Below are 60,948 nucleotides of genomic sequence, written 5' to 3'. Positions count from 1 at the left end.
TGGTCTTATTGAAACATAATGGCCTCAAGTTCTATTTTTCAATTACTCTTTTTCCTTGTAAACTCAAGATGCACAAATTTCATCTCATCAAAAGAAAGTGTTGTTCCCTCTTTTGGCATCTTTCGTTGGTTCAATCTCTATTCTATGTGGAAAATAACTCATGAATTTACTATTGTACCCTCATGAAAACGCACAAATTGGTCTTATCGAAACATAATGGCCTCATATTTTAAATTTTTAGTTACTCTTTCTCCTTATGAACTCATAATCCACAGATTAATTCTTATCTAAACGTCTTCCCTCTTTTCACATTTTTGTGGTCCATTATGTAATTGGCATCTATCGTTAGATCAGTAGGTTTTATTTGTGGAAAAACAAGAAGTTAATTTTTTTAGTTACTCTTTTTCCTTATGAACTCAATAACACGGGGATTTGTTCTTCCCTCTTTTGGCATCCTCATTGGTTCAATCTCTATTCTATGTGGTAAAACAAGTGAAATTACAGTTACGCTCTTGAAAAAACACACAAATTTGGTCTTATTGAAATGGTCTCAAGTTTTATTTTTCAGTTACTATTTTTCCTTATAAGCTCAAAAGGCACATATTTTATCTTATCAAAATGTAGTAGCCTCAAATTTGAATTTTTCAGTTATTCTTTCTCCTTATGAACTCATAACGCATAATTTTATTCTTCTCAAAACGTCTTCCCTCCTTCGACATCTTATGTGGTCCATTATGTATTTTGCCATCTTTCGTTGGACCATTATGTATTTTGGCATCTTTTGTTGGACCAGTAGGCATTAATTGAAAAAACTTGTGAACCCCTATTGAAAAACGAATGATTTGGTGTTATCAAGACAAAATTGCATCACATTTTAATTTTTTTGTTTCTTCTTTTCCTTCTAAACTGAAAGCCCACAGATTTGGTCTTATCAAAACATAATGGCCCTCCCTCTTTTGGCATCTTTCATTGATTAAATCTTTATTCTTTGCACAAAACTCGTGACACTACCCTTGTAGCAGCATCCCAAGAAAACGCACAGATTCGGTCTTATCGAAACATAATGACCTGATTTTAATTTTTCAGTTACTCTTTTTCCTTATGAACTGAATAACACAGGGATTTGGTCTTATCAAAACATAATGATCTTCCCTCTTTTGGCATTTTTTTGTTGGTTCAATCTCTATTCTCCGTAGTAAAAAACATGAAATTATAGTTATGCTCTTAAAAAAAATACACAAATTTGGTCTTATTGAAATGGCCTCAAGTTTTATTTTTCAGTTACTATTTTTCCTTATAAACTCAAAAGGCACGGATTTTATCTTATCAAAACACAATAGCATTCCCTCTTTTTGCATCTTTCGTTGGTTCAATCTCTATTGTATGTGGAATATAACTTGTGAATTTACTATTGTACCCTCCCAAAAAACGCACATATTTAGTGATCTTATCGAAACATAATACCCTCCTATTTTTATTTTTCAGTTACTCTTTCTCCTTATGAACTCATAACGCACAAATTTATTCTTGTCAAAACGTCTTCCCTCTTTCGACATTTTATGTGGTCCATTACGTATTTTGCCATCTTTCGTTGGACCGTTATGTATTTTGGCATCTTTCGTAGGACCAGTAGGTATTAATTGATAAAACTCGTGAACCCCTCTTGAAAAAAACGCATAGATTTGGTTTTATCGAAACAAAATTGCATCAGATTTTAATTTTTTTTGTTACTCTTTTTCCTTATGAACTCAAAGCCCACGGATTTGGCCTTATCAAAACATGATGGCCCTCCCTCTTTTGGCATCTTTCATTGGTTCAATCTTTATTCTCTGCACAAAACTCGTGACACTATTGTTGTACCAGCATCTTGAGAAAACGTATAGATTTAGTCTTATCGAAACATAATGACCTGATATTAATTTTTCAATTACTCTTTTTCCTTATGAACTCAATAACGCACGAATTTGGTCTTATCAAAACATAATGGTCCTCCTGCTTTTGGCTTCTTTCGTTGGTCCAATCAGTATTATTCATGACAAAACTCGTGAAATTACCGTTGTCACTTCCCAAGCAAGAATTCATCCCAACCTCCCTATATAACCCAACATGGTGAAAGCTAAGACGAACAAACATATCGACCATTCAAGTCATTTACCTTGTGTACCTCGCGCAACTCTCATGGTTTATATAATTGAGTTTCAAACTCAATTATTTCATTGTTCTTTCACCATCCAACTTCTCCAATCCACTTCAAACAATCACATCATGGATTCATTCATGATGATCATCATCCTCGTTTATGATGAAGTCACGCCTAATGACGCCAGTCAGCAAAATCTTGACCTTCCAACTCCTAATATCCGAGAGTCCAGTCTTGCCGAGGGAGTCCACCGTCCGTCAGACAAAGACGATGGCCGTGGTGATCACGAAAATGTTTCCATTGATGATGAGAATATTATTTCTCATCTGAGAGATGATGATGGACGGATACACACCCTCCCTCAAGGAGGGGTGGATCGTGTCGATTTTGTGGTGCCGTTGGATCAGCGGAACAGAAGCACTCTGGTGGTGGGTCGTCATGATCACGAAGCAAACTTGAAATTACCGTTATACACTAACCTATATTCTAAGTTCCTAACAGAACGCTGCGACAGAACAAAACGGAAAATAATCGTACTTTACCCAAATTCCCATTTCCGTCAACCTTCATCCCACCTCAATTTCCTACGTCATCCTCATTTCCCAAACTCCATTTCCGTCAAGCAAAACAACGGATCCGGCAGACCCGTCAGCGGCACCACCACAACCAGCAGCAGCAAGCCATCTTGGTCAGTCGGCTGATCCACTCAGCTTTCACCGAGAAGCTCAAACCCCAACTTCACCCGTCCCGAGGAGCATGCCTATAACGACACTATCAAGGAGGGGCTGCAGCGCCCACAACCAGCAGCAGCAAGCCATCTTTGTCACTCGGCTGATCCACTCACCTTTCACTGAGAAGCTCAAACTCCACCTCCACCGGTCCAGAGGAGCATGCCGATAACAACGCTATCAAGGAGGGGCTGCAGCACCACCACAACCAGCAGCAGCAAGCCATCTTGGTCACTCGGATGATCCACTCAGCTTTCACCGAGAAGCTCAAACCCCACCTTCACCCGTCCCGAGGAGCACACCTATGACGACGCTATCAAGGAGGGGCTGCAGCCGCTTGATGTGGAAATTATTTCTCATCTGGGAGCCGATGAGCTGATACACAGCATGCGCCACCGCGGACCCGACAAATGGTACAGTTGTCCGATATGCCACGGAGTGTACGAGTCGGCACAGGTCTTCTCTATATATCCTAAGTTCCTAACAGAATAAGATGAAAGCTACAACAGAACCAAAAAAAGGAAAATAATCGTCCGCGGCCCAAACCCCATTTTTGTCAACCTTCACCCCCCACCTTCAATTTCCTCTCGTCATCCTCATTTCCCAAATTCCCATTTCCGTCAAGCAAAACAATGGATCCTTTTGTCTGCAATGGTCGTGATCTTTTCCGAACCCATCTTCGGCACCACCACCACCACCAGCAAGCCATCTTCTGTCTGCCCATCCCCACCAACCTTATAATCGAAACCTTCTGATAGAGTTCTACCCTCCAGGAATTTTGATGAGGATGGTGATGGGGTGGGGGAGCAGGAAGCGGAGGAGGAGGAGCTTGAGCTTGGTCACTGGGCTTATTTACTCGGTTTTCACCAGTGTTCACTGTACAAGGCGGTGAGCACCTAATTAAGGGAACAAAACAAGACTTGGCCGAAAGCACGAGAAGGATATCTAAAATAATAAACTCAAGCTGGTGCAATTTGACGACGGCAACGATGACAGTGATTATCCCCATTGGTTCATCTATTGTTTAGGTTTTCCTTGCTGCCAAAGTTAGTTCTTTGTTACAGTTCTATGTACTGTTCTCCCCTCTTAACAAGTTGAAAGTCTAAATTAATTCACATTTTGACAGAACATTTCATCTTTTTATTACCTTTTTTTACCAGTGCCGTTGCAAATTTCTATCAAGATTTCATTTTTTTACTGCTCAAAAGGGCACAAAGCAATTGGGATTTAGCTAAACCCAATACAAATTTAATATAATTATAAAAATAAAAAACATAAAATTGCACCTCCAAGATAAACAAACTGTAAATATTTCATTTCAGAAGGCACTATAAATTCCGATATAGGTTTTTAAAAAGAAGTGTTCACAAACTTCACCTGCAATTAATTTTTAAAAGAAGTCTTCATAAAAATGGCCACCAATTTTATTTTTCCAGTACTCATTTTCAAATAGAAAACTCACAAATTCAGTTTTATTGAAAAATAATGTCCTCGGATTTCAGTTACTCATTTTTTTTTTTTCTTGATGAACTCCAAACGCACAAATTCGGTCATATCAAAACATAATAGCCACGTGTTTAATTTGTAGTTATGCTTTTTTCTTCTGAACTCAAAATGTATTTTTGGTCTTATTGAAACATAGTGGCCTCATATTTTAATTTTTCGGTTACCGTTTTTCCTTATGAACTAAAAGCGCTCAGATTTTAATTTTCCTTATGAACTCAAAACACACAAATTTGATCTTATCAACAACTAATTTTCTTATATACTCAAAATGCACATATTCAGTCTAATCGAAACGTCTTCCCTCTTCTGACATCTTATGTGGTCCACTATTTTGGCATCTTATGTTAGACCAGTAGGTATTATATGTGGAAAATTCGTGAAGTTACGATTGAACCCTCTTGAGAAAACTCATAAATTTGGTCTTATCAATGGCCTCAATTTTTTTTTTTTTTTTTTTGTTACTCTTTTTTCCTTATGAACTCAAAATGCATAGATTTGGCCTTATCGAAATATAATCGTCTTCCCTCTTTAGGCATCTTTCGTTGGTTCAATCTTTGTTCTTCAAGGTAAATTCATGAAATTACCATTGTATTGGGATCCTTAAAAAACGCACATATTTGGTCCTATTGAACATAATGGCCTCACATTTAGAGTCTTCATTTACTCATTCTCCTTATGAACTCATAACACACATATTTATTATAGGAACATCTTCCCTCTTTTGGCATCTGTAGTGGTCCACTATGTATTTTGGTATCTCTCATTAGACCAATAGGTATTATCTGTAGAAAAAATTTGTGAAATCACAGTTGCACTTCTTGGAAAAACGCATAGATGTTTGATCTTATTTAAACAAAATAGCCTTAGATTTTAATATCTATGTTACTATTTTCATTATTATACTCAAAACACACGGATTTAATCTTATCGAAACATATTGGCCTTGGACTTTAATATTTTTCACTTACTCCTTCCTTATGAACTCAAAGCGTAATTATTGGTCTTAATTATCAAACATAACTACCAAATGCATGGATTTGGGCTTATTGAAACAAAAAGATTTCGTGTTTTAATTTTTCAGTTACATTTTTTCTTGAACAGCAAACATGTGAATTTGGTCTTATCGAAACAAAAAGATCCCGTGTTTCAAATTTTCAGTTCCTTTCTTCCTTGAACACCAAACGCGTGGATTTGGTCTTTTCGAAACATAACTACCAAATTTTTTTTTAATTACTTTCTTCTCTTAAGAACTCAAAACGCACAAATTCGTTCTTATCAAAATATATCGATCTCATGTTTAATTTTTCATTTACTCATTTTCCTTTTGAACTCAAAAAGTACATAATAGATCTTATCGAAACATAATGGTCACAGATTTTAATTTTCAATTACTATTTTTCCTTGTGAACTCAACTCATTTTCCTTTTGAACTCAAAAAGTACATAATAGATCTTATCGAAACATAATGGTCACAGATTTTAATTTTCAATTACTATTTTTCCTTGTGAACTCAAAATGCGCGGATTTGGTCTTATCGCAACATAATGGTCTTAGACTTTAATTTTTTCACTTACTCTTTTCCTTATGAACTCAAAACGCACATTTTGGTCTTGTCAAAACATAACGCTCTCGTGTTTTAATTTTTTTAGTTACTCTTATTCCTTACGAACTCAAAAAGCACAGATTTCGTGTCTTAATTTTTTAATAACTTTTTTCCTCTAACGCAAAACGCATGGATTTGGTCTTATTGAAATAGAAAGATTCCCTGTTTTAACTTTTCAGTTACTTTTTCCTTGAACGCCAAACGCATGGAATTGGTCTCATCAAAACATAAAGATTATGTGTTTTAATTTTTCAGTTGTTTTCTTCCTTGAATGCAAAACGCATGGATTTGGTCTCATCGAAACATAATAGCCACATATTTTATTTTTTTAGTTACTTTTTTTTCTTATGAACTTTAAACGCACAGATTTGGTCCTATCAAAACAAAGGGTCTTGTGTTTTAATTTTTTAGCTACTTTTTCCTTTATGAACTCAAAACACACATATTTGATCTTATAGAAACATAATGGCCACAAATTTTAATTTTTAGTTACTCTTTTTCCTTATGAACTCAAACACACATATTCAATCTTATTGAAACATAATGGACTTGGACTTTAATTTTTTGCATTCATTGTTTTTCCTTATGAACTCAAAACGTACATATTGATCTTATCAAAACATAACGCTCTTCTTTTAATTTGTCAGTTTCTCTTTTTTATTATGAACTCAAAATGGCCAGATTTCGTGTTTTGAATTTTCTGTTACTTTTTCCTTCTAACGCCAAAACGAATAGATTTGGTCTTATCAAGACAAAAGAATTATGTGTTTTAATTTTTCAATTGCTTTTTTACTTAACACCAAACGCATGGATTTGGTCTTATCAAAACCAAAAGATTCTCATGTTTTAGGGGGGTGTATTTAATTGGGAATTTAGGAGATTTTAATGGATTTTTACGGAGTTTAACTGATTTGTAGAGATTCTATGTAAAATTTTGATTCAATTCCCTCGAAATCTCATGGGAAGATATGAGATTTGTGGATGCTTAAAATACACTACAAAATCTCTCCAATTCCGTCTAATTCCTCAACTTTTCCAAATTCTCTAAATTCTAATTCTAATTTAATACACCTAGAATGTTATAAACTTCTTTAAAATTCTAATTGAACACACCCGGATTTCTAAAGATTTTAATAAACTATCTTAAAATCCTGATTGAATACACATTGAATTTCAGAGAATCACTTAAAATCATGATTGAATACCTCTAGATTCATTAAAAGAATTAAAATCTCTCAAAATCCCAATTAAATACACCCCCGTTAATTTTTCAGTTACTTTCTTTCTTTAACACCAAATGCATGGATTTGGTCTTATCAAAACATAATGGCCACACATATTTTTTTTAGTTACTCTATTTCCCAAAACACACAGCTATGGTCTTATCATAACATCACGTGTTTGAATTTTTCAATTACTTTTTTTTTCTTTTAGAACGCAAAAAGCGCATAAATTTTGTCTTATTGAAACATAATGGTCCTAGATTTTAATTTTTCAATTATTCTTTTTTCTGAAACACAAAACACACATATTCGGTCTTATCGAAAAAGAATGACGACAGATTTTTAATTTTTAGTTTTTTTTTTCCTTATGAACACATAAATCAAGATTCGGTCTTACTGAAACAAAAAGGCCTCGGGATTTTAAGTTTCTTTGTTGGTCCAATCCAATTTGTATCCTCCGTTGCAAAAGAAGAGCTCATGAACTTACCATTGTGCCCTTCCGAGAAAGAATTCTTCCCATGCCTCTCTATATAACCTAGTAAGGAGAAGCCTAAGAGAACAAAAACATATCGACCATTGAAGCCATTTATCTTGTGTTTCGCTCAACTCTCATTGTTTATATAGAGTTTCGAACTTAATTATTAAGGTTTTCTTTCACCATTCAACTTCTCAAATTTTCACTTCAATCAATTGCATCGTGGATACATGCATGATCATCGTCATCAAAACTTGATGTCCCTCACCCAAGGAATCGGTCATGTAAAGGAACAGATCTATGCCGGCAATTGTTCTGATAAAGAATTGGTCTGCCATAGTTAGTTGGTATTATGTACAAATCTGCACGAGGTTTGAGCTCTTTCAGGTTTCACCGAGTAGCTAAAACCCCACCCCTTACCAACAGAATGGTGACGTGGATGTTGAGGAGGTACTTCAGCAGAAGTTTGACGATATCGAGGAAAATATTATTTCTCAAATGGGAGCTACACAGCCTGCCCCGCGGATCAAATAATTGGTGCAATTGTCCAATATGCCTCAGAGTGTACGAGTCACCACAGCTAATCTTGGCTCACACCGGCGTTCACTACAGGGCCCTGAGCACTGCAGCGAATGCAATAAGACTCCGTCGTAAGCACAATAAGTAGAGTCAAAACTCCAGCTCCTGGAATTTGATGACGGCAGTGTCCCTGTGGTGCCTGTAAATCCTACAAGCACCGCGGCGAAGAAGAGAGGCCGGAAGATGAAGATCAATCTTCTTGCTGATGCGGTTGCTGCTCTCTGTGGAGGAGTGCATCATCGGAATGGCACCGGTCTGTTGGTGGGTCGGCATGATCACGAGGGGAGTACTTCCGGCCATCAATGCCACAGGTCAGTGAGAGCTAGTTAGCAAAAGATAGCTCGGGCATTAGGTATTCGTTGTGGTGTTGCTGAGCCTCAGTCCGGAAGAAGGTGCATGATGACCATAAGGTGTCTCTTATCACCAGAGGTCCAGAACCAAACCTCTCTGGTTGTGGCTGCAGAAAAGCATGCCGCTAGTACTTCAGGTATGTCATGAGTCCATAAGAGCCAAGAAGAGGAGCTCGTGCAATGTCAGCACGACGCCAGTACTTCTGGCTATGTCCATGAGTCCATTAGAGCGATCAAGAAGAGGAGCTCGTGCAATATCAAGTTAGCACGACGCTAGTACTTCAGGTTATGTCCATGAGTCCATAAGAGCGAAGAAGGGAAGAGCTCGTGCAATGTCAAGTTAATTTGTAATTTTTATAAGTTAATTTGTAACAAATTGGTAGTCCATATTAATTAAATTTTCTCAGAACATTTTATCTATTATTACCTTTTTACCAGTGCCATTCCAAATTACCGTCAAGAATTTCATTTTTTACTGCCCAAATAAGGCCACAATACAATTGGGAATTAGCTAATTAGGCACCATAGAATTTCAATTTATTATACCCAAAAAAAAAAAAAAAAACATAAAATTGCACTTACAAGATAAAATAAATTGTGCAGATGGAAATTTTATCTCCTTTTCATACCAAAACTCTAAATCTAATTTTACTTCATAGCCGTCGGCCCCTTGCCACTTCTCCTTGGCAGCCTTCCTCCTTCCTCTTTTCATCGATCGTTGCATTTTTGTTTTTTGTTTTAGTATTTCCGTCTATAAGTGCCTTCTTGATGAAGTTATTAGTATCCCTTAGTGATTATTTTAATTTTGTGTTCATGTATTATGGGCTTCTAGTGTGCCTACTTCATTGTTATTGGTGGTTTCGTTAATGGTGTCGAGCACAAAATTCAAATTGGTATGGACACTCATTGGTTCCTTGTTAGTTCCTCTTTAGAGTCGACACTGCTCGTTGTCAAAGAGTGTCTTCATATTCGTTATATTACAGTTTTTGTGGGCAAAATTTTTTCAAGCGCCAAATCGCAAAGTGTTTGACCCTTTCACTCGGAATGGAGTTCATTTGGCTTTGGAGTGTCATCCCAATTTTCTGAGTTTGTGTGTAAATGATTTCAAGACTTGGATGCTTTCCTTTGCTTATTTTCACGAATGTCTAGCCGCCCCCATATTTTAATTTCAGTTACTATTTTTCCTTATGAACTCAAAACACACAGATTCGTCTCATCGAAACATAACGGCCTCGAATTTGTTCATTCAGTTACTCATTTTCCTTTTGCGCCCAAATACATAGATTTGTCCTTTTCGAAACATAATAGCCTGATATTTTAATTTTTCATTTATTCTTTCCTTTCACATTTTCTGTATTATCAAAACATATGGTCTCGGAATTGAATTTTCAATTACTCATTTTCCTTAAGAACTCAAAACACATAAATTCGGCCTTATTTAAACATAATGGCCTTGGATTTTAATGTTTCAATTACTCTTTTTCCATGTGAACTCAAAACGCATAAATTCAGTCTTATCGAAATATAATGGTCATAGATTTTAATTTTTCAATTACTTGTTTTCTGATGAATTTAAAACGCACAGAATTGGCCTTATGATAACAACCTCGGATTTTGATTTACAGTTTCTTTTTTTCCTTATGAATTCAAAACGCATATATCCAACCAAACGGCCTCGGATTTTATTTTACGGTTTCTCTTTTTCCTTACAAATTCAAAACGCACAAGTTTGGTCTTATCTAAACATAATGACGGTCCTCTCAAATTAAATAGAATTCATCCCAACCTCCCCCTATATAACCCAATAAGGCGAATGGTAAGACAAACAAAAGATCAACCACTCGAGTCATCAACCAGTATTGAACGTCGTTGTGAGGGGAAAAGAGCTGTGGTGACTCGTACACTCCGAACCATATCGGACAAGTGTACAAATCATTGAACCATCGATGCAAGCTGTACATCTAACTTCCTCTCCCAAATGAAAAACAATATTTGCAACATCAACAAAAACTGGGAGACAAGTAGATATACAGTTTGCCTCGAGGATCGAACGATCCGTACATGTCCGGCATAAAACAGGAGTGTACGAGTCCTCACAACTCTTTGCCGCCCACATTGGGATTAAGACAAACACAATTTAATTAAACAACTGCAAATGTTTCATTTCAATCACAAAAAGATATACAAATTCAAGCCCAGCAGCTAATTCATGATTGTGAGTAACAATCAAATTCTTAAAACCCTAATCAGAGATTAAAATAAAAACCCTGAATCGACTACAAGTTATCGAAAAGAAACCCAAGAAATTGGGATTTTTTTTTGCTTAAGCCCTCTCGCCTCTGATCCTACGAGCGAGCTGGATGTCCTTGGGCATGATCGTGACCCTCTTAGCATGAATGGCGCAGAGGTTGGTGTCCTCGAACAGACCCACCAAGTACGCCTCCGCCGCCTCCTGAAGCGCCGCGACAGCACTGCTCTGGAACCTCAGATCGGTCTTGAAGTCCTGGGCGATCTCCCTCACCAGCCTCTGGAACGGAAGCTTGCGGATCAGAAGCTCAGTGCTCTTCTGGTACTTCCTGATCTCCCTCAGCGCCACGGTCCCGGGCCTAAAGCGGTGGGGCTTCTTCACTCCTCCGGTCGCCGGAGCCGACTTCCGGGCAGCCTTGGTGGCCAGCTGCTTCCGTGGGGCCTTGCCTCCGGTGGACTTGCGAGCAGTCTGCTTGGTACGAGCCATTTGGGATTGGAGTTGTGACGATTGAAGGATTTAGGATTAGGAGGGATTTGGACTGTTTTGGGCTGTTTGTTTCTCGGGAAAATCAGTGAGAAAATGCGATGAATTTTTGAATTTCGAAGGATTTGGTCGGATTAATTTATTTAGTGGAAGACTAAAAGAAGAGGCGAGTTTGAAATATTTGGGGAATTTGAAAATATTGGATGAGGTAATACAGATCGTTGATTTGTTCTTGTTATCAACGGTTGAAATTATTTTCATGGAGTGAAGCGGATAGCGATCCGTGTGGTCTGGACGCTAGCCAATAGGATTTGGCTTTACAGCGGCAACTGGATTTTCAGTGTTTTTCGACTTTTCAAGTTGGCGAGTCAAGTTTTTCACTTTGGGGTCAGATGGCGGGTCAAGTTTTGGGTGTTTTGGACATGGGCTGGACTGGAAAATTATGCAAAGGTGAAAAGGGCCCAATGAGATAAGATTCAAGGAACATGTGAGTTTAAACATTATGCCCAAAGAAGGGGAAGGGTTGAACTTGATAAGGGAAAGGGTTTGAACTCAAATGGGATGAGAGTTTAAACTCGAAATGTAATGAGTTGAAAAGAATCAAGAGGTGCCTTAATCATCAGCACAATTCACTATTGCAGGGTGAGGAAAATACTTGGAGTAATAGATCTTCAAGTTATCAATGACCTGACTCCCCCTTCTCCTCTTTCATCGTCGTTGGTCCTTTCACTCATAATCTCACAATTTTTTGGTAGTTTGCGCGAACTGCTGCCATGGGTAAGAAAGAGAGAATGATGATTTCTGAAGAATGATGAAATTGTTGTGCAATGTACTCTATCACGATGTCAAACAAAACTATATATTGAATCGTGAGTCGTGAGAATCATTGATAACTTCATATATGATCGTTGTTCTTAATTGAGACACAATTTGAGTTTCATCTCGGAACATTGCCGGGTTAGGAGTACTCGTGTAAGTTATTTGCGTGTGTAATATATATTTTGAGTGTAATTACTTGTTCATGGTTACATCATCATAGTTTTAGCCTTTTTCCAAATTAAACGAGATCGACTAATCAATTATTGCCCTCAATCTTAATTACTATAGCATTATCATTTTTGCAGACTTGTATTAAGTACGGATCACTATCTAGTCTTTTGGGTGATTCTAAATTAGTCCTAACTTTTTAAAATATTCCTAATAACTATCTAACGTTTTTAAAAGTGGACGTATGTTAGCTTCACTAGCATTAAGTGATGATGTGAACAATTATAAAGAGGGCTTTTACTCTCAAGTCATCTATGGAGCTTTGAATGGATGCAATTTAGCTAATCAAAATTATGACTTAACTTGGCTAAAAGGAGTTGATTTAGAGAATTAATGCTAGAAACATCATCGCTTAGCATTGGTAAAGTTATCACTTTAAAGCCTGTGACCTAACAGATGTATACTTTTAAAAATGTTAGATAATTGAAATGTTTTAAAAGATTGAAACTAATTTAGAATCATCTCGAAAAATTAGTTAGTTATCCGTACTTAACTCTAGTTATCTCTATACTTATAAGGTATAAGAAAACATATTACAGGCAACTAGATATGAATAGTTTGAGCTTCCAACACTTTTCAAGTTAGCTTTTTGTATTGCATTGAAGTAGTGATTCCTTCTTTGAATTGAAAACACAACTTTAGGTTTTTTCCTATTAATATAAAAAGGTTCTATCTCCAATGTATTTGTTGGGTAAAAAAGGTTCAACATAAAGAGTGGCTACTGCTTATACAGTGCAGTCGGACATCGACATTTCAATTTAGAAGCAAAAAGTTACCCAAAAAGCTACCAAACCAACCTTATAGAAAAGGGCTGAAAGTTGGTATATTTAAGATTGAAGACAAGTGTCTAATCACGGGTCAAGATTAAGATTGGTATGACTAATTAGTCACCTAATTAATTACTTCTCCTGTAGGATTAGGAGATATTTAACTTATTTTATTTGTATTGGTTGTTATTTCTTTTGCAAATTAAATCAGATCAACTGTATAAATGATTATAAAATATAAAGGAGAGTACTTTAGAGATATGATTAAATTAGAGATTTGATTTGATTTGATTTGGTATAAGTTTTATGTCTTGTGGACAAAAGTTTTATATGATTTATTTTCTATTAGGCTCCTTTGTAATCTTTAAAAAAAAAAAAAAAAAAAACTCTTTATGTACAAGAATAAAGTATTTGATCGAGTATGTGAGATTATTAAATATATTAGTCATAAACATTTTATTTTCAATTTGATATCAAAGCAAAGTTCGATTATTAGTTGAACTTTGCTGTGAGCGTTTCCCTGTGAGTGTACAAAGTTAATTTTTCTTCATGCACCCAAAACCAAAAAGGGAAGATTGTCAACAATTGTCAAGAGATTTATTTATAGGACTTTCGAAAAAGTAAAAAAAAAAAAAAAACGTTATGGGCTTTCGAAAAGAGATATTAGTTTCAAGAATATGATTTGTTGGTCAAGCAAGAAGTGTTTGTTCTAATTAGGCTTTCGAAAAATTGGTGCTAGATTCAGCTAAGCATTCAAAAAGAGGTGTTAGTTCTAACAAATTATGATTTGATGAGAACAAATTATAATTTGATGAGCTTTCAAAAAGATTGGCATTAGTTTCAGTATCTTGACAAAAAATTTCCTACACACGTGGCTCGCGAAAATGTGTGGTTTCACGTGAGGGGGTTGAATTTGCTGAGTTTCAAATTAGATTTCATTTTTTTTCTTGGCTATCATGAGCTTGATCTCTCTTACAGATCCTCAGTACTTCTACTAATCTCGAGGGTACTTCATCTTTTTACACAATGTCAAGATACACAACGTAAATGCTCAAACGCCATAGCCCTAAACAACCGTCATTGTCGTTTCAGAAGCAACCTCTCTACTTCACCATCCGAAAAAAAGTTCTTTAGCAAATACCACAACGTCGTTCTCCAACTCCAGTGCCCATTTTCCTGTTCATTCTGTAGGGTTATTATTTTAAATAACGAGAAATATTCTACACTAAATTCATCTAAATTACGAGAAGAAGAATTTAAACTTAGAAAATATATAGGGAACGCTTTATTGTGGTCAACTTAACTAAACTCAAATAATGAAACACAACTTTAGGTCTTACATGTTGAAGCAAAATACTATCATACCGTTCAACAAAACTGGCAAATGAGACTCAACATAAAAGAAGGGCAACAAAATTGGATATTTTGTTGTAGAAGCTAAAAAGTGAAAGAGGATTCTCTCATGAGCTCAGGATGGGGATCCTCCTGATCAGCTTATCTGGGCCAGTCAAATTTAATCAAATAGCTTCAAACATAAAGATCCTTTAAAAGTTATAATAATTTTAATCGTTGGATTAAATTGAACGGTTCGGATAGGCTGGAAGGATCCCCATTCTGAAGAAGAGGATCCTCTTCCCAAAAAAGCTGCCCTAATCTACCAGATTAACCAACTCTATAGAAAAGAGCTGAAAGTTGGTATAGCTCTGAATCTGAAGAAGTTGTGCGGAAGAGTGTAGACCGGAGTATCCTTTTCGTGGGTCAAGATTAAGATTGGTATGACTAACGATATTGACAAGAATGGTATGACTAATGACATTGACAAGCTAGCTTAACTAATCCAACACTAGCTCGTGAGTCTTTCATTGTGGGCGTAAATATGTGATATATCAGCACAGAAAATAGACGGTCATGATTGAATTAAAAAATTACTATTTTTTTTTTTTATCAATTTGCCAATCCAATTGATAAATAGTTGAATTCTTGCTGATTGGAGACAAACCCGTATAACTTTAGGTAATGTTATTCGTACATCTATTTTTACTTCTCACACACCATTCTCAATTTTCAGTCATTGGATGGAATGAATTGAAATAGATCAATAACCAAAATTAACAAGAATGTGTAAGAAAAATAAATAAATATGTGGATAACACTGTCCTAACCATATATATTTCATCATGCATTAGGCATATGACCCAAATGAAACCACAAGGGCTCCCCTCGTCTAGCTAGTCTTTAATAAGTCAAAAACAATTAAATAACCCAAGTGAATTTTATTTTAACAATTTCAACATTTGGAATTTGAAAAAAATGGTACTCAAACTACTATGCTTAGGCATTCCACAATAGTTTAAGTGAATATGATACCTATATGACTATATATGAGACTTATGCAATCTGAGTTTGATAACTATAATACTATTACTACACAAGTGTTATTTCAATATATTGATATCAAATTCATGAGTTTTATATATCACAATTATGAGTTTAATATATTGAACTCTCATGAGTTCTATAGTATATCACACTTCACAATATATATATATATATATATATATATATATATATATATATCACACTCAAATTTTCTCGCATACTGTAGGAGTGTGATTTCTATATGAGTTCAATATATTGATATGAAATTCATTTTTTCTAGTCTACTATGGAAGACCTTGGCTAGTTAGCCATAATAAAATAACCCATTTTGCTACATCCATAATTCTAATTAGGGCCTACAGACTACAGTAGTATTATTTCAATGAAGCTAATTGGTAGTTCCTCAACTTGTACGATAGCAATGAACGATATCGACAAGGCAATATGATCCCACATTTTCGGATCAAAATCCACTCTATATGGCATGAAGACAGCTGCACAAACAAAGAAGAAACAAAGAATCTGTATTATTTACTAATTAAGAAGAGAAGAAGGAAACAAAACAAGTACCTAACCCTAATTGTAACCCTAATCAATTTGTTTAAGAAGAACTGCAAAAGAACAGACACAACGTGGATCCCCACAAAGAACAAAGACACGGGTAACAACAGCGACATGAAATGCTATAAAATAAAAAAAAGTAAAAACCCTAGTTTTGGTAATGAGGAGTGGGTGATAAAATAAAACCCTCGCGAATCCACTTTTACTATGATCAATCCACTTTTACTATGATCAAACAATCAAAACATGACAAAATTAAGCATCATCCGAAGAAGTCCAGCAAGAATATTAGTACAGTATCTCTTTCTGCTTCTTGCTTTGAACTCAGCTTTGTAAAAAGAATATGTACTTTAAAATGGCACAATATATTTTTGAACTTATATGTATATGTGTGTGACTGTGTGTATATACAATTATGTATATGTATATAAAGGACACAGTGCACAAACCACGCACAAAGTGATAGAGCAGAAGAAGTTGTTTTGATATTTGTGGTTGGTATTTTCACTGGAAAAACTAAATTACCATCAAGTTAGGGTTTAGGGTTATCTGCCTGCAATATTATTTTCTGTATTATGATTATTATCTATGTCCTTATTTTTAAACAAGAAGAAGGATGTCCTTATTTTAAGAAAAAGAATGTCATTATTTTTTGCACAATGCATTTTAGCAATTTGAAATCGTCTGTATTTGAAGTCCTTAAATGTTCACCCCTACCAAAAATCGTCCATATTCGAAACTTTTTTTCTTTTCATATTCAAAACTGTTTGGTTATATAAACTTTGTACAAAAAAACACTTTGTTAGATGAAAAATATAACTAAATGAATGCAACAATTAGAAGATGCGACTATGAGATGGAGACTCAAAATAAAAAAGGTAAAGCAAAACCTATGAAGACTTTGAAAGAGACTATAATAAAATATATGTAATCTTGAAGCTAACGGAAGACTTGGCGCAAAGCCGAGCATAATGACGTTTTATGATTTATACAGCTGACCCCACTTATTAGGATAAAATTTAGTTGTTTTTGTATTAATTTTGTTTAAATACTTAATTATAAATTAAATAAGTTAAATGATAGAGAAAGGCTCATACAGATGTATTTATCTATCCATATTATAATATATTACACCCATCTTGTCAACCATTATTTTTAATTATTGGCCTATTAACTTGAAAACTATAAAAGTAAGAACTGATTGCATATTATCATTCAAATACACTGACACACCCCGATCTAGATCAGGGCATGCTAGCCGTCACGTGGAAGTGACGTAACCATGTGCACAGTGCGGAAGCTAATAAAATAATAATGGAAATAGTAATACGAATAAATAAAAACTAGTCTTACATAAAGTAATAACAACAAGTGCAAGCGTAAGTGTGACGCTAAGTTCAGAGCATAAAGCCTAAAGCAGTCCGGGAGAAAATGACGCAACAAAAGTACACCCGAAGGTGGCCCTACGCTGGTGATCGTCTGTCAGATATGCCGGGAAAATCCTCAGGGAAACCACCAAACGTGCTAGCCAACTAGAACTTGGAGGGGTGCAAAACAAAAGCGTGAGTGGGCAAAAACAAAGCTTTTCGAAAACCATTTAATAAATAAGTTCTAACCCCTCGCCGTAAAACCTGTATACTTCCCAGAAAATAGATATATAGATATATATACCAATGCTCAAGAATATGCTATGCCAAAACCTCAAAATGAAATGCAAGTGCTCAGGTAATATCACATCAATATCATATAAACTGTCAGCCGGAGTCACCTAACGTGACCTGTACGGCTGAATCTAAAGCTCAAATCTCAATCTCACTAACTAGACCTGCACATAAGTCGGAACCACCTAAGCGGTCTGTACGACAGGCCTGGGTGTAACATATATATACGCTCAAGTGCTACGATCACGTGAAAGCTGGGCGAATAATCGCGGGTCACCTACGAGTCGGAACCACCTAAAGTGGTCTGTACGACAGGACTGTGCACCTAACTTGGATCCAAGCTGAGCGTGTGGTGCGGGAGGTGAACATCACGTGAAGGACTGTGCCCAACTCTGGGCGGGAGCACTAACACCGGGGGTGCAGGTTATGAGCTCTCTATGCATCTCAAATCACTACTGAATGTAAACATGAATTACACTTACCTGGCACTTACCTGTGCGTCCGCAGCACCAATACATACACATATATAAATGCAACTAACCATGCATAACAAATGGCAATATAATATATGGCATATAACTAATAAACGTTTAAATCACTTTCTGGGTAAAATATAAGTATATAGGTATATACGGAAAACCAAAAGCCCACTCACTGGTAAGTGGAAGGGTCGTAGCCCCCCTGCCTCGAGTGACCACGCTCGTCCTAGGGATAGGATTCACCTATATGCGAAACAACTATAAAAACGTTAATTTTAAAGCACATAACCAAATTTAAGAAATAACTTCTCATACAATGCTCAAATAGGGTGTATGAATACACCAACGTGATCTACTCAACATCAGGATCAACCCCATATTTTTAAAATAATTTTTCACCGTCGCATGCGCCCCCACGCGCCGGCCAAGGCACGGGCACACGCGCCGGCCACGCGCAGGCACGTGCCTGGCACGCTGACGGCGTCAGTTGACGCCGTCAGGAATATTCCGTTATCTCTAACGGTTTCTGTCAACGGTGTTAGGAATATTCCGTCAGTTTTGACGGAATATTCCGTCGTCTTTTCCGGCGAGGCTCCGACGCCGTCGCCGGCGCTGGAAAATCGGGAAATTTTCAAATCGTGATATCTTCTTCGTTTTTCAACCAAATTTCACAAAATTGGTACCAAAATGAAGCTTACAACGAAAGGAACAAGATCATACCACTTTCAAGTGCCAAAATCCACGAAATCTCACCTGGAAAATACCCCCAACTCCGGCCAACCTCGAAACTCGTGATCCCGACGTCCAAAACCTTCAAACGAACCACCCCAAGCCTCCTAAGGACCTCACTAAGCTTCCTACAAGCTTAAAATTCCCAAAAACATAAGAAATTACGTGTGCATGAACAGTACCCAAAATCGGGTATCCCGAGTTCAACGTGAAAACGAAGGTATCCTTACCTGAAATGGGTATGGTTAGACTCCAATGAACCTCACGAGCATGGATATGTACTTTGTTTCTTCGATCTGTGAAGATTTGATGGGTTTTGGGTGTGTGTCCGTACGTTTGGATGGAAAATGGGAAGGGGAATGGCACGGGAAAGGGAAAGGGTGAGTGTGTGTGTGTGTGGGGGAATGTGTGGTCCACCATCAGCCAACAACCAACCAAAAATAACCACAAAACGTAAAGAAATCGCTCTAGGGGCAAAATCGTCTTTTCACGCGTACGTTTTAAAAGTTTCGAAACGGGCTGTCACATACACCCTCGTTTTTATTTAGGGAAATTATATTCACACCTCAAATTACTTTTTTTACATCCTTTTAATTTTTTAATATTAATTTATCAAATGTTAGTGGTGTGTAGAAAATATTAAAAAATTAAAAAGATGTAGGAGAAATAATTTGTGATGTATGAATATAATCTCTATTTATTTAACTCTCAGCCCATTTGAACACACATGATGTATGCAATGCCCATCCATCCACGGTATGATTAATTATGTAAGATAATCACCAATTTTTATTGCAAATATCAAGATTATTGTAAAGTATAGAACTTAATTATGTTGAACCAACATGATAGGCAGACAGTGTAGTGAGTAGCAAGCAATGGGAAACCCTAACGTGGTATGACTTTCCTTCATCTCCTTCAAGAAAGATGAGCTTAAATATATATATATATATATATATATATATATATTTTATTTGACCATTTGCTTCTATAACAATTTAAGATGTCATTAAATAGAATTAAGTTAGGATTTTCGTGTTTTCTATCAAAGGTGTATCAAACTCAAAGTGTATAGCTAAAATCAATAAGAAAACGGCCGTGTGTCAATATCACATAGTGGTGTACACAGTTGCACCGAAAAAGTCACTAAATATAAGGCATAATCAAGTGAACATTAAGACATAGTAAATTTGGCATAAACTAAGCCAACTTTAACTCATTCTAAACAAGAAACTAATAAGTTCAAATTTGTTTCATTGAGGACAGAATATGCAAAATTTCAAATCTATTTTATTTTATTTTTTTCAAAAAGATGACTTTGTGATTAATTTAAGCATAATCCGTGAAATGAAGTTGATTAAAAAAATAAAATAAACACTTTTCTGCATGTGGAGGTTGACAAACCACTCTAGCTTTTGGGTGGGAAGTTGGTGATCGATCATAAAGTTAACATCCTTAGTCATTTCTTCTTAACAAAGTTATTGAAAAGAAGAAGATCGGAAAAACTGAGTGTGATACTAATATATTTAATTTGTAAAGGAATCATACTTTAATAGTGGCCTAAAGAATTTGAGTGTGATATATTAAACTTATCAGTGTAATATTAATATCTTGAACTCACACTAATGTAGCAGTAGTGTTGTAAGTATCAAACTCAGGTTGTCTAATTCTTGTATATAAGTATTATACTCACTCAAACTACTTTGTAAGGGTCAAACAACGACACAAACTTTAAATATTTCCTTAATCCTACATGGAATTCCTTTTCCAAAATAAACAAAGGGCCTTCCAATAAAGTCATTATTTCATTTACTACCCCTGCTTCTTTCATTCCCATGACTCCAAACATAAAATCTAAGCATGGGTAATTTGGTAAATATACTGGGAGAGGGTAATGGCCCGTTTGGTCCCCGCTGTAGCACTACTTTACAAGATTCACTAATTACAGAACGGCATGACAACGAGTGTTTGGAAGGTTTTCGATATTTCTGTCCCCAGTCCCCAACTCCCCTTTCGGCCCTTGGACAGCTCAGAAATTTTTTATTTATGGACCAAACTACCCTTTCCTCATTCACTTACACATAAGACCCTTATTTATTTACTTTTTCTTCAAACTTTTTTTCTAAAAATGTATTGTCTAAAGCTAGATGATGGAAATTAAAGCTTGATGGTGGAAATGAGAGCATGAGAATCGATCTATGATCGTAAGTGCAAAGATAAGTACTTTATTTAGTTGTCATTTTAATTGTAAATGCAGAGATAAACACTCTATCATTTATACTCGTTCTGATTGCAAGTGCAAAGATAAGTACTTTACCACTAATTCATACTCTGACAATAAATCCATGAAGAAATGCTCTGCCACTAAAATTAAAATCTTTGTACTAGGATTTATATTTCCTCAAATGCAAACATAAAGGATAATATACTTCCAAATGATTTCCAAACTATTTGGAGAGTAGAAGGTATTACTAAGTAAAAAAAACTACAGTTTCATGAGCCTTCTTTCATATGCTCATCTTCTTGAATTTTAGCTTTAACTAGACAAAAATTATTATCGTGAGTTTTGTAGCTCTTATCATCGTCAATTTAATCACATTCTTTTCATTTTTGTTTTACCCTATTGAAAGAAGAAGCAGCATGTACAATCACATGCACATGAACTTAAAAGGACCAACTCACTTATATCATCAATTGCCATGATAACATAAAGAGTATTTCACAATTAAAGTGGGCATCATCACTTCTTGAAAGTACAAACAATTGAGTGGAACATAGAGAGTGGAGAATTTCTTCCCATAGTACCAAGCAATCATGTTCACAGTAGTACCAACACCTCATGTTTTGGTTGCATGGTTATTGTAGGAAACTATGGCTATAAGGGCATTTTGATAATTTTACTTTACAATGAAGCTGCTTCGGTGAGTAAGAATTACCCTCTCTCTCTCTCTCTGTGCTTCACATGCTCACATTCTATCAAAATCCACCAAGAACCAAGAGAAAAGCTCATTGGCCTTAGGGTATCCCTCTCTCTCTCTCTCTCTCTCTCTAACTTCTGGTTTTCCAAGATTCCACTGTAGATATGATCTTCATCTCTTCACATCAAATCCAACCATTAGATTCCCACTCCTCCATTCTCTTTGTTCGTTTCTCTCCCTGAACAATCTCACCCCACTCCTCCTCTGCCCTCCTCTGTTTTTCTCTCTGGTTTTTCATGGCTTCTTTTACTACAAATAGTAACAATTTTCAACCCCAAGGGAATAATTCCCATGTCAAAAATGATGTCAGCAGGCAGGAAATCCAAGCCGCCATTGCCAAAGCAGTGGAGCTGAGAGCTCTCCATGCTGCTCTGGTTCAAGGAAGCAGCCCTGCAAATCTCAGGTTTCCTTCTTCTTCCCCGGCCTCCCGCCCTGCCTCTCAGTTATCTGCCCAAGACTACCCTGTTTTCACTCCGGTGAGTCGAAATTTTCGACATTCTGTATTTCTCATCCTCTGGTTTCTTGAATTTGTTCTGTTTAACTTACTTGTTGTGAGCAATTTGTCCTTTTCTTTTAACTAATATTTTTGGTTTATAATATGGTTTTAATTTATGAGGGTGATTTTTTGTGATTGCGAGCGTGCCACTATTCGGTTAAAAAATTTCGCAGTAGAAGTTTTTTTTCGCCATTTTTCGTTTTCATTATCTAACCTGGAATTTGCTTTGTTTTCTTTGTCATCGTGAGAAATTTTTGTTCTTGGTTTTCTAATGAACATTTTTGGTGTATAATGTAGTTTTAGTTCCCAATTATATTATGGACCACTTGAATCAAGAACTAATATATAATTATTTCTAATAATGTAGTTTTAAACATTTTTATAGAACTAATGAGTGAAGGGGAACATTTTTTATGACTATAATTTTTTTTTATAATGGTGTATTTAGAGCTAACGGAATATTTGGTGCAAAAACAAATACAATAGCATTTTATGATTTATACAGCCGACGCCACTTAATAGGGTAAGACTTTGTTGTTGTAATCTTTCAATGATTCAATGATGTGTTTTTCCTTCATCAAGTTCCCACATGATAGACCAAGAAGTTATTATTTTCAGTAAAATGAAAGGTGGTGATTTTTTGCAATCTTATTTTCGGCCCAATACATTGTTCTAGCTTTTGGATTGGATATATCAAAAGAAAATTCAGAACACAAAAAAGGGACGACAGAAGGAGAAAATTGGAGCGTGAAAATCACAAACTCTTCGCAACCTAAATCTAATACTCAAATGCTGTATTTTATGGATACTTAAATTAGGCCTGTTGGCTAAGTCCTTAAAAAGTTTGAATTCGTCCCATCATATATTAGAGTAGTTTAGATTTTCGTATTTAAAAAAAAAAAAAATTAATAAGGATTGTATTTTGTGGTTTCTAATGCTGAAGAGTTCACTAAGTTTGGAGACATTTTACAGAGTTACGCAGATGAACCATTGCCTGGATTTCAACAAATTCCGACGATGAATCGAACGCTATCCGAGAGTTGGGACGAGTACAGTGGGCTAGAAGGAAATGGGGATGAAACAGTTGCATCAAATTACAAGGAAAACTCATCTTCAAGAAAAGGGTTCCCTTCCGATTTCGCCAACTTAGAGTCCCATGCTTGTCCAGCTGAGGATCACAAATCTGTTACAAGCTCTTCATATGCAAACAACATCACTGTGCTTCAAACATCACCCGCCAATGAATACTTCAGGTCGAGAAGGCGAAATAGTTTGGGGGATTTCAACTCGGTTTCATCATGTAATCGATGCAAGCCAGCGACCATAACAAGCGATTCGGAGATTGGGATGAGGAACTGCAGGAATTCTAACATTGTTGTGCCGTTGACAGAATCACATTCGTCTGTTCAATCGCAGCCAAAAAGCCGGGGAGTGATTTCGTGGTTGTTTCCGAAGTTAAGGAAGAAGCACAAGAACGAAAGCTCTCCAAACCGAACAGAATCAGAGGAAGTTTCTCAGGTTTATAGGGAATTGGGGATAATGTCGATTGAGACGTTGAGGAAAGAGCTCATAGAAGCGAATGAGCATAGAGACGCCGCGTTAATGGAGGTTTCGGGGATGAGATCTTCGCTCGGGGAGCTGAAACAGAAGATGGACTACTTGGAAACTTACTGTGAAGAGCTGAAGAGAGCTTTGAGACAAGCAACACATACCAAGATCCAAATCCCTGAAAAGCTTGGGAACTTTCCGAAGAGTGGCAAATCCAACGACGGGAACGCAGAAAACCTAATGCCGGTCAGCGAGGAAGTAATGGTGGAAGGTTTCTTACAGATAGTATCGGAATCACGACTGTCTGTAAGACAGTTCTGCAAGATCCTTGTAGCGCAGATCGAGGTAACGGATAACACCCTGGTGGACAATTTGAACATGCTTCTCGAGCCGTTCAAATTGTCATTGAGTTCTAAGTACTCCAAGACAGTGTTGTACCATTTGGAAGCCATCATCAACCAGTCACTCTACCAAGACTTCGAGAACTGTATGTTTCAGAAAAATGGCTCGCCAAAGATTTTAGACCCTCACCAAGCACGCCAAGCGCAGTTCTCTTCCTTCGTTGCCCTCAGAAACTTGAGCTGGAATGAAGTATTAAGAAAGGGAACGAAGTATTACTGCGAAGAATTCAGTAAGTTTTGTGATCAGAAGATGAGTTGCATCATTACAACACTAAATTGGACAAGGCCGTGGCCGGAGCAGGTTCTTCAAGCATTCTTTGTTGCTACCAAGTGCATATGGTTGCTTCATTTGCTTGCATTTTCGTTCAATCCGCCTCTCGGAATTCTGAGGGTGGAGGAGAATAGGAGCTTTGATCCACACTACATGGAAGACATGTTCATGGACAGGCAGAGATCGCACGGTCCGAGCCGGGTTAAGATTATGGTAATGCCGGGGTTTTATGTTCAGGATAGGGTTTTAAGGTGTAAGGTTCTTTGCAGATACAAGTCTGCAGGTTCAGTAAATTGATCCTTTCTCTTTAAATTTTTTTCTTAGTTTTTTATCAATCAATTATTGCCTTCTTTTAGGTTTTTTAATTTATTTTTTATGGGTTAATTGTTCAACATGAGGAAGTATGTACCTTTGATGTTTAAAGTAGAGGCTGACATAAAGATTGGTTTGTTATTCACTATGCCTCCTTTAATATTGACCTGTTGTCTGTCGATTACGCCTTTCGGCCTGATCTTAGGCCCTTAACTCACCCTCCGTAGACGAACCTTGCGGGGGACCCCTTCGGTTTTTGGGGTTTGATTCTCACCAATATTTGCGTTACTCAAGCCGACATTCTCCCTTCCGCTCGACATATATCGTCCAAGACAATTCATACTTTCAATTATATAGTTGTTGGTATTGTGTTAATATGGTTATCAGTGAAGGTCTACATGGCAAATTACTAGTTATGTGGCATCAGTCCATTAGAATTTAGATGGTCGGACCAATCAACTGGTCAGGCGGTATGACCCAACTCCTTCCCCCTGAACCAGTACCTGCTTATAAATGAGACAATTCACCAAATGCAAAAAAGTATCATCACCATTAAATTATGCAACCACTGATCTCATGGATTCTGAAGCAAACAATGTAACTGATATTGTAGAATAACCATTCTATTGAACCAAGTAAAGCAAACAAAACAAGAACAAACGAATCAATTAGAGCAAAGTTTCGAGCGTGGCAAATATTCATCTCAAAATTTCGGTCGCTAACAGCATCATGACTAGAAAAGACGGGGTGGAACTCCTAACAAGGTTTTTGCAACCGTAAATGTTAATCCCATAGATACGAGCAGAGGCTGGATTTGTTTATGACAATTCGAACCCTCGCCCCCTCAGGGCATGCCGTCCATCAACTGAAGCTCAGTGCAGATACCTTCATGCATTTACTTTTACTTTCTTCATCAGCTCTATGAATTCGCTAAAAACTGCAGCAAAAGAAAAAAAATTCCCTTGAACTTTTTTTGTAACGTAACGTTAACACAATATGTAACTTTATAAAGAAATGGTATCGTAATTGTGATAGAAAGTAGCTAGAAAGAAGCAACAGGATAAAGAAAAGCCGCCATTGCTATGAGCTCTAGTTTCACCTTTCAGTAGATGATGAAATTCCTAGATTTCCTGTTAATAGTGCATGTCTCTAGTTGGTGCAAGCACCTACCACATAAAATACTACTAAATTTAATGTTTACTTATTAGTATGTAGAAACACAATTCACATTACCGTAGTCTGAATCATGAGGTCCCGGGGATGCTTCAGGGTGGTACTGAATAGACATGATGTTTCGTGCAGGATAGGCAAGACCAGCACAACTTCCATCATTGAGATTAACATGAGTTACTTCTACACCCTTGGGAAGTGATGCAGCCTCAACTGCATAGTTGTGATTCTGTGACAAAATTAATGAGGTTCACAGATGTCCATCACTTTGACATGTTTACTTCAGGATGACAGTTCAAAAATTTCGAACATCATAAAATTTATATGATTGAGATACCTGAGCGCTTATCTCAACATCTCCAGTACGAAGATTACGGACTGGATGATTTCCTCCATGGTGGCCAAACTTCATTTTGAAAGTTTTACCGCCTAATGCCAGGCCAAGCAACTGATGGCCCATGCAAATTCCAAAAACGGGAACCTTCCCAAGAATTTCCTTGACTGTTTCAACAGCATAAGGAACAGCAGATGGGTCTCCGGGGCCATTGCTGAAAAGGACCCCATCTGGTCTCATTTTCAGAGTCTCTGAAGCTGGCCATGTTGAAGGCACAACAGTGATTTTACAACCATACGAAGCCAAGCGCCTGAGTATATTATGCTTGATTCCAAAATCATATGCAACAACCTTCAATTCATACCGAAAGGAATAAGAAAAAAGGTCAACTAAGACCAAAGTACCAACATCGGAGCAATACTGGTCCGTTAGCAAATGTGTTTCCCTTTTGTTTTCTAGTTAAAGAGATAAAGGGATGGAGGAGGAGAGAAACAAGATATGAGAGGTGAGTGGTGAGTGGTGAGTGGTGACGAAGAGAGTAAGAATAATAGGATACAATTAGAACTAAAAAGCATTTACTTCCAAAACCATCCTACATATTTTCCCTTCATCTCTGTTCTCATTCTCCTCTCCTTTTTCCCTCTCTTTAATTTAAAAACAAAAAACGAAAATGATACCAAACATTCCGGAAGGAATTCAAATTTGACTCAATGCTGACTTACGTGAAATGCATCTCCATCTCTTTTGCTGGAGTTAAATGCCCACTCTGAATGTGTTTTATCAACCCATTCATGAGGGGCCTTACAAGACACACCACTTATTAGATCCACCCCTGCAAAATTAAAACAATAAATCTTGGAACTTTAATCCTTCGACGTTGTTTTTCTTCTGTTAAATCCTTTCACTTATTCAACTAGCTTGATTTAATCCTTACCAACAATGTCCCACGAACGAGACATTTCCAATAGTTCTTCGTCTGATTTTGTCTGCTCTGTGCTCAAAACACCAATAAGGCTTCCATCTTGCCTTAGTCTTCGGGTGATAGCACGTGTGTCAACATCATCTGTTGCATAATCAATCAGCATGGGACACAAAGAGTGAGATTTACACACATACAGCTTAGCACACCAACTAACAAAATTCTTCAAAATATTAGTGCCTTAAATATTGATGACCGGGTCTAACTTACAAATTCCCATGATGTTTCTTTCTGCTAAATAATCACCAATTGTTTCTGCACATCTCCAATTTGACGTACTGCAAATTTTTAAAGACACACAGTTTAGTTTATTGTCAAAACTGAGCACAGCTCAATCACGGAAGCAGCTGATATTAATATTCCTACAGCAAGGAAGCACACCTGATACTTAAACTTCGGATCACTAAACCGGCAAGGAAGCATTTCCTTGATTCTTCATCATCTGATAAGGACAACACCAATTTCGTAATTCAGCATATCCAAGACAGCATAAATTTCAAAAGTAGAGAAAGAAAACTCCACCTACCAAAATTTACACCAGTGTTTCCAATATGTGGGTTTGTCATCAGGACAAATTGGCCAGCATAACTAGGATCTGTAATAATTTCTTGGTACCTGCGTAAACATGTACAATGCATGTGTATCAGACTCCATATAATACTCATGCTGAACTTATCAATTCTTGGACATTGATGCCCAACCAAAGACGAGGTAACTAGTTCAATAATACAAGTACCAAAATTACGTTAACCAAAGTGTGATCATCACTACGGAATGGGAGAAAGAAACATAGGAGCTTTATGAACTTCACATAATCGCTCAGGTTGAAGACAGTCTGAGAAGGCTAACAAATAATCACCTAGTACTCTGGTTATTATACTACCAAGCTCAAAAGGTTATTCCTACAAAACATTACAATGTTAAGACATGCAGCTAAGTCCCACGAATATGCAGCTAAGTTCCACGAATATGCAGAACCCGACATCAAAGTTAAAATGTTAAGATAAGTTGCTGGCAGATACCAAATCATAAGTTGTCTCACCCGGTCAAGGATGTGTTGAATACAACTTCACCAACTTGGGTCCCTGAAGCACCAAACGACTTTGCTTTCCAGATTGAACCATCTTCAAGCACTAGCCTAGCATCTGAAGTCTTCCAAGGTTTCTCTGCCAAATCTAAACCCCCACAAGCAATGCAGAACACAAAGAATTATACATTTTTAATAATAAAACTACATATTTAATCTGTATTATCAAGAAATTAACAACATTATACGTGTCTGAGAGTGAATGCTGAGCCTAAGAACAAGAATTTCCATAAATAAACCCATCATTATTTTTCCTTTTTTTTTTTTAATTTTTTTTTTTTTTCAAATATCTGGACATAAAATTGGATTTCCATGGCACCCAATTAACTTGTTCTCCCATCTTATTACCGTCAAATATACACACTCTTTTTTTTTTTCTAATAAAAAACAAACCTTTTGAATATTCATGCGCATTAACGTAACGGGAAAGTTGGAATACTAAAAGAAAAACAATTGAAACAAGAGGTAGCGGCAGAGCAGCACCTGGGACGGCGGTTGAGGTGGCGGAGGAGCATCTGAGAGTGAAAGCGCGAAGCTTTGAAGGTTTTGGAGACTTGGGATTGAATAAAGTCGACGGATTTCTAAGAGCTAATTCCATAGCTGCCGTGGCCATTCTCCTCTCTCTGTTGCGGCAGTGGATTATTTGGCTTTGCTAACTGAGAGAGAGAGAGAGAGAGAGAGAGAGAGAGAGAGAGAGAGATACGTTGTCCCCTTTTTGTGGGTATTCATAAAAATGTTTTAATTTTTTTTGCTTTGGACTAAATAAATTGAAGAGTATTAATACTACAGTTTTATGATATTCTACTTCATTTATAAGTGAAAAATCTTAAGTTCAATTCTCGTCAAATATAAATTTGAATTTTATTATTACAAGCCCATTGTGAGGCTTAGCTACTCTCCCACCCTCTTAGTATAGATAATATTGTTTGGTCAAAAAAATAAAAATGAAGAAGATCTATGACAAAAAATTAACAAACGTGTGTGAGAGGTAAAAATGAGTGTGTAGATAACAATATCCATTTTTAACTTTAGAATTGGCCCAAATCTTTATCCTAGTTTATAATTTAGACATTTGTTCATTAAGGTTTCTGAATGTAACAAAATATTATCATTCGTTCATATCATCAACTTTGGAACAAAGCTACAAACATACAAGTCTATCTAATTCATCACTTTCCTCTCTTGATTTTCATTGATTTCTTCAATAGATTGGCAGCTTTAAGTTTGAGATAAGGTTCCTCCGCAAGGTTTGTCCACGGAGGGTGAGTCAAGGCTTAAGAACATGTCGAAAGGCGTAATCAACGGACAATAGGTGAATATTCTTTTATTACCCCTCATCTTTTATGGCATTTCTGATCATGTCCCTAACCTCACAAGACAAGCATTCTTTATTTTAACCATGCAGATGCAGCTCCGCCCTCTCGCCGCCTCCACACACACGCCGACCTCTTCTCCCAAGAACTTAGCATTGTGAAACTGTTCAGGTTCAGCTCCCAAAGGCCACCCATGTTTCACCTTCCCATGACAAATTGCTTCAATGAGTTCACATATACTTAGTTCAGTTTGGTTGCACAGTTTCTCTAGATCATTTTTGTCTTTGCATTCGGATTCATTAAAAGTTAATGTTGATATTGGCCAATGGGAAAGGATTTAGACAATATTTGGTACCATGTTTGCTGCTCATATAAATTTCTCTTGCAGTTGTTACCTGACCATTAAGGCATGTTAAACAAAAAGTTAGGTGCATCAAGAGAGAAATAAAAAAGCAAAGATAAGAAGAATTAAGCATATAAGGTTTGAACAAGTGGAGAGAAGTTCGGCTGGGCTAGCCCACAAAGCCACCCTAGCCCCCCACCATCTCTCTCATTCTCTTTATTCTTTGCTGCCAAGATATATCAACTGTTGCCGGCAGGGTTGGCAGGTCTCAAGTTGCTAGGATAGAGGGAATGAGATTCTCTCTGGATTTTTATGTTTGAAAATCATGGACCTAGAGATTTGGACCATTCAAAAAGAGAGAAAGAGATCTGGACCATTCAAGTTTTTGGATTTTTGTGAAGTGGGCAAGTCAAATGGGCTAATAGGAGTTGTATGATTAAAATTGAATGGTCTGAATCTCTCGGTCTGCATGCAACAGACATAAAAATCCAGAGTGGCTCCCAATCCAGGACGGTGCATGCATGCTAATTAATCCCAAATGAACCCTTTAATAATCTCCTTTCTCTTGACACACACACACACACACACACACACACACACATATATATATATATATATATATATATATATTTATCACAGGTTCTGGTAAGGAATAGTAAGCAACACAATATAGAACACACACACACACACACACACACATATATATATATATATATTTATCACAGGTTCTGGTAAGGAATAGTAAGCAACACAATATAGAACACACACACACACACACATATATATATATATATCACAGGTTCTGGTATATATATATCACAGGTTCTGGTAAGGAATAGTAAGCAACACAATATCCATCTATATTTTTCGTTCAATTTTCAATAGCAATGGCAGAAATCAAGGAACACATAGTTATGTTCCCATTCATGGCACAAGGCCATATAATTCCATTCCTAGCTTTGGCCCAACAACTAGAGCACAGAAAAGGTTGCACCATAACCCTAATCAACACCCCACTAAACATCAAGAAGCTCAGCTCCTCCCTTCCTCTGAACACCACCATTCGCAGCTAAGTCTCACGAATATGCAGCTAAGTTCCACGAATATGCAGAACCCGACATCAAAGTTAAAATGTTAAGATAAGTTGCTGGCAGATACCAAATCATAAGTTGTCTCACCCGGTCAAGGATGTGTTGAATACAACTTCACCAACTTGGGTCCCTGAAGCACCAAACGACTTTGCTTTCCAGATTGAACCATCTTCAAGCACTAGCCTAGCATCTGAAGTCTTCCAAGGTTTCTCTGCCAAATCTAAACCGCAACAAGCAATGCAAAGCACAAAGAATTATACATTTTTAAAAATAAAACTACATATTTAATCCGTATTATCAAGAAATTAACAACATTATACGAGTCTGAGAGTGAATGCTGAGCCTAAGAACAAGAATTTCCATAAATAAACCCATCATTATTTTTCCTTTTTTTTTAATTTTTTTTTTTTTTCCAAATATCTGGACATAAAATTGGATTTCCATGGCACCCAATTAACTTGTTCTCCCATCTTATTACCGTCAAATATACCCACTCAACATCAAGAAGCTCAGCTCCTCCCTCCCTCCGAACACCACCATTCGCCTCCTCGAAATCCCTTTCAAGAGCTCTGACCACGGTCTTCCCAGTGACGCCGAAAACACTAATTCCCTATCCTACCATCTCATCCTCAAACTCTTTCAAGCTTCCTTGTCACTCAAGCCTTCTTTCAGAAACCTAATGCACGGTCTTGTCCATGAAAGAAATGGACTACGCCAACCGGTTTGCATGATCACTGACATCTTCTTTGGGTGGACGATTGAGATAGCTCATGAGTTTGGCATGTCCCATGCTGTGTTCTCCATAGCTGGAGGGTTCGGCATGGTGTGCTATTACTCCTTCTGCTTGCATTTACCTCATCTGAAAGCAAAATCCGGAGAATATGAATTCACACTGCCTGATTTTCCAGAAGCTAAGAAATTTCATATATCCCAGCTCTCAGAAAGTCTTAGACTGAGCAATGGCACCGACCCCTTTTCAGTGTTTGTGCATAAAGCATTCAATGAGTGCATGAAGACTGACGGATAGGTAATCAACATGGTGGAGGAGCTAGACAAAACCGGGCTATTGTACCTCCGGAAGATCTTTAAATTGCCAGTTTGGGCAGTTGGACCGCTTCTTCTATCATCCGGAAACGGGACTAAAAGGGCAGGAAAAGAATCCAGACTCGTACCAGAAGCATGCAAAAACTGGCAGTTTTGTACATTTCATTTGGTTCTCAAAACACAGTTTCAAAGTCTCAGATGATGCAATTGGCAGTGGCATTGGAGTCAAGTGGTAAAAACTTCATTTGGGTTGTTAGGCAACCATTGCAATATGATGTTGATTCAGAGTTCAAGGAGAACGAGTGGTTTCCGGAAGGGTTCGTGCAGAGGATTAAAGCTCGAAACAAAGGGCTAATTGTTGAAAAATGGGCACCTTAGGTGGAAATACTGTCTCACAAAGCAACCTCTGCTTTTTTGAGCCATTGTGGATGGAACTCGGTGAGTCCCTTGTTCATGGGGTGCTTTTACTTGGGTGGCCTTTGGCTTCAGAACAGTTTTTTCAACGTCAAGTATCTGGTGGAGCAGGTCGGAGTTTGCGTCGAAGTAGCGAGGGGGAAGAGTTGTGAGGTTCATAAGGAAAATATATTGGCGAAGTTGGAGTTGGTGATGAACGAGACAGAGCAAGGTAAGCAAATGGGAAGGAAAGCTAGCGAGGCAAAGGAGATTATTAGGGATGCCATGAAGGATGAGGAGGGATACAAAGGGTGTTCTACTATGGCTTTGGAAGACTTTCTAACAGCTGCTGCAATGTCATACAGGGTCGAAGAAAACGATGAACTCAAAACCAAATGAAACTTTACTAAAGAGGAGAGAAAAATTAGCACTTACAAAGAATTTAAAGGCCGCGGTTCTTAAGAGTGTTTTGGTTTATGATTTTGTTTTCTTGCCTTTATAATTTGTCTGCTTAACTTTGATTCCCTTCTCTGCAGTTGATGTTCAGTTTCAGTTACCAACTAATCACAAATATTTGATATAAGTACAAATCAATCGCACATAACATGATCAGAAAATATCCAGTAGCATAACACTGTAAACCAAATTGAACGAATCTGACTCAATTAATGAAACGCGAGAGAGAGAGAGAGAGAGAGAGGTTGAAATGATATGCTGTAAAACTCAGCAGAATTGCTTATACATGATAATGTAGTCTTGTTGCAGCTGAAAACTGCCCTGTCTATGCCAATAATAAAAAACAATAAGCAAGACATAGCTGGGCTTTCATCCTTCGTCCACCAAAAGCTCCGAACTGCATACCACTCCACCGTAAAAGCTATGAACTTTCACACTCACTCCACCAAAAGCTAACAGAGAGACTTGGCGTTAGAGATCGCACATAGTGCCACCACTTTGGTGGAATATAAATCATATCACCTTCCTCTAAAATGCAGTCATGAAATTCCAAGTCACGCATCTTTGGGAACTTGTTCTCGTCTATGTTGCCTAGATCAACCTTCAAACCAAAGTCTTTTCAATCAGTATATATATTTGAGCTTCAGAACAGGGAATCCGATTCCATCTATATGATCTACATTGACCTCATCAGAGATAAAGGAATCAGGCAAGGCACTCATTGTTTAGAATGGAAAAACAACGTAGCATCAGTAAGCTAAGCACAACAAAATAAGGTCAAGAATGTAATTACCTGGCTTGAGTTGCATAGCATGGTCTCAGCATATGGATAGAGTTCCTCGGACAATGATGCAAGGTGGAGCCTTATATACTTTTTGCCAACTACCCGAAAATGAGCAATGGGTTTACCTTTTAGATATGCACATGGTTTTACTTTTTAGAGATGGAACTGTGACAATGCGTTTAGTATACAAGCCTTTGTTTTCTTTCCGTGAGATTCGTATATCCACCATCACACACAACTATCCCATTACAATTTTTTTGTTCCCTTAGAAAAACTATGAACGAACTCTGGAACTCATAATTGAAACAATTTTACGGTAAATCCAGCTTACTGGATGATTATTCTACTGAGTAAGTAAATCATAACACTCTAGAAGGCAACATCATGATGTAAATACTTAAATTTTAGGAAACTGAATCTAATATACCTGAGCAAGAACATTATGGTGTGGATCGTGGTGTAATGCAGTTACTGTTCCAGCCGGACCAAACCAAGCATTTAGAGACCTTAGTTCGCCACCACCGCCGCAAAACAATAGTCAGGAATACATATGTCCTCACGTAACTCGTTTATCTGCATATCAGTAATGGGATGTCAGATATACGTAGGTGGAAAATTGGCAAAGTCCAGCCCAACAAGTAGGCGTATCGCCATTAAAAACATGGTAACGGTGTAAAAGAACACACCTGATCAAACAATGGATGCTGAGCAAGATACGTTGGGGCAGCAGAAGCAGAGCCATTAGCCTGAATCCTCTCAAGAAACTGGGAAAACGTAATAAGCTGTTGCTTCCACTCCGGGTACAAATAATTTTTCCCGACCTGCAGTGCATTCAAAACTTTACCAATTTTCAGTTATATAACAAAAAATCAACGAAAGAACGAAGTAATTCAATCAAGCATCAATTTTCAACAAACTAGTACTACTACATTATGAAGAAACTCACCTCAACTGGCACGGTGCGATCACCGGCAACCTTTGTTAGATAATCCAAGTCATTCCATTTACTCCTGGCCGGCCAATGATCCATGCCATCGGTTATTATCACCGGGCAACCTGGTAACAAGTACTCACTCAAAATCCCTCCAAAGATAGACCTGATCTCTTCACAACCATTTTACAAGAAAGTGACTTTCTGGGCAAAACTCCAAGCAACTGCAAATCAAAATGTAAACACAGTAAAAATCAACGGTAATTTGAAAGAACCTCAGTAATTTCAAAGCTACCCTTTTGAAAACAGAGGACTTTAGGAATTGGGATATCATTAATCCTCTGAATTGCAAAGAAAGACGCTGCCTTTGAGCTATGAGAGTTAAAAAGGCTGTGAAATTTGATGTGAAATGACGAACCTCACCTCCTCCGAGACGACGTCTTGCCGGACCAATCGGCGGTCCGAATTGGGACACTTCTGCTGTTGCTGACGACCCCTAGTGGCCCTGGCTTTGGCGGCGACAACGGAGACGAGGGAGTGCAGGTCGGGCTTCAAGAGCGGGCCGCCCATGATGAGGCCCATATCGAGAGCACGGAGAGCGTCGCTGAACTCAACGGCGGCGACATGGAGCTTGGCCACGTGGAAGCAGGCCATGGAGTAGGCGTCGCGCCAAACTGGCAGAACGCAGTTCCAGGGACCCGAGTGGAGCTGCTCCCAGGCCATCTTGCGAGTGGCCTCCCCCGCGCGGAGGTCCCCGGCTGCGGCTCGAGACGCCATTCTGACGTAGGCGTAGCCGCCTTGCCCGGAGATGGATTGAAGAAGGTGGGTCGACTCGGAATCCAGAATTGGGGTGTCGACGTGGTGGTCGGAGTTGGCGTCGGACATGGCGGTTGGTGGAGAAGGAATGAGTAGACAGATTTGGTCGGATATTTTTCTAACTGATTACTGATAAGAGATCCGAAAGACATTTCCTTTGTTGATAAAAACTAAAAAAGTATATATGCGACGTGTTGGCGCGGTTTTTGGTTTCCATTTTTTCTCTTTTTTGTTTTCTTTTGTTTTGTTTTTTGTTGTGTTTTATTTTGGGTCAATGTGTTGGAAATATGGATCGGTACACTAAATGTAATAATATAATTAGTTAGAATATTTATATTTTGACACTTGGTGTACCAGATTATTTTCCTATTGCACTGAAAAATTTCTCCAAGTTGTGCCAACTAGGGGAGGGCACAGGCCGGGACGGGCCCAAATTTGAAAGAACCGGACTAGACTCGTTTTAAAATGTAACAGGACGGGTCGGATCGATTATAAGAAATTTGAGTTTTGAAACCGGACCTAACACAACCCGTCTAAAACAGGTCAAATCAAGATGGGTCCACAGGTCCAATCCATTTTTTTTCCAGAACAGTTAGATTCAATCAACAACTTTGTCAAACAGTCGGATTCAACAATTGACACATTCTTCAATTATCAGAGAAATAAAAGAAAAATCTATAAAAATGATGCAAATTCTTGAGCATGCCAGAAAGTCAAGTGGGACTTTATGGCACCCCATCTCTTTGTACATTTTTGTTAATTGTTCTTTTATTTCTCTTGCCAGTACAACAAATTATCATATTCATGTTATTCAAAATATATTTTTCCATGTAAGATCTATTACAATTCGCATTTAAACACTTGTAATCAATGATTTAAAACCTAAATTTAAAGATATTTATACCCTTTTATTTGTTAGTTTTTCTTTTATCTAAATCTAAACTACATATTATTATAACCCACTTTGTCAACCAAAAGTGGGTGAAACACTATTTAACAAAACAAAATTTTGCCATTTTTTTATTTAAGCCTCACTACATGTGATTTTAAAAAATATACATTTTAACATCTCTATATTTTTCACTTAAATATCTCTACATTTTAACATCTAAATATTCTACTAAATATACTCTTGTTGCTCAATAAATTGTAAATCCGCTTCGAAATACATTATATAGGTTTTCTTAATGCTGATGGAAAATATTTCAAGAAAATAAAAAACTTAAATTTTTTACAAAAAACATGGATGTTCACGGTTTTCAGTCGATTTTGTAAATTCGTACATAAATCACCATTCAATCCATTTATTTTCACCTGGCCTCACTGTGAAGTTTTGAAAACTAAGTTGAGACTTTCCATTGAGATTCTTGAGTGTAGAACCCCATTTGACAATGTTATGGGCCTCACTACTATATTTTCCACTTATTTTTTTAGTTTTCGGCTTAAATCTTCTACTAACTATACATTTTTTGCTCAGTAAACCGTAAAACTGCTTCCAAATTCCTTAAAAAGTTTTACTTAATGCTCAAGAAAAATATTTTGCGAAAATAATAAATTTGCATTTTTGTCAAAACAATGTGTGTTAGGAGGGCTCGACGCACGCAAACGAGACGAACTTAACTCATGCAGAACGAGAAGAACCATGGCATGCAAAACAAGGTGAGCTCCCCTCATAGAAAATAGAGCTGGTTTCTGGCACGAAAAACGAGGTGGGATACACTGCATGAAAAACGAGGAGGGATACGTCACACAAATCGAGGCAAGCCCAGCGTATGGAAAATGAGGCTAGCTCTGTGCACGTTAAAACGACGCAGGCTCCGTGGACACAAAAAAAGGGTGGGCTTTTGGCACGCAAAACGATGTGAACACCTCGCATACAGAGCGAGGCAAACCCATGCACACAAGATGAGGCGTGCTTCACACATGCAGAATGAGGCAAACTCTAAGGTGCTTAGAAAACGAGTTGATCTCCATGCATGAAAAATGAGGTGGGATACGTCGTGCAAACCGAGGCCTGATGAATGCAAAAAAAAATGATGGTCTTCTGACACGCAACACGAGGTGACACGTGAAACAAGGCAGGAGGTAAACTCAGCTCATGCAAAACAAGGAAGCCTAGGCATGCAAAACCTGATGAGCTCACACATAGAAAATCGGGTGGGTTTTTGAGACGCAAAACGAGGCGGGGTTAAAAAATTCAAGTGCGCTGCACACTAAAATGTGCCAAATTCAACGTGTTATTTTTATAGCCCGCTTTTATTCACTTATTACTGTTCATGTGCTACTATTCACACGTTCTTAAAACCTAACCCTCATGGGCCTCCATTGCTTCTGCTGCATCTTACTACGCCCAAACAATCAATTTTATTTATTTTATGTTTTTTTTGTTAAAGTTTTCTTTTTCTCTTACCATGACACCAAACTATCATCTTCATATTCTACAAAATATATTTTTGGTGAAATTTTTCTTATAATCCATGTCTTGATCTTTTGAGAACGGGTAGCAACAAGCATGTTATTAGTTGAACCGTTCTCGAAAGATCAAGGCGAAGCAAATGAGATCATGCAGTGGCCGAGACAGTTTGAGACGAGCCAAGATAAATTGTAAACTATGCCCGAAGTCAGAGAAAATTTGTTGGATGTGAGTAGTCATTTTGGCACCTGCAAGAATTTGGAACCTTCTTGTACATTTTTGTTAGTTTTTCTTTTATTTCTCTTACTAAAATAACAAACTATTATATTCATGTTCTCAAAAATATATTTTTCCATGCAAAATCTATTATAATTCGTATTTAAACACTTGTAATCAACGATCTAAAACCTAAATTTAAAGATATTTGAACCTTTTTTTTTTTTGGTTAATAGAACTCTCTTTGTCAACCAAAAGAGGGTGAAAAGACTTTTTAGTCTTCTATCACAACAAAATGGTTAAGGACAGTAAAGTAATTTTACAAAACAAAAATTTGCTTTTTTTTTTGTTAAGGCCTATAGGTGATTTTAACATTTTTATTTTTATTTTAAATTAAAAAATAAAATAAATAAAAAGTAAAAAATAAACCTCTCGCTCTCTCCCACTCTCTTCCTCTCTCCTTCAATTTAAAAAAAAAAAAGAAAAAAAAATTCACACACTTTGTGTGTGGGCATATACTAGCAGTGATGAAGAATAGTGTTAACCCAAAAAAGATGATTCTTTCATTCAAACATTAAAGTTTATAATGTAAAAGCAGATGTAGTTTAAGACAGGTGTGCATAATAGTGTGTTCGTCCCCTCGTGCTCGAGTTTGAATCACCTTCTTGTATATTAAAGTAACCTAGTATATCATTTTACGAAAGAAAAGATAATAGAAGTAATATTCGCACTCATTTTCTCTCCCCCCCCACACACCGATTATTTCTAACCTTTATATTGAATAAACTGAAAATCAAATATGAAATATGCTAAAAAAGAACTAAAAAAAACGTGCGAAAATCATTTCCCGATAAGAAATTCTAACATTGGAATGTAAACTCAAGCAAGCCCAAGCCATGCGCAGCCCTAGATTTTGGCCCCCTTCCCTTATAATTGGGCTCAAAACAAGAGCTAAGCTACTGTTATATAAAATCCCACCTTCCCACATCATCAAATTCATCATCTTCATCTTCATCCTCAACTGAATTTGTTTTTGTATCCAGAAGTCAGAAAAATCACCATAAACGTGACACAAGCACAAAAACATTCCTTCTAATTTTCTGCTCCATTTTTTTTTCCATGTTTCCAATCAGTATTCATAAGTCATAAACCTTATTAAATTTAAACAAATAAAAAGGGAAACCCACAAAAGGAAGAAACAAAACCCTAATCCTCTGATATATTAGCTTAAAATATAATAAATTAGAGAAGAAAAAAAAACCCAACATTTTAAATCCTTGCATTTTCTCTGAAAGCAAGAGAGAGAGAGAGAGAGAGGTGGGTGAGATTTAAGGACCAAAGGGGTTGCTGTTATGGTGGAGAGGGTCCGGCCCACCTGGAACTTGCCTCGCCATGTCCTCCACAGCTTTAAAAACTCTGTCTCCTCTTCCCTTCCCAAATATCTCAGCCTCGTAGATATGCATCCCCTTTCCACAAACATTAGAAATAAATATAAACAAGGGAAAAATAACACTTTTTTTTTTAATATAAAAGTGTGAGTGTAGAGAGAGAAAATAGGTTTTGTAGAAGTGTAAAAGAACATATGGGGGAAAAGAGGGGTTTTTCCAAAGAAATTATCAAAAGACTTTTACTTTGAAATTTGTTACCCTTGAGCCTGTTCTGCCTGCCATAATTGGTGTTCTTCCTTGGAGACCTGAAAACAGGATGTTAGAGAGAGAGAGAGAGAGAGAGAGAGAGAGAGAGAGAGAGAGAGAGAGAGAGGGAGAGAGAGAGAGAGATGAGAGGAGAGGAGAGGATAGAGAGAGAGAGAGAGAGGCTTACGAGAAGGGTGGACAAATGGTATTGAAGCCACCATTAGAACGAGTATGAAGGTTGAAATCCCAGCAAAAGTTTGAGCTTTACTCTTTCCCATTTGATTTGTTGATCCCAGAAAATTGCAGAGGAGGGAGAGAGAGAGAGAGAGAGAGAGAGAGAGAGAGAGAGAGAGAAAGAGAGAAGGTGGTGATGATGAAAAATGTACGTTCTGCAACGGGTACGACACGCCCATTTTAAATACTGATTATGACAGCGCCTGGTAACGCAAAGAGATGGGGTGACGATGACATGCAATTTTTGTACAAATGTTTGGATGAAATGTCCAAATCGCCGCTCGATAAAAAAATTATGATGATATTATTCTGTTACACACGAAAAGTTTTTTTGTTGCAAACGATCATACCACTTGGTTGTGCAGTCTCGTATGTTCGACTGCAAATAGAGATAATCCTAAATCTTTATAATTAGGGTTTACTCTTATTATATATCGTTTTATACAGACATCTGGACTAAAGAATTTTTCTTCATCCGAAGATTGATGAAAATGACCAATTTAACACTTGGATAATAAGACTTTGTACATTTTAGTAAGGATTTATGAATCGAAAAAACGGAGCCTAAAAATTACCAATCTTTACACCATTGATCATTTTGTCAATCTAACTTCCAAATGAACCTTTACTTTTTAGACATAGCAATTTCGTTCTCTCACTCTTTTTCTTGCATAAGCATGACTTCATCTAGTCCGACGACACGTGCATTAACATATGTCATATAGAAATCAAATAAGAAATGATTTCACAAAAAAAAAAAAAAAAAAAAAAACTTAACAATCCAAATACGATATCAAATGAATAGTGGCCAACGTGACTCATCAAGCGTCAACACTCAAAGGTCAAAACATAGGTCATCGATCGCTCTACAAAAATTTGTAACTTTAAGAGTTATTTTTTGCAATTATCAAATATTAAAGATCACATTGCTATAAACCCTAAACATACTTGCGAATATCGCAATCACAAAAAAGAGAACCATGGAAAAATGGAAGAGGGCATGGTCGTCTTTTCACAATCCACGCACTTTTGGGCTGGGGCGCGTAATGAAAACCTGTAGGACACGCGTCGGTCTGTACATCCTGGTACGGTGGGTGTGGCGGCGTCCCGGTGAGGAGGAAGGACACGTGTCGGGGTAGTATTGGAGGGAGCAGGCCACGATTAAGGAAACGACTGGGTCTGAGTCTGAGCCTCTGAGGCTGTCTGCCACAAGACAGGCGTCGTAAAAAGCATTGCCACTTAGAGAGAGAGAGAGACAGGGACAGAGACAGAGAGGCAGAGAGGAGAGAGAAAGAGAGAGACAGAGAGTGTGAGGGCTGCCTTCGTCCAATGAATTCCAGTGGGGCCCAGGCGATCACACTGGTCTTGTTGCTTCCACTTTTAATTACACATATGACCTCGGAAGTTGGAACAGCGAAATTATTGATGAGCTTGGTGTAGGATGAGGATAAAAACTACAGGAGTTCAGCTTGATCGCGGTAGCTTCATGCTCACAATCTCATAAGGAGTGGTAACTGGTCACACTCTCAAGGTCATAAGGAGCGGGACTCGTGCATATACATGGAGTGAAACTGTATTCAAATTCACGAGACGCTGTTCTACTTTATAAAAATGGTATGATACGAGTTAAGTTGTTTTAATCCTTTTAACAATCTTCATTTTTCCTATTAAAATGACAAATAATTGTACTTGTCTGAGGATCTACTTGGTGACCTAGTGCACATACCCTTCTTCATATTTCACAAATCACGTGATGAATGAAACAGAAAAAACGCCCGAGGGTGCCGCATTTCATGATTTTCATCTAACGTTGAGTTGATTTCACAATGAAGCATTAATTGGATTTGCACAAACTTATCCCAGACACACAAAACATCCCAAAATATAAATAATTTCTAACCAGCTTCAGAAGAAAAAGAAAAAAAAACAGAAAAAAAGAAAGAGTTGTCATTAGTCAAAGTCATTTGGAAGTCAACGGAGTGTTGAAACAGACAAGACACAAATCTGCTAGGAGACCTTGTATCCTGTCTGATTAAGGAAACATTAAATGCTGAAACAAAATCCTACCGAGGGGATGGACTTCCCAATATTAACCTTCATCCTCCTTTCTCTCATCAATACAACCAACCAAATCAATGAACAAGGGAAGAATATTCTCATCTAACAGATTTCAACAGATCGAATCAGCCTGGATTTTAGGTTTGGAATCCAACTGCTGAAGCTCGAATCATCAAGCAACGGTAGAACTGTCCGAGACATTCATTTGATTCGTGGCTGCTTTCGATGGATCAGGTCTTAGCCAGCATAGTTTTCTCATAAGTTGGAGAAAGTCTTCAACGGATGCATGATCACGTTAACCATAGGGCACTCTCGTAATAAAGCTGGGCCGTTGAGACTGGAGTAGGGTCAGGTGGGACCACTATGCAGGGGGTTCCGTTTAGTTGCGACTTGTGAGAGGTGGCCTACAGATGACGTGGTCCGCCTATCTCTACACAAGTTTTTCTCCATAAGTAAGCGTAGAACATCTTAATTACAGGAAAACAACTGAACTTAAAAACGGCGTCCTACTAAAGGGATGAGTGTTTTAACATGCTATTGTTTGGTCTGCTTACCTTCTTACGATCCTAATTCAAAGAATGTCATTCGTTTCTAACTTCGATCCTTCGGCTTTTTTTCGGGAAACTAGGCTCAATTCCTTATGACAGAGGTACTACAACAAATAGCATATACCATTTCTGCCTTACTAAGAGCAAGGACGAATATGAAAGCAGTCATTTTGTGAACAAAGCATTCCGCCAAACGAAAGTGAAACAAAAATTGCAGGAAAAACAAATAAAATGGATGCAGTAGACTCACAGTTACAAAATACGAGCATCAATATATGTGGACGGTAACTATGAGCATAGCTGTATTAAAAGTCATGTCGTGCAAATAACTGAAGAAATTATCATAACTTAGTCATTTATCCAGTCTAACAGATCAACTCATTTACACTGACAGTTTCATTCTTATTGAAGATTATTGAGGGAAACTATAAAGCAAAATCACATCATGCCGGTCACTCTGATTTGGAAAAGTATGAGCTCCGAGAAAAAAAGAAAATCATAACTTAAAGCCTCGGAATACACAAACTAGAAAACCCAGATGAGAATTTGTCCCACAAACAGCGACAGAGTTATTCCCTGGTGGGGAATGAATGCAACATTTTTGCAGCCCCTAAAATGAAAATAATAATTAACAATAAGAATCTAGATCAAATTCTGAACACAAAGTTATAGACAAGGTAGCATGAGAAACACTTTGTTGATCAAATTATTAAGGCTAGTTATTAACAAGATGCCATGAGAAACATTGAGAAATAAGAATTACTTGATCAAATTCTGAACACAAGTTATAAATAAGGTAGAATATAAGAAGGAAAAATAACTTACAATCTAAGCTACGCGGATATAGGATCAATTAGACTATGCCGCAAAGTACTCCATCATTTCTTCGAGTTCAAGGTCATCTAATGAACCGGTGCCGTCAATTCCAAAGTTGAATGGGCTTTTGAACAATCCATAATCCAACGACAGGCTATCAATTGGAGACCCAAAGTTAGCATTGACAGTTCTGTCTTGCTCACTCTGAAATGTGTCCTGAACAAAATTTGGAAAATCTCCTCCAGCAATTTCACTTCCATTTCTATGTACTGGTACATGGACTCCATCTGCTGGTATAATCTGCGGTTCATTCATTACAATCTGAGGCGGCTGCCGGTCATGACTTGGGGGATATTGTGTTGATGGATTATAGAGGTTAAATGTATCTCCATGATGCTGGTTAAATGTATCTTCGTGATGCATGTCAGCATCTCGCACCCCATGATAAAGCAAGGGTGTTCCACCAACATGCATGCCCTGTGTCGTAATTACATTGCCAGAAGGTACACCAGGGTAGTAGTTAAACTCTGGCGCTGGTAATTGTTCTTGGACATCAAGATCATTCTCCAGAGGCCGTAAAGTTGTAATGGCACCATTTTCCTGTTGATTTTCATGAACCTGAAGTCCAATCATCTGTACATCAGTGTGGTTTATATCAGGCAATGCACCTCTTGGTGGAACATGTAGATGCTCATTGTGAGATGGTGCAGGACGTCGTTCAACAGGGCTTGCTCTGACACGTGCCCTTTTTCTCCTCGGTTTCTTTTCACCTTGCTCTTTATCTTGGACATTATTACGAGCATTATTGTGTAGATTGCTTGATGGATCCACATCCATCACCTGATTCCTCCTATCATCTTTGGATGAAGAAACAGAGCCTACCCCATCATCAGTACCATCAACATCATAGTCACTGTTACTGCTAGCAGCACCTTGCTTTTCGCCATGGCCACTTTGTGGCATCTCAGTAATGCCAGATGTCCCATTATCACTACTAGGCTGCCGAATGAGGGATTCTTCTCGGCTTAAAACCCCTAACCAAATTGCACTTTCCTTTGCTGTCATCTTATCCTGTAAGCATTTTGACTGGCGAACATGCCTCCTTATCTTTGCAATATCAGGTGACATATGCTTTATCACAGCTGTTAACACTCCAACTTTCCACATCTTCTTTAGGTCGTGTGGCTTCTTATAAGGAGGAATCTGACCATGGACTAACCCTAGTTTCACCCACCAATCTTCATTTCCTGTCGGCCACCAAGGTGGTGGAGCTCCCTTTTCTAATGGATACTTCCTTTGAGGGGGGTCACAGTGTTGCATCAAAGAAGACAATAGAGAACCAAGAGTTGCATCTTGTAGATCTTGGAGGATGCTTTGAGAATTCCCATTTCGATTATTATCTGCATCACTCATGGCAAGACACTCCGCTTCATGCTTGGCTATGGCTGCAGGACCATTCTTATCGAACTTCACCTTTTCTTTCCACCAAGCCCTGATGTTATCTGAAGCACCGCTCACTGGCTTGCCCTTCTCAGGAATGATACCATACACAAAACCACGAGCTTTGCACACTTCCATCAGCTTCAACATATACTTAAGAATCCCATCTTGTGCTCTTGACATTTTCTTTCTCCTAGCCTGATCAGTGGTCTGCTTTGGCTTCTGCTTTTCAGCAGCTTGTTGAGCTTCAAGTTTCTGTCTTTCTTTAAGCCTTTTGAGCTTAATTCGATCCTTCCACATTCGCCTCTCCAAATCTTCCGCTTCAATCTCTTCGTCACTGACATCTTTCTCCGCAATATTATCGCACCTCAAGTCTTCTTCTATATCCGAACTGTCATTAGCAATAAAAAAATAAAATAAAAAAAAATTGCTCCAATCAGCAAAACTACAAAAACCCACTGTGCTCGGCTGCTGAGAAACTTGATGGCAAGAAATTGAATCGAAAAATTGATTCTTTAGCAATCAAAGTCAATCAGCTGTATTAGTCTTGGTAAAGTAGACTCTCTTCTATTTTTTCCCCCACTTTCTCAGCAGCCAAACAAAACTTGGGAAATGATAACAATCCAATATTTCTCCAAAAAAAAAAAAAAAAAAACCCATCTTTTTCAATGATTTACCTCTAGCAATTCCTACAGCAATTAGATTACAACAAATGAAACTAACATTATATAATCCAAAATCTCACAGAGAGAACATATAAAAAAAAACCCACATCACCAATTCCCCATAAAGTTAAATACAACAAATTTTGATCAACATGCAAACAATTCATAGAGACTAATGATCAAAATCATGATAAAAAAAAATTATGAAATTAATAAAACAGTGAAATTTACAGAAACCCCAATAAAACTGAATTACTGGGCACACCAAAAACTCAAAAAACTTGAAACCCAAAAAAAAAATTATTCGGAAATCTTACCTAATATCAGGTCCAATCTCTCCAACGTCACCCATCCAATCTAAATTTGCACAAACCCAAAAAATCTGAGCTTTTCTTTTTCTTCTTCTTCTTTTCTGTTACTGAATTCCCTCTCTTCTCAGAAGAAGCTGAGAATATAAGGGATTGAAGGGTGAATCCAAATGGGGGAATTGAATCCCTAAAAGGGATCGATTGCAAAGAAAATGGCTGGAAATTTCTGTACCGATAATTAAAAGGGCAAAAAATTCAACGCAAAATTAAAAGAGAAGAGAGAGAGTACATTTCTTTAGAGAGAGAAAGTGATGAGATGCTAAAGTGCGAGTAGCGAATTGGGAATTGCTCGGCGGCCGAAAAATCGAACAAAAAAGGTGTCACAAATGGATGAGAACTCCTCTGAGTTGCCAACACAGAGGCTGCGATCCTCTGCATCGCGTCTACGAAATTATTATTTTGTGGATGACCTTCGTTTTGTTTGATTTCGTAAGTGCCTAGGAGGGGTTTTTGTCTTTAGCAGTTGACTCCTTTTGGAGAAGATAAAGAGAATTTTTTTTCAGTGTGTCAGAAACATAATTTGGTACATTCAATGTTATAATATAAAAAGTTAAAATTTTTTTTAAAAAAATTCAACTAATTGTATTATTATACTTTATATACCGAACCATATACTAATACACTAAAAAATATGGCGTAAGAGAGAAACGTAGCTTGCGTTACTCTCTAAGATTTGACATAATTCTGTCTGCATTTTGACGTTTTTTCCTTCAATTTCTTTTGTTATTGTGACACAACATTTTTTAAAAGATTTTTCAAGAAGTTCATAATATGTAAGGATATATTAACCATACAATGAAGTTAACAAATTTAACCAAAAAAATATTGAAAAAAAATAGCTGGATGTATTTGTCCGTGGATTTAGTCTACATGCATGATCAATAGTAATTATCTTAGTGGTGCCCCAAGAAAGGAAATTACATATTCAAAGTCCGGATAGAGAGAAATTATGTTAAAGAGAAACACTTGTTAGTATTTACAATCAGATAACATTATGGTGTTCAGTTAGGTCTCGTTTAGCAATTCAGATTGTACTGACTATTTCTGTCGGATAGAATAAATAGCCACCGAATAGTACTAATTAAATTAATAGCCACCGAATAGTACTGACTAAATTAATCGAACATTTGGTGCAGTATCAGATTAATAACCATATTATTTATACTATATTTGGTATTATACCGGATAAAAGGAATTCAAAATATTAATATTTTAACATAAAAATTGATACTTATAGGTTTATTTTTCTTTTTCTAGGGTGTTGTTTCTTCACTTTGCAGAAGCACTTTGCTTCTCCCATTTGAGTTTAGTTAGTCCATCATGATTGTCCTCTTTCCTCCGCTTACGCCATTCGCAGTGATCAGAGTAGGAGGAGGAGGAGAAGTTGCAGGAGGGCGGAACAGAGAAGGAGGAGGAGGAGGAGGAGGAGGAGAAGAACTTGAGATTCAGATTAGAGAGCAAGCGATGCGGGATGGAGAGAGCGAGAGAGAAGTGTTTCCACCCGACTAAAAAATATCGAGGTTTTGGGTGGTATAACTAAGCGGGTATTAGCCCGATAAAGGAGGTGGCGTCGGATTATTTAATCGAGTGGTTATTTAATCCAAACAGACACTAAATATCGTACTCCGTATTATTAGTACTATCCAATGTGCCAAACAGTGCCTTAGTGTATTTTATAAAATCAATATCAAGCATATTTTCATCTGAGTAAAAAATGAACATACTTTAACTAAATCAAAACAATGACCACCATATTAGCATACTTTTGGCATCGGTGTAGTAGTTTTTATTTTTTTTATTTTTTATTTTTTTTATTTTATACAATTTAGTACTACTTGCTCATAGTATTTCCTCAGGAACCGTTTAATAACCATTTTATTTTTAATTTTTTGTTTGATAATTATTCAGCATCGATGGTTATCAAATGACCCCTTAACTATTTATAAAAGTGGTCTTAAATTTGTCGAGGAGGGCACTTACTCCACAAGGATCCTCTCCGAATCCTATTTGTGATGATTCTTGAGACCTCAAATCGTGTCAATTCGTCATATATTGTGCGATCGGTTTTCATCAAGTACTGTTCATGTTTAATTATGTACAATGAATAGACACAATTTGCAGATCCGAAAAGAATCCTTGTGGAGCAAATTTAAGGTGCATGATTCCTATATATACGAATTAAACCCATTTAAATTACTGTGGAAGGCCTAAGAAAGGGCGAAGCAAAACACAGTGACATGAAAACAAAAAAAATACTCTGACAACCATTGCAATCCACTGCTTGCTAATTAGTCATTCACCATTGGTTGGAGTTGATGGAGACCACTATTACTGAGAACCAAACTAGTGGGGCTTTAAAATCATTTTATTCAATTAATTATAATAATCTTTTATAAAATTAGAAGATTTAGGGTTGATTTGATATTTTTGTGCTTTGAAAAAAAAACTGTTTCTGCTATGTTGTGAGAATAAACTGTGACATCCCACATCACCCAGAGGAGTGATCCTTATATGTATATTCCCATCCCTACCTAGCACAAGGCCTTTGGGGAGCTCATTGGCTTCGGGTTCTGCAGGAACTCCGAAGTTAAGCGAGTAGCGTGCGAGAGCATTCCCCCGATGGGTGACCCATCGGGAAGTTCTCGTGTGAGTTCCCAGAAACAAAACCGTGAGGGAGTGGTCGGGGCTCAAAGCGGACAATATCGTGCTACGGTGGTGGAGCGGACCCGGGAAGTGGTCCGCCCCGAGCCGGGATGTGACATAAATAGCTGTGAAATAAAGCAGTAGAATGTTTGGTAAACTTTTTTGTAAAAGTGCTTTTGAAAGAAAAAAAAACAGTATTATAGTGTTTGATAAACTTTTATATAAAACAGATGTGAAAAAGAGTTGGTTTTGCAATTTTGTGTTTTTGGCTTTTTTTCATCCAAAACTGTAAAAAAAAAGCCGAAGCTGAATGTTTACCAAAGCTCCCAGCTTTTTCTATACCTACTTTTTTTCAGAATCACCACGGTATCAAACTAGGCTTAAGGCCACCAACCACAAAATGTGCCTCTTCCACAAAATAATCAAATGTTACCCACTAAAATATGGTGTATCCAATAGTCGTTTTCTAGCATGCAGGGTGATACATGCTAATTGAGGTCGGAAAGCATCAAGTCCCATTTTGAATTCATTATTCAGAGATTGATAATATTCCTGTACCAATTTGACCCATGGGTTGCTTTCGGACATTCCAATTTGGTAGATGGGGACACATGCTAATTGCTACATACACGTATTTATATATGTGGGCGGATTCACGGTATCGTTTTTTACACAATTTTGTACATACGTTTTTACGAGGATAACTTCGTAATGTATGTCAATGATCCGAACTATTAAAATATTCATCTATAGTGAAGGAAATTGACGAATACGGTTTTGCAAAGAAACCTTAAAGCACTTGATCTAACTATGATATAGTTTTGGATTTAGGTGACTTTGGTAGACATGATCTTTGAGAGAAAAAATAAAAGACAGACGGTTCAAATCATTTTGAAATTTATTACAGAGTAAGCCCACAAAAATATGTGTCAAAATAAATGTAGTGCCACAAATCCACCCATACATATATTGATGGAAATTGTAACTTGGATCGGAGTCATGTTGCAATCCCACATCATGTTGTATATATTACACTTGATATTATTCTGTTATTTATTATGTTTTGTGTTTTGGTTGACAAGAAAGATGAGAAAACGAGGTGAAACACAACATGACATGTAAAATTTGCCAATAAGCTTGAGCTTATATATATTAGACACAAAAGCTAACGGATCAGGTTTCTAAGAAAACTTTCATACATGAGGATCACTGTAAAACTCGACATGTTGCCAGGTCTAAAATTAATAATTTTATTTCAATTGAGCTGAAACATTTTCAAAAAATTTCCAGCCAGATTTGCATGAAATGTAGGCAACAAAGTGTTGCAACTTTTTATTTATCATGGTATAAATATTAAATATACGAAATTGCATCAAACCCTTTTCACCTTGACATGATAATTTCTTCTTTCATGGCAAGCGAGAGAGCACTAAGACTTCCCCCAACTTCCACTCTCACTCCGGGCATTGCTATTGCTCTACTCCCTACAAACCCACCTTCTCCTACACTGATCTTTCCAAACTTCACTTTCCCCTCATCACCTTCATATATGTGTCCAAACAAGAGAGCTTCTCGTCCCACACACCCGCCTCTCTCAATCTCCACCATTTCCGGGTTTAACAACGCTCCCATGCTGTCTACGTAAGCGCTTTGGTCCAGCTCAATCTCCGAACCCATAAGCTTCATCCACAGAACGAAGAAAATTGACCCGCTTGTCATTTCTGCGAAATAGCTCCCAACTAGGGTTCTAAATGCTTGCCATGTAATGTCCAAAAAGACCCCTATGCTCCAAATGTGCACAGTTTCGCCTTCTTTCTTCTTTCCGACTAGTAACCATTTAGCCACAACGCAAGCTAATCCAGCCAAAAGACCAGAAGAAACCCAAAACAATGGAAACAACCAATGTAGAGCGATTTTTTGAGTATTGTTCATGTGCAGAGTCCAGTTCAAAGGAGCGTAGATTACTAATGCCAGCAGGAAATGAGGCAGCACTGTTTGTAGTAGAGGTTGAGCAAAAGTGGCCCATAGAGCCTGAAACAAAGTTCTTTCCAACGTCACTTTTTGCGCATCTTTCTTCATCAATGATACTGCCATTGGACAACCCGAAAGGTCTACTTTGACATCGGACTGCTCTAGGAAGATTTTCCAAGCCTCTGGAAGGGGTGCACCGTTCCTCAGGTGCTGGCATATCTCATAGATCAATGAACGTCCATGATCAATCGAAGCACTCTGGGAGCATGATGAAGCTCGGATGACATCCACTTCAGGGCATCGTAGAAATGGATTAAAGTTCAACTGTTCTGATTGTTCTGCAGATAGATTATGGTTGATGTTAACCTCTCCAACATCAATATATGGGAACTCAGACTCACTCCATGGTTTGGTGCAGTCAAGTGCAATGTCCCGGGCAGCTTCATCACGTGGAACTGGCCGGACCTGTAACTGGAAAATATAACGGACTCCTTCAGCATTCACACGGCTTTGGAAATCTTTAGCAAGGAAAAGTAGAGGACGAGTATCATTATCACTCCTCGGAATTGCACCTGTATCGGGTGGAAGAATTCCAATTGGCTCCACCTTACCAGCTTCCTCACTAATATTCTCATCAGAAGGCCTCAACTTGAACTTGACATACATTTCTTGTCCATCTTCGAACCGGAACAGCCTGCAGATATTTGAGTAATAATGTAGTTCAACATATGAGTTTGCATGGCGCAAGGAAGTCCATACTGCATCACGCACATGTGGCGTTCGCTTAACATACTCTTCCCGTGCAGGAAGCCCACAGACAAGCCATGTTGCAAAATCTGCAATTGTGCGGGCGTAGAATGCCTTTCCTGTCTTCAGTGTCAGGTCAAAGAGTGAAGACTCACTACTTTCATCTGAAAGTATTCTTATAGCTGCACCCCGCGCATCAATCCTTGCATCATCATCAGCACTCAAGCTGTTGCTATGCCGAACTATGACAGGGTAGCTCTTTCCTGGGTAGAAGATTTTGTGGTCTGGCAAGCCTTTGATGTTGTCATATATCTTCAAGGTTCCCTTCCCACTAACACCAATTCGATGGAAATATCTTGACTTAACCTTCAGAGTTGTGGCAGCCAAATTTGCAGCAAGGTTACCAACAATTTTCTTATATTTCATGTCCATCTCTTCTATTCTATCCTCCAACGAATGCATGGTGTTCTTGATCATCATTGGAGTTTGAGACCCAATGTAAACACCACCCGCTTGGAGCACTGAATTCACCGGTGCTACTGACAATGCACCAAGAATAACATCTTTCTGAAGAATTGAACCAGGAAGGACCAAACTTTCACTCCCAACTACTGAATTATCATGCACCTCAACTTTCCCACTAACAAGCCCATGGGAGGAATAATACCCAGCAATGATCCGACTGAAATCACCAAGATGGACGCCAGAACCGAGTGAAATCAATTTCGGGTCTGAAATTGGGTTGATGGCCCTGATAGAACAATGTTTCCCAACCTCTGCACCGAGAAGGCGCATGTACATGCAGAACGCTTCGGTTCCAGACAGAAGCTTGGCAAATCTGTGGTGGCAGGCAATGGTGATTCGGTGGCAAAGCCACATTCTAAAATGGGTTGTCTTTTTCCCTTGGTTACTAGAAATAAGACGGGTCAAGGCGGCTGTGAGGAAGCTGAGTACTATGCCATAAGCCAAATAAGCAACTGCCATTGAGATGGATGAGTAAATTATGCCTAATGGGACATTAGAAAACATGGTGGCATATGCTATGACGGTGTAAGGCATCCAGTGAAAGGCCCCAAATAAGCAAGCAAATGCAAATTCTTGAGGGGAAAGAGGCTTCTGAGACATCCAAATGTAGACCAAGTACACAATAGAAGCTGAAAGAGTACCAAGCAACCCAACTATGTAGATTCCTATGAACTGGTAAACAACCCCATCTTCAGTTTCCTTTGTAACATTTGGCAGCATTTTACCCTGAATCATGTATAAGAAAAGTATTGAGTTGATATTAGTTTCTAAGTTTCATTGCATGAAAAGCGTTCACGAATTAATAAAAATAAACTATATAGCCGTGTTGTACGTCAAATATCTAAGGAAATAAAAAAAATTAATTCCAAAATAATTACAAGTTAAGGAAAATCTAATCATGATTCAGAAAAAAGATTAGAATTCATGATGGTTGGATAAACATGCAGAAGAAAGGACACTTACATTTTGAAGATTTGTAGCCTCGGCAGCAGATTTGCCTCCAGATTTTTGCAAGGCCATTACTTCAAGGTCTTCTCCCAAAATTGTTCCCTTTTGGACAACCGCGTAGGGACCAACTGACGAGTTTTGGCCAATTCTTATTGGGAGGAAGCTTAATACTCCATTCTTCACTTCATGACTTTGAATCAAAGCCCCTTCTGCGATCACAGCTCCATCTCCAATCGAAACTAGAGACGGGTCTGTTATGTCAACTGTATCAAGAAAAACTGAGGATCCAATCCTAGCTCCAAGCATCTCGAACCAATACTTGAGGAACATGGTTCCTCGCAGATGCTCTGCCAAAACTTTCGAAGCAACTTCGTGGGCCTTGTAAAGAGCCCACCACTTAACAAAATCCACTGACCAGATGGAAACCTCGGGGTTCAGGGCATAGTTTGGTTTTAAGAAAGAGTTCCCCAAGAAAGCAATTGAAACACAGGTAGAAAGTATGCATAAGATCCAAGCAAGGGGAGCAAACGTCAGAAGGATCAAATAATCTAAATAGGGAATTCCTTCTACCAATGCATGGGTGGCTGAGACGCATTTCATAAAAGCAGATACTGATAAGTAGGCGGGAATAGAGAGCATAAAAGCAACGTAAACAAGAGCCAGAAGTTGGAAAGACCAGATCACCAAGTGCTGAGATTCGGGAAGTTCCATCACAAGCTCAGCGGAATCAGTCTCAGTCTCAAGCTGTGGAACATTGGATGGAGTTGTTGACAGTTGAGGTTGAGAATTCATTACCAGATTCTCTGAGAAGCTTGCCAAGTCTGCAATGCAAGTTGCAGTGAAAATATCCACAGCTCCTACTGGCACTCCAAGAAAGTCAGAAAGTTTTTGAGCTGCTCTGACCACACCAATTGAATCGATTCCATAAGACACTAGACTTTCAGTGTTTGAGATTTTGTTGATTGAAATACCAGTCTGCTCGGAAACCAGGTGTTTCAAGAAGTCTACAATATCATTATTACTTATCTTGGGGCTTGGTGGTGGAGAACCTCTCACAAACTGAGGACGAGGGGTTATTCCCTCCTTGCATGTTCCAGTAGTGAAGGACCGCATCAGTTTTTTCTTTATTAGAATTGGTTCTGGAACGACATTCAATGTGCCATCAGTAAACTGTTGGAGGCACTCGAATCTTTGGATTTTTCCTGACGTTGTCTTACTGATGGTTTTTGGCCTGATCATCTTAACAGAAGCAACGGTAACCCCATGTTCTTCTGCAACACGAGCTTGAATTTGTTCAACAACATCCTTGCCAACAGGTTTACCGTCCCTAACCTCCGCAATTACGACCAAACCAACCTGGTCAGCATTATCTGGAACAGAAATACCTTTCATTGATAAGATTTCCATGGGAACAGCAATGACAGCGCAACAACCTGGACGTACAACTTCTGCTGCGCTCTCCACTGTCTTCTCTACATCTGCCGAGTAAATGTTCCTTCCAGCTACAATGATGAGATCCTTGATTCTTCCAGTGATGAACAATTTTCTGTCAATGATTCGTCCTAAATCCCCCGTTCTAGTGTAGATACGTCCAGGATAGTCAGGAAGCTTGTTTCTGTAAGTATTCTGGCTTAGTTCTTCCCTACCCCAGTACCCAATTCCAGCACTGGGACTGCTGATCCATATCTCTCCTTCCTTTCCCGCTTCTTTGAGCTCCTCACCACTCTCTGGATCAACTATTCTAATGTCAACATCTTCATCGCCGGGATTCACATACCCACAACAAACTCTTCCTTGCCAATCTACCATGATAGGCTTCCCTTCACCATATGCACAACTGACAAACACACAATTTTCTGCCAAGCCGTAGCCAGGTGCCATCACCTCTTGAGAAAGACCAAAAGGACGAGCGAGCTCGACAAATCTTTTCAGAGTTTTCTGCCTAACTGGTTCAGCAGCAACCATCAGGAATTTCATGGAAGAAAGGTCGTATTTCCTGTTCTTGTCCGACTCCAGCCTTCGAATGACTAGCTCAAAGGCAAAATTGGGGCCAGCACTGTGAGTAGCCTGATATTTGCTCATGATTTGGAGCCACAATAATGGGTTCTTGATGAACGTCAATGGGGAAAATAAAACTGCAGTTCCACCACTAACAAGGGCTGTGAAAATTCCTCCAATCAGCCCCATGTCATGGTACTGAGGGAGCCAGCTAACTAGAACTGTTCTTGAGGTGCTGTTGTATCTCCTTCGCATCAACTTCACATTATGAATGAGCGCACTGTGAGTTATCATGACTCCTTTAGCATCGCCAGTCGAACCTGATGTGAACTGCAGAAAGGATACTTCACCGGGCTGTGGTTCAAATTCATCTTTGAAATCCTCTACAACCACGTTCTTAGAGTTCTTAATCCAAGAATCTGTATGTAACCAAGGAAGATTGGGCCAACGACCTGAGGATTTCGGCTTTTTAGCTGTCAGTGAGATCATATTTTTAACGGAACCTGCCTGGACAGCCCAGTGATAACTAATGGTAGAAAGAATTGCCACTGCACCACATGATTTAGCAATGTTTTCAATCTTCAAAAGTGCTTGACCGCCTCTTTGTAAAGGATCTGGAGGTAGAACTGGGACTGGTAAGACGTTTGCTCTTAAGCACCCAAAGAAGGCATCTACAAAGTCCAGACCTGGGACATGGACCAGGAGAACCCTGTCACGAGGCCTGATTACTGGATTCTTGCATGTCAACAGCTTTTGAGCAATGCAAGAAGCATTGTCATGAAGTTCTGCATAAGTTCGCTGGCTCACTACCACCCCTTCTTCATTAACCCAAGTATAGAGTGTCTTGTTTTGAGTGACTCCGTGAGCTCCCCAGTGCTTCAGATAGCCATCGAGTGAAGACAGATTCGGGAACTCCACTCCTGGTACTTCAGTCATGCGTTTAGGGCTTCCTCCCCACCGTTGTTGCGAGGAAAACAAACTCTGCAAAGGGACATGTTTACACTAAGTGAGGAATTTATCAACTTTGAATTTGCAATCATTTCATTTTGATCGATTATTCGTCAAATTCAACACTTAGATGTGGGGTTACCTTAGCATAAGGAAATTTCGGCACAGAATTGTCATTTGCAAAGTGCTTGCAGACTAAACCCATAGCGTATGACGAATTTCTCTCGGTCAGTTCAAAAGCCATAAGACCGCCAACATAGTAAGTGTTCCTGAAGCCTTGAAGTTCAGATTCCAATTTCTCATAAAATCCATCCTTCATCTCTGTATAGAAATAATTAAAATTAGCATTCCTAATTGGCAGGGAGATATGGCGTAAGAGCAAATCATTGGCGTACCTTGGCTGCCAACGTGAGGAAAATACTTAAATCGTCGTTGGAGAACCACCTCCGTAACTTCTGCTCCTATAAGTTTAGCAGCATCAATTGCAAGCTCTGTCACAGTTGTTCCCGTAATATCAACAGAATTTCCATAAGACCAGAATAATAAAATATCAGTGTCAGCATAGAATTTCTGCATTGCAACTGGATTTCCGATTGTTGCAGGATTGCTCATATATTCTTCAAAGTAGAAGAAACCAATCGGCATATGTTCTATTCCTTTAACCTTCAAAACTGTAGTGTAGTAGTCAATTGTCTGTACTTTGCTAAACAACTCCTTCTCGACATCACCCATCTCCATCACTTCACTTCCATGTTCTGTTACGAGAATTCTTTATTAGGCATATCAAGAAGATAAAAAGGAATTGCAATGATAATAATCGAAGAAAAAAAATGGAGAGGGAGTAATAAATAAACCTGTAGGATGTGAAGGTGATCTGTAAATTCTTCCGCTATTCAAAGGAAAGGAACCAGAAATGATGATCTTATCAAATTCCATAGATTTAACTTCTCCATCACAACTTTTTACATCAACACCAACACTATCAGAATAGCGTCTGATTTCTAACACTTCGGTGTTGCAGTGAACCATTGGGAGTGATTTACTGATCTTCTCCCAAAAACTTGTATATCCACCTTTGAAGCGGCGAATTTTACCAGCCATGGAAGTTCGTGTAAACTCATGAATGTAGGCATATGGCATGTCTTGAACAAACCCATAACCAGAAGCGGTGTATCCATAAGCCACGGATTTGGGAACAGAACTAAATCCTTGACGTTCAAGATATACAGGAGTTAAGTCTGACGCATATTCACTCACAGCATGGACCCCAATCCGACCCGACTTTGCTGCCTTATCCTATCAAAGGTAAAATGGAGATATAAATATTGCCGAGCAGAGAAATCAAGAAACTAAACAGGGTGTAAGGTACTAGGTACCAACCTGGAGTTCTAACGTCAGTGAGATAACGGATACATAATCATCTGCAACTTTTATATCTTGATACTGCCCTGATTTGTCAATAAGCGCAAGCTTGTGGGAGTCCATTTCATCTAGTTCAGACCCAGTCTCCTTAGCCAAGTGAAAGATGACAGGGGCGCTGTTTGCAGCAAGAACTTGGCCACCGAGATCATAAATTTTCCCTGTAAAGGTAGTACATGTTGTCAAACTCAATTGCATAACAAAGTAGGCATAGAAGAGTAGGCATAAAAGACACCATCTTATATTTCTAACCTTCAATATCGACTGATTCACACATGCCACCAACAGTATGGTGCTTCTCTAACACGGTCACATTGCTGTAACCAAGCTTCACCAGTGCATAAGCAGATGATAAACCACTTGGACCACCACCTACTATCCCAATTCTTGTATTCAGTGGAAGGCATGGATGCAGCCTGGAGAACTGGTCCTCTACGGATTTTCCAGGGTCCATCTCCCTTGTTGTTCAAGCCTTCTGGCTGTACATATTGAGATCAAATAACAAACTGAGTTCAACTTTGTTCTAGTTCTAACTCCCAGTTATAGGTAACCGTACACAAGATTGTCCATAAATAGCATAAGGTTATAACTACAGTTGGTGATAAACCCAAATCTACAGTTCCAGAAACCAAACTCTTATGTTATGTGTATCATTGTTTGTTATTACACGAAAACAAGAGCATTTGTGCAACTATCCAGTAAGGACAGTGAGAAGAACAAAGAGAATAAACCGATGTTGGGAAAACCTGATATTTCAAATGAAGCTCAAAGTCTAGAAGGCTGAAATTGGAGCTAGGTACATATTCTTAGTTTTTATAACTCATACAAGATTTCATGTGCAGACAGTCCACCAATGTATATAACAATGAATGAATAGAACATCTTGGCTTACACCATTTATTATTTCACAAAGAATAAAAAGCCGTATCAGCTATTTGTCTTTCCTTATGGCCATAAAAACTCTACAGTTGCCAGAAAAGGGAAAATGTCAAGATGGGGAATATGGAGGTTGGATCATCAAATGGAAAGATGGGGAAGACCTTGAATATCTTTCTGGATTTGGACACCATCCAACTGATCCATTGCTGATTAAAGTTCTGTAAGTTTCACATTTCATGCATAAACACAGCACCATGTGCTTCGAAAATTCTCTGTCAGACTCAATAGAGTATGAACTGATGTAACAATCTGACTTTTGGCTATAAGAACAGAAGGTCATTTTAGTGTGAAGATTGGATGGAAAGTAGAAAATGGAAGGGTCGATTATGAAAAGAAAAGAGGGGAAAACCAAGAAGTTGTTCCTGGATTTAGACACTGTCTAAGTAATCAATTGCAAGTATTCACATTTCATACATTGGTACAAAAATTAGTTATACTATGTTTCTGAAAATTCTCCGTCAAACTCAATAGAGTACAAATTGATGTAAAGAGCTGACTTTTGGTTACAAACACAGAAGGTTACCCCAAGTGCTAATTGCCTAGTCTACAAGACTATAAAGCTCCTTGTGCCTCTATCCATTTGAACTTTAGAATAGTTAAAATTCAAGTAAAAATGGCAACTAGGCTGAAAGCATGCTATTCATACATTTAAGAGTTGAATAAGAGAACGCAATAGCAGTTACATCTCATACGAGCGAATTACTTATCTTCTTCATATAGCAAAAATGCGGACACAAGGGCAAAGACTAGAGAGGTGAACGAAAACATACCTTGCACTTGTGAGAAACGGACAGATTGTAGAATATATAGTTTACGCCTTCCAAAGGCTGCAACTTGATCAACTCACTATACTCTACGAAATAGTCCCTGCAACACCATTACCACCTCAAGTTCAGAAAACAAACACGGAAACAATATCGAAAGAAAGCACAGATTTGCACACACCCTTTTAGCATCACATACTAGTTGTACACCAATCCACAATATACATAGCCAACACATTACACACAAACACGAAAGGAATATCGAAAGAAAGCACCGATCTTTACCCACCCATTTAACATCAGAAACTAGTTCTCCGCTCCAATTCACAATATACAGCCAACACATTACAACACACGACTCCTTCTTTAGCTAATCTACTCTCTTTCAGACCAAGGATCAAACATTTCATAAGCATAAATTTCCTCTGCTCCCCACCCACCTACACATTCATATAAAGTTACCAACCCTCTCTCTCTCTCTCTCTCTCTCTCTCTCTCTCTCTCTCTCTAGACTCTAATTTCCACACCCAGATACTTGTTAATCACCACCACCATGTAAAGGACTCACCTGGGCAATTTGGGTTTATCCAGTTGAATGCCAAATGGCATGTAAAAATGGTAAAAAGCCGTTCTTTCAAGCAGAAAAAAGCAAGCTGCTGATCTCATTGTTTTTTCCTTGCAACTTTCTCAGATATTTAAATCAACCCAAAAGCCTCTTCCCGCCAACAACAAACAGACAAAAAACTCCATGACTGTTTCTTTTGCTTCGGAAAATCCCAACTTCCTTGGTGACTCCGACATTTACAATCCAAAGATTCAGATATTCCTGAATTTCCTGTCTTTATATTTCACCATCGTTCATGTCATTTGGTTTGTAAATTTCATTTAAAATTTTGGTCTCCCAAGCATTACTCATAATACAAGTTATGCATTTTTTTTTTTTATAATTAGTTAACGAAAATAATTGAGATTGAAAATAAAAGATATAATTGTTGTGATAAAGGAGTTTAATGGTTAAAATAGTCATAGAGTGTTACTTAGCATTGAAGCCACGTGCAACATTATGTATCATTTTACGTGCAGCTTAAATTGCCATTTAACAATATTGAGTAATACTACTCCCAAGCCAACAAGGTTTCCTGCACTACGAGGGTTAGGGGAACATCTATCCTACGCAGTCTTACCTTTACTTTGCAAATTGGTTGTTTTCATGATTCAAACCCGTGACATTTCGGTCACAAAAAAACAACATTTCCGTTCACCAAGGCTCGCCCTCACTATTGAATGACAATACCAACAATTGAAAATTTAAATTCATCAAACGGCGGTGATAAAGAGGGTGGTGAAAATTACCATCATTTAAGAGTAGTGAGCAAAAGTATTCTCGTGTATAATAATTAGGAAATTAATGATAAGAACGCAACGAGTTTTAAGTGGTTAGTAATGCCACTCAACATAATTAATGACAAACTAAGCCCTATGCAAATTTCTCGTGAATGACACGATTGTTACATCGCATCTGTATAATTATTAATTAAAAAAAATTAGTGTAACATTGTGAAGAGGATATGCTGGATAATAGAGGGATCTGTGGGCACTATGTAAAATGGAAGTTGGATTTTGGGGAAGCAAACTGTCGTGTGGTGACGGATATCACAAGCCAATTTTAGTGTTTTAATATGATTCTCTTTATCCTGTTTTGCTACTTTGTGTAGGAGGGGAATATTGGAGGGCGGGTGTGGGTTTCAGTTTTTTTTTTTTAACTAACAATTAGCCCTAGCAAGTTAAATTGTTAGTTCTTAGGTGCATAACATAATTAACTTCCGTCATTGCAATAAAACGTCATCTACGATAGTGAAATTAAAGTTATAATTTGCTATTTATCATTTGAAAGCGTCATTTTATCCATATTTTTGCCACGTGTATGCATACCTAATGCAGATGAAGTA

At 38.0% G+C, this 60,948-nt stretch overlaps 5 protein-coding genes and 2 pseudogenes across 6 annotated transcripts; 2 read left to right on the top strand and 5 right to left on the bottom strand.

Annotated features, from left to right (window-relative positions):
• Positions 1-10,738: 10,738 nt before the first annotated feature.
• On the bottom strand, positions 10,739-11,463 carry LOC137742411 (histone H3.2). Its single transcript, XM_068482271.1, has one exon. The coding sequence runs from the start codon at positions 11,336-11,338 to the stop codon at positions 10,928-10,930; it is 411 nt and encodes a 136-aa protein (XP_068338372.1). The 5' UTR covers positions 11,339-11,463; the 3' UTR covers positions 10,739-10,927.
• A 10,479-nt stretch (positions 11,464-21,942) lies between these two features.
• Positions 21,943-25,081, top strand: LOC137743841 (IRK-interacting protein-like). The gene is made up of 2 exons (XM_068483775.1): positions 21,943-22,412; positions 23,405-25,081. Exons 1-2 carry the CDS (start codon positions 22,173-22,175, stop codon positions 24,947-24,949), a joined length of 1,785 nt encoding a protein of 594 aa, XP_068339876.1. The 5' UTR covers positions 21,943-22,172; the 3' UTR covers positions 24,950-25,081.
• A 490-nt stretch (positions 25,082-25,571) lies between these two features.
• LOC137742693 (carbamoyl phosphate synthase small chain, chloroplastic-like) lies at positions 25,572-29,218 on the bottom strand. Its single transcript, XM_068482627.1, has 10 exons — positions 29,018-29,218; positions 28,490-28,622; positions 27,974-28,062; positions 27,829-27,889; positions 27,658-27,725; positions 27,403-27,531; positions 27,191-27,300; positions 26,472-26,819; positions 26,198-26,363; positions 25,572-25,901 (listed from the first exon to the last, which is right to left on the bottom strand). The coding sequence occupies exons 1-10, from the start codon at positions 29,145-29,147 to the stop codon at positions 25,852-25,854; spliced, it is 1,284 nt and encodes a 427-aa protein (XP_068338728.1). The 5' UTR covers positions 29,148-29,218; the 3' UTR covers positions 25,572-25,851.
• A 928-nt stretch (positions 29,219-30,146) lies between these two features.
• LOC137743238 (lysine-specific demethylase JMJ30-like) lies at positions 30,147-35,817 on the bottom strand (annotated as a pseudogene).
• LOC137741598 (UDP-glycosyltransferase 92A1-like) lies at positions 31,078-33,117 on the top strand (annotated as a pseudogene).
• Positions 35,818-42,120: 6,303 nt separating the features above from the next.
• LOC137741949 (ETHYLENE INSENSITIVE 3-like 3 protein) lies at positions 42,121-46,451 on the bottom strand. Of its 2 annotated transcripts, none has more exons than XM_068481653.1 (3): positions 46,047-46,451; positions 43,634-45,455; positions 42,121-42,690 (listed from the first exon to the last, which is right to left on the bottom strand). In XM_068481653.1, exons 1-2 carry the CDS (start codon positions 46,079-46,081, stop codon positions 43,667-43,669), a joined length of 1,824 nt encoding a protein of 607 aa, XP_068337754.1. In that variant the 5' UTR covers positions 46,082-46,451; the 3' UTR covers positions 42,121-42,690; positions 43,634-43,666. The 2 variants fall into 2 exon arrangements, with proteins under 2 accessions (XP_068337754.1, XP_068337753.1); XM_068481652.1 differs by lacking the exon at positions 42,121-42,690 and adding an exon at positions 43,139-43,418.
• A 3,672-nt stretch (positions 46,452-50,123) lies between these two features.
• On the bottom strand, positions 50,124-52,526 carry LOC137743237 (uncharacterized). Its single transcript, XM_068483114.1, has 2 exons — positions 50,763-52,526; positions 50,124-50,252 (listed from the first exon to the last, which is right to left on the bottom strand). The coding sequence occupies exons 1-2, from the start codon at positions 52,515-52,517 to the stop codon at positions 50,124-50,126; spliced, it is 1,884 nt and encodes a 627-aa protein (XP_068339215.1). The 5' UTR covers positions 52,518-52,526.
• Between the last annotated feature and the right edge of the window lie 8,422 nt (positions 52,527-60,948).

This window comes from Pyrus communis, chromosome 8 (assembly GCF_963583255.1).
Source record: "Pyrus communis chromosome 8, drPyrComm1.1, whole genome shotgun sequence".
Taxonomy (NCBI): domain Eukaryota; kingdom Viridiplantae; phylum Streptophyta; class Magnoliopsida; order Rosales; family Rosaceae; genus Pyrus; species Pyrus communis.
Note: the sequence above shows the minus strand (reverse complement) of the source record. Positions and strands in the feature narration are given on the sequence as shown.

Coding starts and splice junctions, on each gene's coding strand:
- LOC137742411 (XM_068482271.1), bottom strand. CDS start 11,338: ATGGCTCGTACCAAGCAGACTGCTCGCAAGTCCACCGGAGGCAAGGCC.
- LOC137743841 (XM_068483775.1), top strand. CDS start 22,173: ATGGCTTCTTTTACTACAAATAGTAACAATTTTCAACCCCAAGGGAAT. Junction 22,413..23,404: donor ACTACCCTGTTTTCACTCCG/GTGAGTCGAAAT, acceptor GACATTTTACAG/AGTTACGCAGATGAACCATT.
- LOC137742693 (XM_068482627.1), bottom strand. CDS start 29,147: ATGGCCACGGCAGCTATGGAATTAGCTCTTAGAAATCCGTCGACTTTA. Junction 28,623..29,017: donor CACCTCAACCGCCGTCCCAG/GTGCTGCTCTGC, acceptor GTGGGGGTTTAG/ATTTGGCAGAGAAACCTTGG. Junction 27,890..27,973: donor AAACACTGGTGTAAATTTTG/GTAGGTGGAGTT, acceptor TGTCCTTATCAG/ATGATGAAGAATCAAGGAAA.
- LOC137741949 (XM_068481653.1), bottom strand. CDS start 46,081: ATGGGTGACGTTGGAGAGATTGGACCTGATATTAG. Junction 45,456..46,046: donor GAGATTGGACCTGATATTAG/GTAAGATTTCCG, acceptor TGCTAATGACAG/TTCGGATATAGAAGAAGACT.
- LOC137743237 (XM_068483114.1), bottom strand. CDS start 52,517: ATGCCTTACACCGTCATAGCATATGCCACCATGTTTTCTAATGTCCCA. Junction 50,253..50,762: donor CTTTGTTTCAGGCTCTATGG/GCCACTTTTGCT, acceptor AAGTTTGGAAAG/ATCAGTGTAGGAGAAGGTGG.